The sequence below is a fragment of the Equus przewalskii genome, chromosome 3 (assembly GCF_037783145.1).
Source record: "Equus przewalskii isolate Varuska chromosome 3, EquPr2, whole genome shotgun sequence".
Lineage (NCBI taxonomy): Eukaryota > Metazoa > Chordata > Mammalia > Perissodactyla > Equidae > Equus > Equus przewalskii.
In genome coordinates, this window is record NC_091833.1 from 74,128,610 (window position 1) to 74,200,698 (window position 72,089).

The following is a 72,089-nucleotide window of genomic DNA, read 5'->3' on the forward strand; positions in this document are numbered from 1 at the left end:
AGGAAGCTAATAGGTAAGCATTCCTGGATATAACATATTTTTTAAAAAAATTTTCTCCAGGAGTATCAGGCTCATATAAAATTTATTAATACTAAATAATAAATCCCAAACTCCAGAACCCAAACAACTTGTTAGTTTATAGTCAGAGCTTGGTTTTACATTTGGTGCAAATATATGATACAAAATACAATATACATATACACGGAATATTTCCTCTCAAAGCTGTTTTCAATACTGACAGACTTAATATAGTATTGGTAGCACTTTAATGGAATTATATCTCCGTGTAAAGTCTTTTGGTAAAAATTATCTCAATACAAATTGATAGAAAATATAGAAAGCTTTTAAAAATATTTAATTCTGCTTCCTCCCAGATTAGGTGTTCAGAGATATATGTGTCACTAACCATTGCTAAATGCTTGTATCTGCCATAAACTGCCAATGGGTTTATGTTACTTAGGATGTCAAAGGAGGAGTCTGCCCATGAGAAAGAAGGTCTTCTCTGTACATTGGGAAAAGAGACCTTTGCTTTAAACTACCAAAGTCATCCATATGCCATAGGCCCAGAATTAAATTACTATGGATGATGGTCGTATAAAAAGCATGAGGGTCTGGGCCTTGTCAATAAATTTTGTCACCAACTAATGGCCATGAGTATCTCAAAGGAAGTTTCAAAAGCACGTAACTGTTTCTCAAAGTTGTTTTTCAGTTTTGCTAAGAGATGCAGTCACCAACTGCCCTGAACTGGTCCAAACCCCACCACAAGAGCAACACCTGCACAAATGGACAGAGTAGCATCCCAAAGTTCCCTTTGCTTCATTTTAATGTGAAGATCTCTGCCCCAGGAGGAGCGTAAGCCTTATTAGCATAACATGCGATGTATATGAAACATGTTTTCAAACTATGCCTACATGAGCTTATACCCACCTCTACTTGCGATGCTGAAACTTCCCTTTTGAATATTCCTTCTGCATCCAAAATAAAAGGCACCTGTTTTCGCTAGTTCAGGGGCCATGGTTGTGGAAGTGATTCCCTGTGGTCTCCTTATTTGCTGCAAATAAATTGTACTGTATGTGACAACTACTTCTGGTGAAGGCTTTGATTTCAACTCACCAAGAAACCGAGCCCACTTTGGTTCAGTAACAATTTTACCACTTTACCACTAAAGCCTGGGAAAGGAAATGGCACTCAGTAGATATTCAGAAAGTATTTATTAAATTATTTTCTCAAAAGCAGGGTGGACATTATAGAGGAAGGTACAATTTTCATCTCTGGATGTTTAGCTTCCTATTGAGGCTATAACCTTTGTGATGGTTAATTTTATGTGTCAACATGGAGGATGTTTTTGGATGAGATTAACATGTAAGTGGTGAACTTTAGGTAAAGTAGATTGCCCTCATAATGTGAGGGGGCCCCACCCAATCAGTTGAAAGCTTGACTAGAACAAAAAGACTGGCACCCCCTGAGCAAGAGAGAATTCTCCAGCAGACTGTCTTCAGACTTCATCAACCCCATTGACTCTCCTGGGTCTCTAATCTGCCAGATTTTGGATTAAAGACAAAAACATTGGCTCTCCTGGGTCTCCAACCTTTTGGTCCACACTACAGATTTTGGACCAGCCAGCCTCCATAATTATGTGAGACAATACTGTATAATAATATAATAAATCTCTCTCTCTCTCTCTCTCTCTAGTTCTGTTTCTATATCTGTATATTTCTATATATGTATATAAAGATAGGTAAAGATATCTATATCTGTTTCTTTGGAGAATTTTGAGTAATATACCTTTAAAATAGACTTTGTAAAGGAATCTATTTAATAGCTCACCTCATCAAGCAGAATTGTGATGGAAAATTGAGCAGTAGTATCATACCTATTGCCCACTCTCCCCTTTTCATGTTTCACATACCCTTTCCATCATTGGTATCTTTTTTTTTTCCCAAAAATTATTGAGGAGTATCACTGTGATGTTTCTGGATAAAATTCATATGTTTTCAGTGTCATACACTAATTTTGTTCGCTTGTTTGTTTGTTTATTACATTCCTCTTATCACCCAAATTTTCCTCTCCTGATACAAGTGGAGCTGTATTGTGAAAATAGTAAGAGGCCTAGGTGGGAGGAAGAAAATCAGTTTTCTAGTCTTATTTCCATTGCTTATTAGTGCTTTAAGTCTCAATTTCCTTATCTGTAATATGCAACACTTGCTCTCTCTATTTCCCAGGATTGACAGGATAATTAGATAAAAAGATGTATGCTAATACAATTTATAAATACCCTTACAAATCAAGAGAATAATTTTATTACCTCAAGGCTCTGTGTTTCGCTGCAGCATCTAAAATTGGTTCTAATATATTGTCATTAATAATTCATTTCTAAAAATTCTGATAATGGCTGAACCCTTTTTTTTATGTGTGTATTCAAATAAAACCAAAGTAAAATGATTAAACAAGGGGAAGAGATTTTGTCCAGGTAGAACATCAAAGACCCTCCAAATTGCACGATACATCTTCACTGTTTTCTCTATCCAGTTTTCACTACCTTTTTCTCCTTCCTCTTTATACATTTCTGTTTGTTTTCTTCATCTTCACAGCTTTCTTTTGCATTGTACATTCTCCTTTCACTTCATTTCACTTCTGTCCATAAGCACATGTATCTCTGAATTTATCTTTGATTCTAGCTTTTCCATTTTCATATTTATATATTTTAATGCCATGAAGAAAGACACTTTGAAAGCAATTGCATGTCTGTGGGTTTGTATCTCCATCATTTTAAAGCCAGGATCCACTGAAATATCTATAGTGTTTGTTCCTTTCCTTCAAATTTCATTGACATCTGGCAGATAAGAACACTGCAGTAATTTCACAGAAAGGCTGACAAATATGACATGAGAAAAAGTACAAAGCATATATCCTTTCTTGTTACAAAAAGCCTAAGGCCTAATGACATCCCTAAATGGCTGGAAAGAGCAATTGATGACATGACTGCCAATAGTGGTGTTTTCAGGTTTTAGATGAAATGGACTGAAGATGTCAAGAGGAGAAACCATTCTCTGGGGCAGGGCACTATCTGCTTACACACACATACACACACCAGCTATTTTATATAATGGCTACTACTGCAATACTTAGACCATGCAAGTTTAAGATTACAAAGAAATCAAGGAAATGTCTTTTCCCCACTGACAGACTGAAACAATAGAAGAGAAAAATAAAATTCATCCTTTGCAATTTCTTTTTGTAAAACATTACTTTGTATTAAGTGAGTGATATTTTGTCCTTCTCTTCCAGTATCCTGATTTCTATTCCTCCTGTCTCTTGTTTTCACCTTTATTTTATTCTATGTCCAACATCATCAATATTTATTGTCTATCGGATCCATCTCTTCTGCATTCAATTGTGTATTAATTTCCATAACTTAAAAACATCATTCTCCTCTCAATACTGCTAATTTCCTTCCTGCTTTGGACATTTTCTTTTTAATAATGAGAAGCCTGTGATGAATTATTTGTTGGCTCTGGTAGTGGTGTTTGCATATTATTGCTGGATATTTGAAAAGTTTCATAGGATTCCTGATTAGGGGGGTGGTAATGGATTTAAGGGGGAGAAGACTTTATTTCTTAGTGAAATCTCAAGTGGGACTGGTTCAGCATAATTTTGTGTCAGAACTGATTCACAATATATTTTTCCTCCAGGCATTATTTCGCCCCGGATCTGGGGGTTACTGCCTATAATTCATGAGCCTGGAGCCTTCTCTTTCCCCTCAGAGTCTGTGGCATTAGGATCTCCTCCACTTGTTTTCTGGTTTTGTTGCCTTTAGTTTTATTCCAAGCTGCTTTTCTTATTCACTAAGTACTCTCAATGAGCAGTATCAGACTTTGATTAATGTTTCTACATGCTTGTTTTAATGTAAAACAAAAATTCATGTATTTCAAATATCTCTAGTTTATTTTAAAGATTAAAACTTTGTTTTTTTATAAGCTGTTATTTTGAAAGAGATCATATTTGATGTATATACTTTTTTCAACCACTAAAGAAAATATAATTACAGTGATGAGGATAACTGTGTAAAGAGACTTCTAAGAATTTAGGACTTTATCCTAAGGGTATAGGAAGCTATCAAAGGATTTCATGGTAGTGGAATTTCACAATCAAATGTACGTTTTGTTAAAATCCCTTTTGTTTTCAGTGAAATATAGTGGGGTGATTTAAGAAGCAAAGAGTGGTCCACTGTGTGGAATGCTGCTGAGGGATCATGTGACCAAAAGTTAATGTCACAACAGAGATCACTGGTAACTTTAAAAAGAGTAGTGGAGGCAGGGAAAAATTTGAAGTCAGATAAGAAGGAAATGGTGGCAAGGGAAAAAAGTCAACAAAAGTCTAACTTAAATCATAAAAATTGAGATTCACAACCCCTCAGTGAATTCCCAAACTTGAACCAGTTAACAGACCCAGCATCCCTTGAATGAAGAAGAAACAGAGTTCCCTTGAGGAGCTACACTGCCAAAAGTACGTACTGTTGATCTTTCTTCCAGCCTTTTCCAAAGGGACTTATGGCATTTTACCACAATGCCTGTGCATTGGGAAAAAGGAAATAATCAGAGCTTTTGGGAATTGCTGAACACTGGCTCTGAACTAGCAGTAATTTCAGGAGACCCAAAACATCATGGTGGCCTGCCACTCACAGCAGGGGCTTATGGAGGTCAGGTGATCAATGGAGTTTTAGCTCAGATCCATCTCACAGAGGGTCCAGTCAGTCCCCGAACCCATCCTGTAGTTATTTTCCCAGTTAGAGAATGCATAATCGGAGTAGACATACTCAGCAGCTGGCAAAATTTCCACACTGGGGGTTCTTCTGCTTACCTTTTCACCATTTAGACACCAGCTGAAATTTCAATTCCAAAGGACATTATTCATGACCATCTCTACCAGATTAGGTTGGATGGCCTTGTTATATGAACCCGTAGCACCATCAATTTCTTCTTTATGTCATTTTGTTACTCATAAAATTTTAATTAATTATTTGCTGTTTTTAAGCCTGTCTTGTCTGTTACATTGCAAACTCCAAGAGGGCAGAGATGTGTCTGCTTTATTCACAGCTACACTCTAAGCATCTGCACAGTATGTTTCAGTAGAGAGGATACTTAATCACTGTTTGGCAACTGGATGTCAGGAAATATCATTTCATTCAATCTGAAGCCATATGTGTGTGTGTGTTTGTGTGTGTGTGTACACAGGTATACCTTATTTTATTGCATTTCACTTTATTGCACTTCATAGATATTGTGTTTTTTACAAATTGAAGGTTGGTGGCAACCCTGTATCAAGCAAATCTATTGGCATCATTTTTCCAACAGCATTTGTTCACTTTATGTTTCTGTCACATTTTGATAATTCTTGCAATATTTCAAACTTTTTCATTATTATTATACTTGTTATAGTGATCTGTGATCAATGATCTTTGAAATTACTATTGCAATAGTTTTGGGGTGCCATGAACCACACCCCTATAAGACAGCGAACTTAGTTGATAAATGTTGTGTGTGTTCTGACTGCTCCACTGACTGGCTGTTCCTCGATCTCTCTGCCTCTCCTTGGGCTTCCATATTCCCTGAGACACAACAATACTGGAATTAGGCCAATTAATTACCCTACAACGGCCTTTAAGTGTTCAAGTGAAAGAAAGAGCTGCACATCTCTCACTTTAAATCAAAAGCTAGAAATGATTAAGCTCAGTGCGGAAGGCATGTTGAAGGCCTAGACTGAAAGCTAGGCGTCTTGCACCAAACAGTTAACTAAGCTATAAATGCAGAGGAAAAGTTCTTGAAGGAAGTTAAAAGTGCTGCTCCATTGAATACATGAATGATAAGAAAGGGAAACAGCCTTATTGTTGATATGGAAAAAGTTTTAGTGGTCTGATTAGAAGATCAAACCAACCACAACATTCTCTTAAGCCAAAACTTACTCCAGAGCAAGGCCCTAACTCTCTTCAATTCTATGAAGGCTGAAACAGGTGAGGAAGCTGCAGAAAAAAGTTTGAAGCTAGCAGAGGTTGGTTCATGAGGTTTAAGGAAAGGAGCCATGTCCATAACGTAAAAGTACAAGTCGAAGCAGAAAGTGCTGATGTAGAAGCTGCAGCAAGTTATCCAGAAGATCTAGCTAAGATCATGAAGGAAGGCGGCTACACTAAACAACAGATTTTCAATGTAGATGAAACAGCCTTCTATTGGAGGGAGATGCCATCTAGGACTTTCACAGCTAGAGAGGAGAAGACAATGCCTGGCTTCAAAGCTCCAAAGGATAGGCTGACTCTCTTGTCAGGAGCTAATGCAACTGGTGACTTTAAGTTGAAGCCGGTGCTCACTTACCATTCAGAAAATCCTAGAGCTCTTACGAATTATGCTAATTCTACTGTGCCAGTGAACTATAAATGCAATAACAAAGTCTGAATGACAGTATATCTGTTTACAACTTGCTTTACTGAATATTTTAAGCCCACTGTTGAGACCTACTGAAAAAGAAAAAAAGATTCCTTTCAAAATATTACTGCTCATTGACAATACATCTGATCACCCAAGAACTCTGAGAAAAATATACAATGTGATTAATGTTTCCATGCCTGCTAACACAACATCCATTCTGCAGCCCTTGGACCAAGGAGTCATTTTGACTTCCAAGTCTTAGCATTTAAGTAATACATTTCGTAAGGCTGTAGCTGCCGTAGATAGTGATTCCTCCAATGGATCTGGCAAAGTAAATTTAAAACCTTGTGAAAAGGATACACCATTTTAGATACCATGAAAAACATTTGTGATTCATGGGAAAAGGTCAAAATATCAACATTAACAGGAGTTTGGATGAAGTTGATTGCAATTGTCATGAATGACTTAGAGAGGTTCAGCACTTCAGTGGAGAAAGAAACTGCAGATGTGATGGAAATAGCAAGAGAATTAGAATTAGAAGAGAAGCCTGAAGATGTGACTGAATTGCTGTAATGATAAAGCTTTAACGGATGAAGAGTGTTTTTCATGGATGAACAAACAAAGTAGTCTCTTGACATGGAATCTACTCCTGGTGAAGATACCGTGAAGGTTATTGAAATCACAACAAAAGATTGAGAATATCACATAAACTTAGTTGATAAAGCAGCAGCAGGGTTTGAGAGGATTGACTCCAACTTTGAAGGAAGTTCTACGGTGTGTAAAATGCTATCAAATAGCATCGCATGATACAGAGAAATTGTTCACTCATGAAAGGAAAAGTCAATCTACGCAGCAAACTTCATTGTTGTCTTATTTTAAGAAATTGTCACAGCTGCCATAACCTTCAGCAACCACCACCCTAATCAGTCAACAGACATCAAATTGAGGCAAGATCCCCTCTACCAGGAAAAAGATTTGGACTCACCAAAGGCTCAGATGATGGTTAGCATTTTTTAGCTATAAAGCATTTTTTAATTAATGTATGTACATTGTTTTTTAGACATAATGCTATTGCACGCTTTATTGACTACAGTATAGGGTAAACATAACGTTTATATTCACTGGGAAACCAAAAACTTCATGTGACTTGCTTTATTGCAATATTTGCTTTATTGCAGTGGTCTGAAACCGAAGCTGCAACATCTCTGCGGTGTGCCTGTGTATATATATCACTTTCTATTTTATCCTAAGCTTCCTGTTTACTGTTCATTATTCTACTGTCTAGGCTAGGCTTCTATCACCTCCTCAGTTCATTCTGAAGGAAGATCACTCACTGCTCTTTGTCTCCATCTTACTTTTATGCTCCTATTTAAGGTGGGGAGATGGTTCTTCTCTATTTAAATCACTCTTTTGGATCTTTTTCTTTTAGATATCTAACACAGTTAAGGGCGAAGAACTTGCTTGACTAGGGCTGAGAGGTCTTGGGAGGCTGGGAAAGAGGAAAAAATCTTGGACAATATACACATTCTGTAAAAAAGGTCCACTCCCAGATAAATCAAAGATTCCCCAGCATTAGGAGTCTTTTAGAAAACAAGCTTTAACACTTTGAATCTGTTTCTTCTCCCAGGGACAGAGTTTTTTGTTAGTTTGCTTTAGCTTTTCTAATTTTGTTCAAATTCATTTTTAATTCTTGGCACTTTGCTCTTTGTGTTCCTTCTCATCTTTTCTATCATAGTCCTTTTAATTGGCTGGCCCATGCCCCCTGCTAACTCACTTCTGTGTTACTTTCCTATTGTATCTTTCTTTCCTAATCTACTGTGTGGTGTGATGAATTATGTGAAGCATTTAGTCGAAAAATACATTAAAATTATACTGTACTCCTTCTAGGAAAGAACTTTTTCTTTGCTTCTGTTTTTTTAATGAAGAAGTGAACTGAAATATCTTACAAAGAGGAGATTCTTTTCATTAGTAGCACACGTTGTGATTCAATAGCAAACAGCTGAATCTGTTCATAATATAAATTTAAATCAATTCAGATAATTCTTCTCGTCGTGGTACATAACATAAAAACTGAGCCTCTGAATTCACTTACAACCGGTAATTTGTACACATTATCTATATTCCTATTTGCAGATTGCACTATTGTATAAAGAGCTTCAGATTTAGCTACATCAACCAAGCTAAGCCATCAGCACACCTGGCAAACTTCATTTGCTCTTGTTCTCACTGCATTCAAAGGATGCTGGATAATTGTTAAAGTATTCCCATTGTTTAGAAGAAATCTCTGAACATCACTGATACTTGGTTTCAGAAAAAGCAGTAATTAATGCACAGATCAAACCTCCACATGTAAATTATCGTAAATCTCATGGCAATTTCTGAAAAGATTGTGAGGAATTGGTCAGTTCATGAGTTCCCTCTTTCATATGCTCTAATTTAAATACAGCATCAGAAATGTAATTATCCTTAAGGTTTAGCATTTCCAATTACAGAATTTATAGATAAAGTACATATTCTTTGACAAGGAATAGTCACCTTTTATTACTCACATAGTATAGACAATAGGTTATACACAATAAGTTGAAAACGGCAGAATTTTGTCTGGAGCTTATCTCCAAAAGGAGTTTTTCCTTATTAGCCAAGGCACGTTTGACAATTATAAATGGCACGTGTAACCTTCATTAAAGAAACACAATAAATGCTTTACAGGTAAACTTCAATCTGGAATTTTCGTGGAGGTTTAATATTTCTTAGATTTCTACAGTGTGCATAGAATAGTGAATTTATCTGATGTTTTGCCATACTATGTTTCAGCAATCTCTAATAAATAGGAAATCTGTATTATTCTTGTTATACAGGTAATTTTCTTTATTTCGGAAGAAAAAATAACTCCAGAATTTAGAGATAAACAATAACAATATCACTGTCAGTTTACAACACAGATAACCAGTTAAATTTTAGCATGTCATATTTTGAAATTGACTATTTTCTAATCCTAGCAATTACTTAGAATGGAGTATTTGCTTAATATAAAGAATATTCATTTTATTTAATATCTCCTCATTATGAAAAAAACATAAAATGGAGGTAATGCAACTACATGAAGAAACAGGCAAGCAAGTAGAAACATCTTTAGATGAACAAAGTCTAGTGCCTGATTAAATAAGTATATAGTCCCAGTGAATTATCACTTATTGTCATTATGTTCAGTTCCAAGCAATACTTGGGATACTTAGGAATACTTGGGATACATTAATTAGCAAAAGATAGAAAAATTCATTACTTCCTGGAAATGATCCTATAGGAAGGGAGAAAGATCTTAATTACAATTAAATGTAATAAAAACAAGTATGCATGTTAGGAGCTGGTAAGTACTATGGAAAATATAAAACAACATCAAAGAGATCTGAATTATCATGTGGTGTTGGAGGAGTGGTTGGCTCTAAATTTAAATAAGTCATTCAGGTTAGAGGTCACTCGGAAGATAGTATTTAATTGAAAATATTCTAAAGGAGGTGAGGGAGTTAGCCAAGCACATATCTGAGGAAATGATGTCTAGTGAGAGAGGGGAGCCAATGCAAGTTCCCTTAGGTGGAAGGATGCAAGAGGCCAGTGTGATGGGGAGTAGAGGGAAGTAATAAAAAAGGAGGTCGAAGAGGGAACTGCAGATAGTGTAGGGAAATAGATGCAGGTACAGCTTTATAAAATATTTAAAGAACCAAATTACATGCAAAGGAAAAGTAAAATAATTCTGTGTAGGTACACTTAGAATATGGAAAAAGTAAATTTACACTTCTAACTTTCAGAACATTTACAACAGGGAATATATATACTCAAAGAACAATACTTTCACATTTGAACATGATCAGGAAGATGTTCAAGGACCGTCTTTCAAGAACATTGGAAAATAAGGACCAAAGTTACCAACTTTCTCAGTGCTAATATGCTTTGATTTTTTGAGGAAAACATTTGCTATTAGTAGCCGTCAGGTCAGTAATAAATTACTACAATCATATCCCCTTCTATGTTTTCTGAATAGTGTAATAAAAATTCTAAAACAAAAATATCAATCAAGACCAAGTAGGAGAAAATACAATCATTTATATATTGTTGCAAAATAATATAATCTGAATTAGTTCTGGTGTTCCATTTGGTGGAAAAATAGACATTTTTATTTCCATTTGGTAATAGTGATGACATACATAATTGCAACAAAGCCAGATAAATTGACAATTAAATAGAAGTGTTAAAATATGTTTTTGCGTAATTTTGGCTTTTCATTTCTGTTTCTTTTCAAAGAATGGGATACCTCTGAAGGTAAATTGTATTATCTCATGCTCATTGCTTGGTGCCAGACTTAGAATATGGTAGACAGTCAGCAAATGTTCTATTATTAACATAAAATCTTAGTCGGTGGCTCTCCAACTCCAATATGCATCAGAATGACAGATACTCTTTTTTTTTTTCCTAAAGATTGGCACCTGAGCTAAGAACTTGCCAATCTTTTTTTTTTTCTGCTTTATCTCCCCAAACTTCCCCCATACATAGTCGTATACCCTAGTTGCAGGTCCTTCTAGTTGTGGCACGTGGGATGCTGCCTCAGTGTGGGCTGACGAGCGGTGCCATGTCCGTGCCCAGGATCCGAACTGGCGAAACCTTGGGCTGCTGCAGCAGAGCGCATGAACTTAACCACTTGGCCACGGGGCCGGCTCCTCATTTTTAAAAATGAAGATTACCTACTTCCCCTTCAGAGATTCTAATTCTATAATTTGAAAAAAACTCCTCATTAGATTTATGAAGAGAATCTTAAATATTAGTGTGTGTGTGTGTATATATATATATATATATATATATATATATATTTTGACTATGGTTCATTTGTAATGTCCTTGCAAATTTCTCCTTATGTTTGTCTTTTGGGGGGCATTCACCCTTAAATATCAATTTTAAGACCTCTCCATATCACCTATTTTAATTTCTATTATCTTTTAAGGTTTTGCCGTTTTGAAGATGTATGAAGGGAAAGAAAAGACCTCGTATCTCTGTAAAGAATCTTATTGCAAATTTGAGAATTACGTTAGAATAGGAAGTTCAAAAGAACGGTTTAAGCATAATTTAAAGGCAATAATGCCTGCATTCCCAAAAAATCAGAAATAAATTTCAATTTCAGTCTTTTCTGCCTCCTGTGGGTAGTGACACTAAAGATCACCACAGATCATCAATGTTCCAGAGGCAATAGGGAGCGATAGTTAAGAGCATCACCCAAGTGATCAGAGGACAAGGATCCCAAATCCTGGCTCTCTCACTCTTGTTTCCCTCGGCAATTGACCACTCTCTCCCTCAACTTCGCATCAGTAGACTGGATGAGACTTTAATTTCTTCATAGGGTTATCAAAAGTATTAAATTAACTTGTAAATGTAAGTCCTTTAGTGATGTGCCTGGCATGATGTAAGCATACTGTATGTTCTCTATTTTAATATACAGAGAATTTGTTAGTGTCTGTTAGGTCACAAAAAAAAGACTTCAAAAAATTTTCTGTTTGTATATCTTAAAAGGATTTTATAGGAAAGGAGGAATTTCGAGTGTCTGGAGCCTCCTCCTGGTCCCTTCAACATGTTTATCTTCTTTCCTCGCTTTGAAGAGCATACACAGCCCACAAAAGCAAACAAACATACAGGCTAATCAACTGCAGCTTCATCAAGAGGGACTTCATTCTCCTACATAAATCTGAGTCTTCTGATTTTACTCAAAAACATTTTCTGTGTTTAAATACATAAATAAATGGTCTGCATGCTTCGCCGCTCTTCCATGGCTTTTAAATATGTTCTCCCTAAAATGTGAGAATGCGTTTTGTTACACAAGTGGAGATAAAATTTTACCGAGGAAACATTTCAACGGTTCAGTTGTCTCTACACGTCACAAGCCTTTGAGGCCACAGACTATTATTCTAAGATTCCTTCCTAATAGGAGTCCTGGTCCTTTACAGTTTCCCATTCGCTATTTCACTTAATAGATAGTGCAACGTTCCTTGTTAAGAAAAGTCCACTGAGTACAACTCCTGCCCACCCTTCTCCCTCACAAATGCTTTCTGCACGTCTCTATTTCAAATAAGAGAATCGCATTCTTTGATTTAAGCGTTTCCTGCTCAGATGCATGAGAATAAAAGCAATGTTGTAGGAAGGCTGTACTTTGGCATCTATTTAGCTTAAGTACACCAACAAGAACTTAAAATCACGCTTTTTAAAATGCATAAGTCACAGCAGAGATGTTCCTTCTGGAGATTGTCATACTTTTAAAAAAATGTATTTGTCCAGAATATATCGGCTATTGTGGATAACTTTGTCCTAAATTCTTCATTTTTATCATTACCGGTGACCAGAAAAATAACTTACATTATTATAGATTCTTTCCTAATTTAATAATTTTTTAACCTTGGATATAGTCATCTAAGATTTTTTAACTTTTTTTGACTTTGCCATTTGGCTCCGTTTTTCTTTCATTTCGGGGCAATAATTTGCTTTGAAATATTTTTTAAAAAGCTATTCCTAAACTATAATTTTTGCACCTTATTTTATTATGATTTTAATACCAAATTTTCTTGATCCTTTTTTCTTTTGCCTAATAAGATTCAAGCATTCCCTGAGTGTCTTAAAAAGAGAAGCCTGAAATGAAAATCACTTCGAACTGGTGTTTAGTTGTTTGGAACCAATTTGTTTTCCGAATGATTACATCTGAAAGACTTCTAGTCACGGCTGAGAGCTAAGGTTCTTCCTATATATCTATAACCTGCAAAAGTACAACAATTTAGCACAAGAGATCGGGGCAAACAGAGAGCAAGTTATTTCTTTAAGAATGGGATTTTTAGTTTTGGTACTGATAAGAGTAAGATCATTAAAACAGATTTTTTCTTTTAAAAATAAATAGTATTAATATTATTTTATTAAACGCTTTATTAAGTCAAAGACTTGAGCAGTTATGGTAGATATGGTAAATTAACTTGCTCAATATTTGTTGAAATTTCTTCTAATGTACCTTGCTGGACTGCATTCACAAGAGAACCAGAACTCGCATTTCCCAGACTCCTTTTCAGCTGAATTTCTAGAATTCATTTAGAAGATACTTATACGAGGCTTGAATTCAGACCAAAGTGAAGTGGAGAGTAAAGCACAAGGGGCACTCAGCTGACTTTGTGCCGCTAGCAGACAAGGAATGTCTCTAGGACTAACAATTCCGAGAGCTCATTCCTGAGCTTCAGGTTGCAGCGGAGACCTATTTGTAGAGCCAACAGTCAGGTTTGGAGAGCTGTGATTAGTAGAGCTTCCTGATTACCACAGAGGTAGCAGTTCCTTTGTTTGGCCAGTTGTGCCATAATATTATGGAAGACCCACACAGAATTTGTTCTTCCAATCAGTTGAACAATTTTGGAAGCATCTCATTCCCCACAGTAAAATCCATCCTGATTTAAATGTCTAGAATGTTTCCGTTATTTATAACTGAACACTAAATGATATGGTGATCTATAAGCATTACTCTTTATTGATTGAAATGAGCTGATATCATGACACTGTTGCTTGAATGTAATAGAATACACAAACTACACTTCATCTGAAGGACTCTGCTTAAAAAAAAAGTTTCAGTGCATTTATAACCTCCCTGAGTTAGGACTAAAACACAAAATTACTTCCTAGAAATTATGTTCAAACCCTCCTGTTTTTCACATGTCAAAATTGAGTACTAAAAAGTTTATGTGATTTGTAGAAACAAAAATAAATTTTGAATAGTCAAAGGAATTTAGACTTAGAACATTCACAACTCTTGTCTTCACACTTAAAAAACAATTATAGGATGAAGGATCAAGTCAGGCTAGCAGAAAGAAAAGGAAAATACAAAAGGACACTTACTTGGTGACTTTCTTCCTTTTAAAGATATATCAACAGCAGTGCCTGCCTACTTCACCTTGGTAAGAAATTAGTCACACAGTATTAACTAGTTAAATTTAAAAGTCTGAAAAAAAATGAATTCAATCATTAAGAAGATGTTTGAAAATTATACTGAGTGACTCTAGTCTCTGCAAGAATCCTCTTCCCACGCCTTCCTCCCGTCTTCCCTGCTTCTACAATTTGTTATGTCGTTATTTTGCATAGATGATTTTTCTTTAATTTATTTTGTAAGGGAACAATCATGTCTAGGTTGGAGTTCTGTGCCTTTATCAAAAGCACCGTTATGCGTGAACTACTGAATAAACATTTAAGAACTTCTCTATACCAATTACGGCAGAAAGTAGCCTCTATGCAATGGCAGCTTGGTCTTGTTTCCTTCAGCCGCTAACTCAGACTATAGTAGAGAGATACATGTAGAGCAAACTATACTATAATATGAAAGAGTCAATAACATATTGAATTCTAAAAGAATTATAGAAGATGGACATGAATCCCTTGGTGAGAAAATAATGTATGGAGAAGGAAATTCATTACTGTTTGTGTTTAGGCAGGTATTCACTCAGCATCATTGCTATATAATCACTACCTTGGCCTTTATGTTTTATAGAGGGAAGAGCAGTACGTACAGTAGAGAAATTCTTAAATTTTAAATTTATGAAGGTCTGCCAATGTATCTCTCAAAAGTGTCTGTATTCTTTATGAAAAATATGTAGAGAAAGAATTTTCTTCTTTTAAATATTTTCAGTTTCTTTTAACCACTTCATAATGCATAGACTCTGGTTATTACCTGTATTTAAATGTAACTTTGCTTTCTATGTTTCTGTGTTCAATTTTCAGATATGTATCAGTATCAATCCTGACACCTCTCCCTCATATCACTTTGTATTACCTTAAATTCCCTTTTACATTTAAAATTTAAAATATTGGCCATAAAATTAACCTTTTTTTTCTTAACACAATAGGAATATTATATCTAAGATTCTACGTGATTTTATCTTCTATCTTATTGGATAGCTATGTTTAAGAGCCTTCACATATTATTATGTTTTAAAATATAACTTAAAACACCTGGTAATTGAATTTAACTTTAACATTACATGATGGGTATTAAGTGAGTTACAAATATTTACAGGTAAATCATCCCTATCTTTTGTGTGTGTGTGTGAAGTCAGCAATGATGTTACAAAGAATAACATGGGGTAAGGAAATGAATCCTTATTAAACAGCTTCATACACACCCTCATGCATAAATACATCATCAAAAACAACCAAAATTATACTGAGCACAGAATACATTGAAGAAAATGACAGTAACAAATCTCATAGCAAACAGAATGCCAGTCTTACTATTCAGGAATTATCAGAAACCAAGATAAAACCAGCTTATTATTTCAAATGCTAGTGAATACTTTATCTTTACTTCAAGGATTTTTATTTGGTTTTTACAGATATTTTCGGTGTAGCACCCTTTAGGAAAGCAGACAAGAAATACAGTTATATTCTCTGAAGAGTGTGGCAGGAGCAGAAGTAAGTACATCCGTATTTTCCAAAAGAAAGCAAGCAATGTCTATTCATATATATAATAACTTGAGTTTGGTATGAAAAATCTCTCCATCATAGACTTTAGACACAATGGTTCATTTGACACACAACACTGGTGAAATTTTTTCACAATTCTATATGTGACTGATGTTGCATTTGTGATCTGAGGGAATCAATTTCATATCTTGTTAAAGTTAATACGGGAAGAAGGAGAAAAAGCAGCTCTCCTAGCAAACAACATCAATACTTACTTAGAAGAGAGAAACTTTATATATTTAGTCAGTCTTCTTTCAGTTTTGTCTCTTTCAGTGCATTTTTCTACGCAGAGCTTAAGCCATTTGTAAATCAGGATATGAAAAATAAGTCCTTCCTCTTTTCACATAAGCATTTCAAATTTTAAAATTCCAGGTTGCTTTTAGAATTATTTCCAATTCTCTTAATTTTAGTCAATCATTTATCACCATATAGCACAACCTAAATCTAAAATATTGACAAAATTCATGTACTTTATGAGCAATGCAAGTATTTACTGGAAGAAATCAAACCACAAATGACTAAGGCACTATTACATACTGAGATTATGTATAGAGCATGAAAATTGTGATTGGAAAGCAATTTTGGAATCAGCATTTTATGGTATGGTAATACATCTCTTTATATCAATTTCTACGATATATATCATCTCCACCATGGAAAAGAAACCCCTGTGAGGCATGACAGCATGTGATACAGTCCAGACATTTGTGCTGGAATAACAAAATTGCATTGATAAATAAGCTTTCCATTTTAGTGACTTCTCGATTTTCAGTTATTTTTTATATCTGTTTCTGACACTAAACTTACTGTTGCATAATTAAAAAGATTAAACTGCATTGGCTGATATGACTTTGAAAGACATTCAGTTAGAACTTTATAGAGTTTCCGAGTAAGGACAAAGAAGTGTGATGTTGTGACATATTTTCAATGTATGTGGTTCCCAAACATTTGAAGAAAAATAGTCAGAATCTTCAAGGCTATTAGACTAGAACCCTTGAACGGTGGCAAATTACAAAGTAAACTTTCATTGGATTTAAGGTCAAGCAGCTTTGCCTGTCTCTCTTTCTCTTTCTTTGTCTCCTTTTATTTTCCTCCTATTTTCTTGTCATGTTGAAAAAGGGTTCAGACATTTGACTTAAACAGGTATGCAGTAATGAATTCTATTATACTCTCTTTAGTTTCATCAAAGCCATAAAAATTATACTACATAAATCAAGAAAATATCATATTAGTCATGGAGAAATATGAAAAAGTCTGTTTATCTCATTAAAAAAATGTAGATAGAATTCCTCTGCTGCTGTAGCCATGCCCAAAGGTCAATGAGATGATGACGATGATGATGAGGACGATGCTGATGAAAGGAGGAGGAGGAGGAGGAAGAAGATGTATTTTTAAAATGCCAGGGTCCACTCTAGCAGCATTAGCCGCAATTTTTAAAAATTTAGTTATTATAAAAAACCCTATAGGGAAGGTAATTTCATTATGGTCTACATTTTCTGGTCAGATTTTTTTGAAGCACAGAATATATTGAGGGAAAATGATAAAAAGCATTTTAAAATGGTGATGATGATAAGTAAGTATAGGGTGAACTTAATTTTCTTATGTTGATTCACCTATTTTGCGTTATTATTGAATGCTGACTGTGTGCCAGGCATTGTGTTTAGCACTAAGGATACAATGGGTAATAAAAGAAACAAAAACTTTACTCATATTGAACTTACACTTTAGTGTAAAGAAATAGAAGGTAAATAAGTAAAACATGTATGAAAAACAAGCTCTTTAGAGAAATAGTTGATTTTAAATCTTCGGCAGGAAAAATTCAAGATGAGCCTGTAGTATCTTACTCTGCCAGAATGTAAGGAAGTGCTAAGCAAACCGATAAGCAAACAAACAAAACTAAACCTAGGAACAGATGGGGGTATGCATGTCAAAAGGACACAGGGTCAGCTTGAAAGAGCTCCAAAGGTGCAATAATTTGAGCAATAAAATAATGATAGTTATCTTACTATAACCCAAAGAATAAATGATATTGAAAAAATAAATAAATGGAGAATGGACACATTTTTGTTGCAAAAGAATTTGAAAATCTAAATACAGATAATCCTCCCCTTCAGGTGGTGCAGGTTAATTTCCCTCCCCTTGAGTGTCGGCAGTGTGTAGAAACTTGAATAGAGTGTAAAGAGCAAAACAGTGACATTACAATGAAGAAATATGTGAGAAACCACATTCACTATGTATTCAAATTTAACATAATCAGTGGTAAGTCCTGTTGATATTATGTATCTCTGATGTGATGCCATAGAAGGCTGTTTACCTCTATGGTATACTTCCCCCAAATCCAGAACCCTTGTCTAATCATGAGAAAACATCAAACAAACTCAAACTGAAGGGCATTCTGAAAAATACCCAACTGAATCTCTTCCAAAGGGTGAAGGTCACAAAAAAACAAGGAAATACTAAGATAATATCAGAGATGGAAAGGACTAAGAAGACATGGTATCAAAAAGTGTCATGGTGTCGTAAATTGAATCCTGGAATAGAAAGAAGGATGTTAGGGAGAAAACTGGAAAAATCTGAATAAAGTCTATACGTTAGTTGATAGTATCATACTAAAGTTAAATTCTGAATTTTGACAAATGAAAAAATATATCATATATATTATATTCTATATAGATAGATAATTTTTGTGGAATTAAATAAAACTGGAGAGAGTGCTAGGGAATGCTTGGTCACAAGGTGACACTGATAAGGAAGACAAAAGAAGAGGAAGAAGAGTCCATTCAGATATCTATATTCAGCTATCTGCCATCTAGGCAGATAAAACAGCCACAGCTAAGGCCTAGAGGAGTTTCTGGTGTTTTATTCATTTTAACTGTTCATCGTTCATAACTCATTATGAACTTTAAAAAATGGTGCTTTTCACACCTTTGCTTTCAATTTTCTTCAGATCAGTCTTTATTGAAATAGAAAATATATCTCAAATCATTTGTTTAGTTATTTATATTTTTATTTGGGGGTTGTTGGGTTAACTATCTTCCTATTAAAAGTATTTTGACACTTGAATTTTAAAATAATAAAATCCTTTGGTCACTCTAAAATAAATTTAAATAAAATCCAGTCTGAAATTATGTCCTTTACTTCTGAACACACACATGCATATTTTTAAATATTATAATATAAAGAGGCATTTATCTTTACAATAATAAGTCTGGGACTAATGAAACAATAAGCCATCTGGCATAAACATGGATTAGAAGTGCTTGTCATCTGAATTCTGGCTGTTCCAAAGCTTTACATATTTATTCAATGGCCTTTTCAGACATCTGCCTATTAGTATATGTTAGAATTAGTAGTTAATTAATATAAGATCATTCATAGTAAGTGTTGGCTAGTATCTCATTTGACTAAATTGACTTGACAGTAATTGCAGTCCTATTTTGGTCCCAATGGCTGTTTTTTTTTAGGTATTAATTTGTTATCAATTGAATGATGAAATAATTTGGCTTATATTTTTGTCATAGCTATCCTGCAATACTATCTTTATAGGCAGCCTTTGTATTACGCCAGAAGCTATGAAACCTCCTAAATCAAAGTATTCTTATTCTTCGTTATAAACCCCCACTTCCCTGTAATTCTAAATAATAACTATAAATAGAAAAGTCTATTCACTCAAAAATTAAAAATCTTCAACAAATGATACTGGGACAATGGATAACCACATACAAAAAAATAAAGTTGGACACTTACCTCACTCCATATACAAAAATTAATTCAAAATGGACTAATGACCTAAATATAAAAACCAAACTATATAACTGTTAGATGAAAACATATGGATAAATTTTCGTGTCCTCAGGGATTTGGCAGTGGAGTCTTAGATTTGATAACAAAAGCAGGAGTAAAAAGAGAAAAAAAAATAGATGAATTGCACTTTATAAAAAAAATCTTTTGGGTCAGGCCCGATGGTGCAGCGGTTAAGTGCACACGTTCCACTTTGGCAGCCTGGGGTTTGCCGGTTTGAGTCCCGACGTGGAACTGCTTGGAAGCCATGCTGTGGTAGGCGTCCCACATATAAAGTAGACATGGATGTTAGCTCAGGGCCAGTCTTCTTCACCAAAAAGAGGAGGATTGGCAGCAGATGTTAGCTCGGGGCTAATCTTCCTCAAAAACAAAAACAAAAGCAAAAATCTTTTGTGTATCAAAGGATATTATCTAAACAGTTAAAAGAAAACCTACACAGTGGAAAAACATTTGAAAATCACATATCTCATAAGAATTTAGTCTCCAGAATATATAAAGAACTTTTACAACTCAACAACTGAAAGACAAAGGACCCAATTACAAAATGGACAAAGGACTTGAATAGACATTTCTCCAAAAATATATATATACAAATGTCCAACATTTATATGAAAAGATGTTCATCATCATTGGTTACTAAAGAAATGCATATCAAATCCACAATGAGATACTATTTCATACCCACTAGAATGGCTATAGTGAAAAAAAAGGAAAATAAGTGTTGGTGAGTATATCGGGAAATAGGAACCCATGTACCTTACTGGTGGGAATGTAAAATGGTGCAGTCGCTGTGGAAAACGGTGACTCCTTAAAATGCTAAACATAGATAATGTTTAAACATTAACTCAGTAATTCCACTTTTGAGTACATACTTAAAAGAAATGCAAACAGATACTCAAACAAATATTTGTTCATAAATGTTTATAGTATCCATATTCGTATTAGACAACAGGTATGAACAACCCAAATGTCATCAATGGACGGATGGATAACAAATTGTGGTACTCCCATGAAATGGAATATTATTCACCCATAAAAATAATTTGAATAAACCTCAAAAATATGCTAAGGAAAAGAAATCAGACACCAAAGGTCACGTTTTGTACGATTCCTTTTACATGAAATGTCCAGAATAGGCAAATCTATAGAGACAGTTAGCAGATTAGTGGTTAATAGGGGATTGAGGGTGGGAGAAGGGGAGTGACTGATTAAGGGGTATGCGGAGAGGGAAATTTTTGAGAATAGACAGAGCCAGTGGTTGCGTAATATTATGAATGCACCACATGCCACTGGATTGTACAATTTAAAATGGTTAATTTTATGTTATATGAATTTCTAACTCAATAAAAAAGTTAGAGATCTTAAAGGGTGATTGAGTTGTCATTTTTCATTAGAAATATTATGTGCATGACTTAGAAATAACAATCAATATTCTAAGGAAGTAACGATATATGAAATGATTAATTCAATGTCTGATTTAATTTCGGACTCGGCATTGAGACTAAGACTATTTTTAGTATCTCAGTTTTAAACTATGTGCAGAATATTTATCTCAGTGCTGGTCATTAAAATCTATTCAGTTTAAAGACACTATCTTAAGTCTCTTTTTTCTGATGCTTCTCAAAATAGAAATGAGCTTTCGGAAAAAAAAAAAAAACCTATCTACAACAGATGAGTCTTTGTGCTGTCACCACATATTGAGTGTCAAGGAGCAATTTGACCTGGGCCAAACTCTAAGTATTCAGTCCCAGATGGAAGAGAAGATAAAGAGCACAGAGCCAGCTCAGCAGCAAGCATTTGCCTTTAACTCATCCAGATGATTTTCCTCAAAAGCAGAGATTGTGTCTCAGTACTGTTTAGAAATTGCCACTATTACAATGTCTAAGGATTAGAAAGCACTTACTAATATTTGCCAAATAAACTGATTAAAAAGTTAAGTGAATGAATTTGAGGGAAGGATGCTAGTAGATAGCAGGAAGTTCCCTAGTCACTTAATAGAATAGAATGTGCTCTAGTCACTTAATAGGAGGATATGGCCCTTTGGCATGTGTTTAAGCTTCTTTTGGCTTATTTGATATTTATGGAACCTGCTGTAGAAAACATTTTTCTCTTTTCTCCAGCTTTGACCTTCTTCTAAGAGGTGCTAATATATCTGCCTGAATCCTCAGTACTGTCACAACTGATACGAATTACCATTTGTCACTTGTCATGTCTCTGCTGGGTACCACTGCCAAATTCATGGTACCATTTCCTTTAATGTTCTAGAGGTGTCCAAGGCACACTGTTCTGTGGGATAGTGAGACGATCTCCCCATTTGAGTGCTATGTTCTTTTCCATTGTGTCATAACCAGTTCTTGTGGTTTCGATGTCTTAAAGAGATTTTATTATTATAATCTTTCACTTCTAGCCATCCTATTCCTCCTAACCACTTCTCTCCATCTTTGCCATAGGACCTGGGGAACTAGATTAGAGAAAAGATTTAAGTGACAAAGAAAGCATTAAAATGAAAATTTCCCTCCTATATGACTTCTAAGTTCCCTACTGTATGACTTCTTTGTTTCAAATATGGCTGTGTTGATATTTTTCTTTAATATTTATCCCTAGCAAGAGGCTTCTTAGTCTCTCATATTAATGGATTTTCCAAGGCCAGATGTACCATTTCAGTAGTGACAAGGCTTAGGACCAAGTTTCCATTATCCCTAACCCTAACTCAACACAGAAATAAAGATAACACTTGGCTAGTGCATCTTATAAATATAATTTTGCAGTAGTTTTAATACATCAAGTACTTTTGAGGATTTTCTTTCAAATTTACTTTAGAAACAGGATCTCTCATCAGATCAATCCATTATTTTTAGTGTGAATAATTAAGACTGTTAAGAGGACCTCAGTAACAAAGAGAATATAAAAGAAAGAAAATAAAACAAAGTTATTGATTTGCAACACACATTAAGGGAAAAAGAACTGAGATATTGCACAATGTATAAAAAGTAGCTGAGAGAGATGAAAGGAGCAGCCATAAAATTCAAAATGTATGTAGAGATTTTTAAGACACACACACACATGAGAAGCAAGGACTTCCTATCTTATGAGAGTTCCAAAAATATCAACTTAGCTCAACCTGATGGTAAACTCTTTTTTATTTTTGCATGACAACTTGAGGATTACAAAATTTTCAATATAGATAGTAGTTTTAAATTTAATATTTTAACAAATCATTCATTCCAAGAACACCTCTAAAACTAGTATTTGTCCTTTCTCAATATTCCAATGTTCGAACTTCAATGCAATAGAAGCTATGTCTAGGATGGCAGAGATTCTGATTACTCCCAATATATATTGTCCATTTTTTGTTTTTAATAGTAGTTCAACCTAGCTAGGTACATTAACACACAGGTAAAGTCTATATTGTTCACCTTCTTTGTGGCAAGATTTAGCCATGTGATTTAGTTCTGATCAACAGGTTGAAATGATGTATGCAATTTTCAGGTAATCCTTTCAAAAAGAAAGGGACATGCCAGGTATTGAGATTCAGTCAACAAGAAAAGTAAGAAAGCACCTTTCCCTAACACCCTGGAATGCTACATCTACCCTGAGCTGTTCACACTTTGTTATAAGAGAGAGGTAATCTTCTATCTTGTCTACCATCTTTCCTCTTGGGTATTTGTTGTTGCAACAGTTAAGACTGTATTCTAACTTATAAAGAGACGATAACTGGGTAACTATTTTCTGGAGAGTCTTAGAAATTTAATTTCTGTATTTAGAGAGTCCATAACTATTACAAAAAATTGCTTTTATCTGAGAAATTTGCCAGAAAGGGCACTATAGTTTCACAAAAATAAAGCAAATGCTTTCTTGTTTTCTTGGATAAGTAAATGCAGATCTGAATATAAATGTTGAATATTGGGTTATTACCTATAAGTATAAATTATAGGTAGATAGACAATGAGACACATATCAGTTTGTACTAACGAAGAATGTTAAAAACCCTGTTACCCAAAAAATGTTATTTAAGAAGAAATAATCCAAACATAAGAATTTCCCTGTGTGATAGGGAAGGTGGAGATTTCCCCTCATATTGAGAGGATTTACCTAAGAAAAAAAATCCCTTTGCCAATAACATTGGGTCTTGGATTTAGATAATAATAGGAAGGACTTACTTTCTGGTACTGAAGTACAGTGAAGCTCTTTAGTGCAATAGGAAAGCTCTGGAATTTCTTCTCTCATTAGAAATGTGAGGCAAACACCTGGAGATAGATTTTTAAGTTTACGAATGCAAATGTAATCAAGAAAATGATTCTCTAATATACCTTCTTTGCTATATTTCTAATGTATCCTAAGTACTCAATAAAGCTTTATTAAACACTAGCTGGATTTCAGAAAAATATTAGAGAATTAAGGATCAACTGCATTTGTGCTTAAAGAAAAGTGATATTGAGCTAGTAATCAGCTTGAAGTTATGAAATATGAAAGATAGTAAAGGTGAATCTATAAAATTCTTGAAAAACTATATTCTCAGTATCCACAGGGGACAGAGCTGTGTGAGATAGATAATGGTAGAAGATATAAGCATTACTTGAGACTGCCTGGAAGAACCTGAGGTAGAAAATGACAAGAAAAAGTTTGGAATTTCTGCAAAATTGTGATAAGAATAAGTGAAGAAAGAATTATTCAGTACTAAATCATATTTATCAGTGCAAACAACTCTTAAATTAACCTTAGTGTGTTACTAACATAGAGACAAAAGTTTCTCCCCCTACTCCAATAGAATAACCAGAGGGATCTGATCTCTCTCTCTCTCTGTCTTTTTCTCTTTTTCTTGCTTTTGATATCTTGCCCTTGCTCTTTCTTCTTCCCGCTTTTTCAAAGGTATATTGCACAAGATTGCACAAGATTCTAAATCTGTCTTACATTGCATTCTCCTACATTTTTATAGTTTATTTTCTTTAGAATTCCAATGCTCTTTGTCATGTGGATTGTGAGTCTAGATCACTTTTTTGTTTGTTTTTGGAAAAAATATCACTGGTAAAGGCACATATATAGCAAAGGTAGTGGATCAACTACCTGTAAAATTAGTATGAGGGTTAAAAGACAAAAGTACTAAAATCATCTATATCTAGGGGTCGGCCCAGTGGCGCAGCAGTTAAGTTCACATGTTCCACTTCTTGGTGGACCGGGGTTTGCCAGTTGGGATCCTGGGTGCGGACATGGCACCACATGGCACGACATGCTGTGGCAGGCATCCCACGTATAAAGTAGAGGAAGATGGGTACAGAGGTTAGCTCAGGGCCAGCCTTCCTCAGAAAAAAGAGGAGGATGGACAGTAGGTAGCTCAGGGCTAATCTTCCTCAAAAAAATAAAATAAATAATCTATATCTGCTATAAGAGGTTAAGGTATATACAAAATTAAAAGAGGTAAAATATGATGTCAAAAACATAAAATGTGGCAGAGTGAGTAAAAACTTAGGGCTTTTAGAGTGTATTCGAACTTAAGAGACCATCAACTTAACATAGACCACTGTATACATAGGTTGTTATATATGAACCTCATGGTAACCACATACCAAAAACCTATAATAAATAAGCCAAAAATAAAGAGAAAGGAATTCAAACATAACACTAAAGAAAGTCATCAAATCACAGTAGAAAAGAGCAAGAGAAGAAGAAAGGAACAGAGGAGGTCTACAAAAACATCCAGAAAACAAGTAAAAAAATGGCAATAAGTACATACCTACGAATAACTACTTTAAAAGTAAATGGACTAAATGCTTTAATCAAAAGATACAGAGTGGCTGAATGGAAAAGAAAACACGACCCATATAGATGCTGCATACAAGAGACACACTTCACACCTAGAGACTCTCACAGACTGAACGTGAAGGGATTGGAAAAAGATATTCCACACAAGTGAAAAATGACAAGAAAGCTGGGGCAGCAATACATATATCAGACAAAATAGACTTTAAAGCAAAAAGTATAACAAGAAGCAGAAAAGGGCATTACATAATGATAAAGGGAATGATCCAATAAGAGGATAAAACATATAAATATCTATGAGCCAAATCTAGAAGCACTTAAAGTCATAAAACATATATTAACAGACATAAAACAAGAAATTGATAGTAACACGGTAATAGTAAGGGACTTTAACACCCCACTTACATCAATGGGTAGATCATCCAGACAGAAAATCAGTAATGAAATATTGGCCATAAATGGCACATTAGATCAGATGGAATTAATTGACATATACAGAACATTCCATCCAAAAACAGCAGAACACACATTCTTTTCAAATGCACATGGGAGAGTCTCCAGGATAGATCACATGTTCAACCACAAAAAAAGTTTCGATAAAGTTAAGAGGATTGAAATCATATCAAACATCTTTTTTGAACCACAATGGTGTGAAACTAGAAATCAATTACAAGAAGAAAATTGGAAAAAACCATAAACACATGGAGACTAAACAACATGTTACTAAACAACCAAAGGGTCAATGAGAAAATTAAAGAGGAATAAAACAATACCTTGAGACAAATAAGAATGGAAACACAACAGTCCAAAATCTATGGGAGGCAGCAAAAGCAGTTCTAAAAGGGAAATTTATAGCAGCACAGGCCTGTCTCAAGAAACAAGGAAAATCTCAAATAAACAACCTAACTTTACACCTAAAGGAATTAGAAAAAGAAGAAGAAACAAAACCAAAAGTTAGTAGAAGGAAGGAAATAATAAAGATCAGAGTTAAAACAAGTGAAATAGAGACTAAAAAAACAATAGAAAAGATCAATGAAACTAAGAATTGGTTCTTTGAAAAGATAAACAAAATTGATAATCCATTAGCCAGACTCATCAAGAAAAAAAGAGAGAGAGCTCAAATATACAAAATCAGAAATGAAAGAGAAGTTACAACCAACACCACAGAAATACGAAGGATCATAAGAGATTATTAAAAACAATTATATGCCAACAAATTGGACAACCTAGAAGAAATGGATGAATCCCTAGAATTATACAATCTTCCAAGACTGAATCAGTAAGAAATAGAAAATCCGAATAGACTGATTACTAGAAATGAAATTGAAGCAGTGATCAAAAAACTCCCAACAAAGAAAAGTCCAAGATCAGACGACCTCACGGGTGAATTCTATCAAATATTTAAGGAAGAGTTAATACCAACCTTGTCAAATTTTTCCAAAAAATTGAAGAGGAAGGATTACTCTCAAACTCATTCTATGGGACCAGCATTACCCTGATACCAAAACCAGACAATGATACCACAAAAAAACAAAATTACAGGCCAATATCCCTGAAGAACATAGATGCAAAAATCCTCAACAGAATATTAGCAAAGTGAATTCAACAACACATCAAAAGGATCATACACCACCATCAAGTGGGATTTATTCCAGGGATGCAAGGGAGGTTCACTATCCACAAATCAATCCATGTGATACACCACATTAAGAAAATAAAGGATAAAAATCATATGATCATCTCCACAGATGTAGAATAAACCTTTTACAAAATTCAACATCACTTACGATATGTCACTTTTGAACAGAGAAAGGAGTTGTGTTAGGCACAATAATCACAGGACAAAGGATATGGTCGAGACAGCATGAAAATCTTAACTGAAAGGAGTAACTCCTCAAAGATCTGGAGCCATTTGTAATTGGAAGAGACTTAAACTTCTCAACATACTGGAAGACAATCACTGTCATAGAACAATGTGATAATAGCTACTAAAATAACTTCATCAAATACTAGTTATAGCTAGTCTAAAGGGAATTATGCAATGCAATTTAGATGAAGCTATTTCTTCTTTTCTTCAATTATTTTGAGATGACAGTTTATAATATTGTGTAATTTCAAGAGTACATTAGTGTTTATCAGTTTCTGTATAGACTGCATCATGCTTACCATCAATAGTCTAAGTTTTATCTGTCGCCATACAATAGGTGCCCCTTAACCCCTTTCACCCACCCCTCCAGCCCCTTCTACTCTGATAACCATTACTCTGTTCTCTTTGTTTATCTACCACCTATGAGTGAAATCATGAAGTGTTTGTTCTTGTCTGGCTTAGTTTGCTTAACACTATACCCTCCAGGTCCATCCATGTTGTTGCAAATGGGACAATTTTGTCTATTTTTATGGCTGAGTAGTATTTCACTGTATATATATATATATATATATATATATATATATATATACCACATCTTCTTTATCCATTCATCAGTTAGTGGGCAATTGGGTTGCTTCCACATCTTGGCTATTGTGATAATGCTGCAGTGAACATAGGGGTTCATAAATCACTTTAGATTGTTGATTTCAAGAACTTTGGATAAATACCCAGTAGAGGGATAGCTGGATTGTATAATAGTTCTATTTTTAATTCTTTGAGAAACATCCATACTGTTTTCCATGGTGGCTACATTAGTTTGCATTCCCACCAGCAGTGTATGAGGGTTTGTTCTTCTTTTTCTAGTTCCACTAGGTGTAGTTTGAGATTACGTATTTGAGATTTTTCTTGTTTGTTGAGATGGACCTGTATTGCTATGAATTTCCTTCTTAGAAACAACATAACAGTTGGTATGTTGTATTTTCATTTTCATTTGTCTCCAGGTATTTTTTGATTTCTCCATTGATTTCTTCATGATGACGTGGTTGTTCAGAAGCATGTTGTTTAGTCTCCACATATTTCTGGCTTTCCCAACTATTTTCTTGTAGTTGACTTCTAGTTTCATAGGATTGTGGTCAGAAAAGATGCTTGATATGATTTTAATCTTCTTAAATTTAGTGATTTTCCTTGTTTCCCAACATACGGTCTATCTTTGAGAATGTTCCATGTGTACTTGAGAAGAATATTCTGCTGCTGCTGGATGGAGTGTTCTATAGATATCTATTAAGTCCATCTGATCTAGTGTTTCTTAATCTGTTTACTTGCTGACTCTCTGTCTGGATGATCTATCCATTGATGTAAGTGGGGTGTTGAGGTCCCCTACTATTATTGTGTTGCTATTAATTTCCCCTTTTATGTCTGTTAATAGTTGCTTTATATACTTTGGTGCTCCTGTGTTATGTGCATATATATTCATAAATGTTATGTATCTCAGTAGAATGTCCCTTTTATCATTATGTACTGTCCCTCTTTGTCTCTCATTGCCCTTTTTATCTAAAAGTCTACTTTGTCTAATATAGGTATGACAACACCTGCTTTCTTTTCTTTGCCATTTGCTTGAATTATCGTCTTCCATCCCTTCATTCTGAGACTATGTTTGTATTTAGAGCTGAGATGTGTTTCCTGGAGGCAGCATACTGTTGGGTCTTATTTTTCAATTGATCCAACCACTCTGTGTCTTTTGATTGGAGAATTCAATTCATTTACATTTAGAGTGATTATTGATATATGAGGGCTTAATGCTGCCATTTTATTTCTTATTTTCCGGTTGTTCTATGTTTCCAGTGTTCCTCTTCCTTTGTATTTCTGACTGCCATTTCAATTTGGTATTTTTCTGTGATAGATTTCTCAGTTTTCATTTTATTTATGAATTGTGGCTCTGCTATGACTTCTTTTTAATGGTTATCATGAGGTTTGTATAAAAGATCTCATAGATGAGATAGTCCATTTTCTGATATCCTCTTATCTCCATTAGCCTAAGCAGATTCCATCACTTTCCTCTTCCCATTCCGAGTTATTATTGTCACAAATTATTCCATTTTGTGTTGTGAATCTGTGACTAAATCAAAGTGTTTATAGTTATTTTTGATGCTTTCCTTCCCTTTATCTTTTATGTTATAATAAACTGTTTGATAACGTGTTCTGATAAAGAGCTGCAATTTTCTGATTTTGTCTGACTATGTATCTCCTTGCTCCTAGCTTGTAAACCTTTGCCTTTTTGTTTCAGGGCTTCCTTTAACATTTCTTGTAAGGGAGGTCTAGTGGTGATGAACTCCTTCAGCTTTTGTTTACCTGAGAAAACTTTTATTTCTCCATCATATCTGAAGGATAGTTTCACTGGATAGAGTACTCTTGGCTGAAAGTTTTTGTCTTTCATTTTTCACTGAGAAATCTGCTGAAAGCCTGATAGATGTTCCTTTGTAGACTATTTTCTTCTGCCTTGCTGCCCTTAATATTTTTTATTTGTTGTTAGCTTTTCCCAGTTTTACTATTATGTGTCTTGGAGAAGGTGTTTTTGCATTGATGTAAATGTGAGTTATATTGGCTTCATGCAATTGTAAGTCCAGTCCCTTCCTCAGGTTTGGAAAGTTCACAGCTATTATCTCTTTGAACAAACTCCCTCTTCCTTTCTCCCCCTCTTCTCCCTCTGGGATGCCTATAATCTTTATGTTGTGTTTCGTAATTGAGTTGGATATTTCTCAAAGAATTTCTTCATTTTTAAATAATCTTAGTTCTCTCTCCTCCTCCACCTGAAGCACTTCTATATGTCTATCCTCTAAATCACTAATTCTGCCCTCCACAAATTTAGCTGTGTTATTTAAGGATTCTAGATTATTTTTGTCTCATTAATTGTATTCTTCATCTCAATAATTTCTGTTTGATTTTTCTTTATAGATTCAATCTCTTTGGTGATCTTTTCCTTATGCCCATTAATTTTATTGCTGAGCTCATTGAACTGTCTTTCTGAGTTTTCTTGTAACTTGTTGAGTTTCTTTATGACAACTACTTTGAATTCTCTATCAATTAGATTGTACATTTCTGTGACTTCGATTTTGGTTTCTGGAGACTTGTCATTTTCCCTCTGCTCTGAAATGTTACTGTATTTTTTCATGGTGTTTGATGAACTGATCCTTTGCTGGGACATTTGTAGTAGTACCAGGTTGCATACTCTACCTGCCACCTCAGTGGGGGAGGAGGGGATCTGTATTTTCTGAACCCACTGCATCTGCTGGAATTTATGCCAGTAGGGTTCATCTGTGTTTACCTGCTGGCTGCAGCCACTTGATGTGTAATACACACACATTCAGGCACTCTCATGCAGGTCTGCTGCCTTGGCAGGAGACTGGCCAACCTGGTGCACTAGATAGGAGGGGAGGAGAACTTTGTTTCACATGTGCAGGCCAGCTCTGTGCTCACAGGCAGTTTGCCTGAGCTGCTGTGCTTGGTGGGGGCTCCTTCATGTGGGCTGAGCCATGCCACTCAGTGGAGAGCATTCCCATGGGCAGGGCTGCCATGGCATGGTGGACATTCCTGTGGCTGGGCTGCAACTCCAAAAGCAAAAGCTTTCACATGTAGGCCTGCCTGTTCTGAGCCTCCTCTTCCAGTCACACATTGGCTGCTGTATGAAGATCTGTGACCTAAATTGCTGTTGCCACGGAGGAGGAAGGATCCACTCACTTCTTTCCACTGCTTCCTGGGGATCCAGTGCCCCCACCTTCAGATGTATGGCCGCATGGATTAGATGGAGTTATTTCTTAAATGAAGAATATTAAGCTGATGTAAAGGTGTTTACAGTAACAAATCTGTTATCAAAAAAATAAAAACAACTTTTGGAATATATTTTAAATGTGTTAGCTTAGTGTTTTAGAAGTACTTTGGGATAATTATTGAACTAACTAATGGCGGAAGCCCAATATTGGGCTATTGGGTGGGTGAGGCATTCTAGGTTTTCTACTTCTCAATTAATTATAGATATACTCCATATCAACATTTTATATGTTTCTGGATTGGGCTTTCTATCCTCATTCATTCTTGGGATAATAGACAAAATCAAGATAAAATATTACAGACACATTCTTAGTAAAATGAGAGAAAGAAAAAAGTCTTATAGCAAAATTACACTACAGCTGAAAAAGGCATAATCACTATTACAAGAAAACTGAATGTACCAATCTTGTAATGTTTCATAACAACACTAGAATTGGAATAGCCATTTCCATATACGCCATTTTCTACTTATGGAACCTCCTGAATACTGCATTCCCAGTTTTATCTTGGGAAAATAAACAGAACCAACTGACTGAGAGCCTAAGTCAAGGCTGACCTCAGGAAGAGGAAAAGGATTATTCCAAGGAGTCTATAGAAAGAGGAAAGGGAGTGAGGAAAGAGAGAAAATACTGTGTGATGATTATCTGGAGTGGGTTCAGAATGTTTGGCATACACTGGAATAAGACAGTCTATATCTCATAAGAATCAGCTTGAAGAAAAGGATCCATTGAATGGAGGGGAAAAGTTCAAAACCTACTAAATAGGGACATATAATTATGAGTCACATTTGTCATATAACTGGACTTTTCTGTCAATGAAAGCACAATTTACAGGAGTGTACCAGACAGTATAAACTTGTCTTCCAAGTTCTTTTTTATTTGGTTTATATACAAACTTTCAAGAAGGCATTAGGTTGCATTTTGCCTTACATGTTGTCCTGTCATAGATTCTTCAGTATTCATCCATCTCCATTTCAAATTTGCCTCTAAATTTACTCTTACTCAGGAATTATACAACCTCCACTCCATGCCCCCTTCCTGTGAAATAGCTACAGATTTTTAAAACCTTTTCATGTAACATTAATTTCTCACATAGTCTGTCTAAAAGATATAATTTTTTTCTTCTCTTGATACCAAAACTTTACAAATCCTTTCGATCTTGAAAAGATACAGACAACTTTTATTAAGTGCAAGGCAATATCCTATGCATTTTTGATAAATTTAACCCTTCAAGATCCCTCAGTTTATTCTTAATTCACATTTTAAATGAGAAAAATGAAGACATTGGCTTTAACTTCCTTAGAATTAGTTTTGTACTATTATTACTTAACTCCCTCTATTTATTTTGTTTATAATTGCAATTCCATTAAATCATTCATTAATTTTGAGACTATTTGTAATTTTAAGAAATTAGATCTTTTTATCCAAAGGCATGGCACATCTTTTTAATTTGTTATATTTTGTGATTGCTCTTTAATAAGATAGTATATTTTTTCATAGAATACCTGTAGTTTAATTGTAGTTTTTTTCTCCTAACTATTTTATTTTTTAATTTTTTTGAGTATTCATTATTACAGACCATTAATAACATCTGACTCATAGTGTTGCTATTGCGATTTTATGAGTTAATATTTGTAAACCATTGAAAACAGTACCTGACACAATCTACCATATAACTATAAATCAAACAATTAATATAACCTCTTCATCAATTTGTTGCTGTAAGAAATTATGCTGATCAACTTTGCCATACTGAACCATCCCCAATTCCGCATGTAAACCCTACTTGAACAAAATGTACTGCTAGATATTACTGTTAATATTTTATTAAGAATTTTTGTGTCAACATTCACGTGTACTTTTCACAAGATTTCTTTCCTTTTTTTTTGATAATAACTTTATGAGGTTATTGAGGAGGAAAACTTGTTCCTCAAGGCTTCCAGGTTCTTCTGGCTGGTATAAGAATTAAAGTGACGTGAGATAGATTAACAGGATAAAATCAAATTTAATTTTGTGAATATAGGGCTCCATAAGAATATTAAGCCCACTGGCAGTCTGGCAGACTGAGGCTTACATGCCATTTTTAGCTAAGGAGAAAGGGATAGGAGTCTGGGATCCAAAGGGAAGGAAGACAATGCACAGGAAGGGTGTTTGCCATACGCTGTGGAGAAGTCTTTCTCTTGTAAAACAAAATTATCTTCAGTGATATCTCCCTTCCTGGTACAGCCTCCTTGTCTAAATTCTTTTGGATAGTTAAGGGGGAGGTAAAAAGAGGAAACTTTTTGAGTCATCTATTTTTTAAGTATAATCAGCCTAAGATAATCCTCATGCCAAAGAGACATATTTTAGGATGGCAAATTTTGCTCCCCTACAGATTTTAGTGCTTAGTTTGGTCTGGCCTCAAAATTACATTGGGGAGATTTTCATCTTTTATGACCTGTAATTTTTGAGTAACATTAGAATTAACTACTCTTTAAAGGTCAGTAGATCTGGGCTCTGAAACCATCTTTTCCTAGGGGTTTTTTAAAATGGTAAAACTTTCATCACCTCTTCAGTATCTCTAGTGGGCTCTTCAAGGGTTCTTCTTGTTCTTGAATGAGGCTGTTTTGCCAGGAAAGCAGTCATTGTTCCTTTGTGTTCAAATTTGTGGTCAAGGTCTTAAACGTAGTCTCTCAAAATTTTTAGAACTTCATACACATCGGTTGTTGCTCTTTTCTATTTTTAATCATCATGAATATGTTGTCTCTAATTTCTAGTCAAATTTTCAAGGGATTTATTTGTGATATTTAACTTTTTAAGAATCAAAATTTTGGACGTATTTTTCTACATTTTCTTGTTTTCATTTCATTGATTTTTAGCTTTATTAATGCTCTCTTTGCAATTTTATCTTTTTCAAAAATCTTACATTGAATGACTAGTTACTTCACGTTTGTTTGTTTTTCTTTGATTATGTGTAGCTTTAACTATGTCTTATTGATTTCGGTACGAAGAATGAGGATGTCTCTTAACTGCTTTCATATTTTTATTTCTGTCATGATGAACTACATTTTAGGCTAATTCTTCATTATTATTTCCCACTTTATAAATTTACATTATGACTGTGTCCTATGAAGAATGCATGTTGTTTGTTGCATGATTTATTTCCATGGACTTGGTTTTCATTTTGTTCTTTTCCATACCAATCAAATTTTATTAATGAGTTATTTTGAAAGGAAATTGTTGCCTTCCTTTATCTCTTTAAACAATTTCAACACATTTATTTTAAATTTAATTTTACATTTTTTTATTCTATTAATTTTTTTATCTAATAGGATTTATGCTTTGTTTGATAATATTATTGGCTTTCTCTCAGTTTTCCATGTTTTGAACACTGATATGCTGAATCATTTTGAATAGAGGATTTGTTTTTAATATTTTTGTTTGTTTTTGAATCTCCTAGTTTCTTTTACTGTCCTTCTACACTCATCTCTCTCTTTCTATGGTTGTTTCCTCCTGGCCCTCTAAATTCCCTGAAAATTGTGTTCCTACCAAAAGTTCTTATAATCTGTTTAGGATCACTGCCCTGTGGTGACTTGAGGTTATCACAGGTAACGTCACTAAGTCTGTATTAGTATTGTGACGTGACACCACATTGTCAGGTAGCACGGGAGTAGAGGTCAGGAAGATGGGGTGAGGGGGTTCACTAGCTCTGGCTTTAAACGGTGAGGCTGGATCCAGTTCTTTGACTCTCATTTGGCAAGTTTTAACCCTGTTCATCCAGCAGAAAATAAACTTTTTCCACCCAAGCATAATTGCACACACAGAGCCCGCCATATTGACTTGCCTTTCCATTTCTTAGACACAGAAATGTTAATTATTTATTTGATCTTGTCTGCTTTTTGTTTTTTTCCATTTTATATTTTGCCTGCCATTGCTATGTGTTTAGATGGATTTACAGAAGTATGAACTCACTACATAAAAGATTTTACTGGAAATTTTATCTTTTTTATTTTTGGAACAGTTATAATAGCAAGAAACAATCTATTTCTTGAAGGTGGGTAAAAATGCTCACTTGTGCCTCCATCCAAAAAACAAAACACTATTGTTAGACTTTTGCCTTGTTGTTGGGAGCTGTAACTATATTTAAATTTACTTTCACATTATTTGATATTCTACTTTCTAATTTTTCTGAGATTATATTTAAAATTTTAATTTTTATAGAAAATCATTCACTTTACTTAGATACAGATTAAAACACTTATACATCATAATGTTTTACGATTTTTATTCATTCTATTTTTATAATTTAATTCCTTTATGCTCTGATGTTATTTGTTTTGTTTTGGTTTGATTTTGTTTGTCAGTATGTTTATTTTTTGTTAGCTTTGCAGGGACTATATATGTGTATATGCGTATATGTATGATTTTTTCCAATAATTTCATATATATGATGTCTAACTTTTAGAATTAACTTACATATATATGCATATATATGTTAATGAAGGGACAAGCTTTGCAAATACGCAAAGGATGTCTGACCAAAATGCACCTCTTTTCTTTTCTAATAGAAAGTTAAATATCTAATAAAACAATGTGTCTATGTACACGTTTTTGAAAAAAAAATAAAGCTTGCAGAAAAGATAACAAGAATAAGGATATATTAAAGAGCATCCATATATCATTTACCTACATTTACCTTTGTTAATATTTTACTTCATTTGCTTTACTATTTTCTGTGTGTGTGTGCACATTTGCACATACATAGACATTTAGTTAAATCATTCTAAATTGTAAAATGACAAAATCATTTTTACGATAAATGATAAAATAATAAAATCACTTTTTAATCATTTAAGTTTGAGTTTTATACATCATGGTACTTTACCCCTAAGTAATAGTTCGCCATGCATTTCCTAAGAATAGGGATATTCTGTTACATAATCACGGTACAGTCACCAAAGGAAGTTTTGATATTATATGCACTTTAATCTAGTGTCCGTATTCTGATTTTTTTTTCCAATTGAACAGTCATGTGCTTTTTCTCATTTTTTTCATTCTGGTACAGAGGATCTGATTTTGCCTTAGTTTCCATGTCTCCTTTAAATTGGACCACATCAAGAGCATTTTTGTATGTTTTTCCAGCGGTATTTTTAAGTAAAACACTCTTTTAAATAGTTCATTATTTGGGATTTATCTGACGTTTCTTATTGTTCGATTCAGACTACATATTCTTGAGCAAAACACTACATAAGTGATATTGTGTCTTCAGGGTGTCACATCTGGAGATGCGTGATATTCATTTATCCCTCATTGGTGATGGTAATTTTGTTCATGTAGCCACGGTCTTGTGCAATTTCTTCACTGGATACTTACTTCTACTTACAGTTTATAATTTACACCAAGCAAATAAATTGTTCTTCCTGAAATATTTCCCCTGTGAATCAATGATTCTTGTCTGAAAAAATCCTCACTAATTTGGTTGCAAATGAATGATTTTCCAACTTCAGTAGTCCCCTAATGCTTACCAGTGACACTTTGTCTTTCATAGCAAGCTAAAGCCCTTTCTTCTCTACCACGTCTGTCTATTTTTCTTTCTGTCTATCATCATCCATTATTTATTTTTTATTAATATTGATATAGATCCATGAATTTATTTTTTTCTTTACAATGGTTTATGATTCATTTTTGTACTTTATTTTTTGATATTCAGATTGTCCAACATACAGCTAACGGAGGATTTTTCTCTTTTCACTGATAATTTAGGAGAGAAGCAAGGTAACTGTATATAATTTAAACTGTCATTTAGAACTAAGAATCGTTACATGTTAACCTACTTTAATTTTCTAAAACATCTAACTAAATAACTTAGTTTCTATATATTCAGACCATGTCATGTCCTTTAAATACAATCATCATGACCAAAATAACATAAAGCATTCAATTTTATCTGTTTAGTGTCCACAAGTGAGTAACAGGACAACAAGATTCACCCAGACAGTCTAACATTTCCAAGACAGGAGAACATGTATTCATACTTCACAGTGTTGTTAAAAACATGTGTTTGCAAAATTTCAAAATTCTACAGCCTTTAGTACATACTCTTATTTCTAATGAATGCCAAGTAAAATACAATTTACTTAGTAAAACAAATTTTTTTAAAGAGAATAATTGTCTATTAAATAATGCATGCCTTGATATTTTAAAATTTTGATATACTGACATATTCATAGGTAATTCAAGTTATTAGACTATGCCACGTACAATCAATGCATTTTCAGCTGCTGCTTCTCTGTAATCTTATTTGAAAATACTCAAAAAAATATTAGCTACAAAAATTCACAGTATTTTCAACTTTGGGCTGACAAAATATAGTCAAAGAATATGAGATCTTTGGATGTAAGAAGACTGAAGTTGGAAAATGGATCTCAGCGGCCTTTACTGGGAGTGTTCTTATTTATAAAAGCTTTTGTGATTTTCTCTCAAGGCCACGTAGAGTGAAGTGAAAGTGATTGTGAATATCGGGTCAAGTCTCTGTAGATTTGAGGGTGAGAATGAGATTGAAAAGACAAGTTTTATTGTTTTGTTTTGCTTACACAGAAGCAGAATCGGAGAAAGATACACCAAGGCACACAGCGGCAAACATACTACCATTAGAAGACATTATGAATAATTACATTTATATAATTATACAAGAGTTGAGAAACAAAGTCTCAGCAACTTATAGCCCAATAAATAGATGTGAAGACAAGAGTGGAGGAAGAAGCAGTCCCAGGAAATTTTCAATCTAGATACATATTGTGGAAGGTGTAACATGTGATGCAGGAAACACAGCAGGCTATTGAGACCAGCGCTTCTGCTGATAGCAATTCAAAATGCAGGATTAAAAAAAATCTTAAGTGCATAAAAGAGATGACAAGGTAGTAAGTAATATCATGATATAAACTAAAATAAATTAAGATTACAGATAAGGTAACAACATCAGTTTGGATAAACCTTGTGAGGCACAGAAAAATCAGTCAAGAACCCTAACTAGGAATCTACTCACGAGTTTTTCAAAACACACCCTCCAAGAAACTGGAGTGATTTCTTCATTGTTGAATAAACCAAAGGAAGATATGTTCCAGAGAAATTGGAACCCAAGCTGGCTTTTGCTGTCCCAATTTATTACACTTGTGGGATCCAATTAAAACTACCAGTCATATACTTAGGTTAAATTGATACCTGACTGGATGTGCTCCTATTTACTTGACAGAAGCAAGCACACTCTCTCTGGAAAAATAAATATGTTTATTCTAGGCCCCCCCGAAATCCTAACCAATGTTTTTCAGCAGCCTATAATTTTTAAAAAAAGGTCCACGAACGCATGTAAACACCGCACCAGAGCAAAACCCAGCAGTAACAACACATAACAGAAACAGTCTGATGTACTACTCAGGGAGTTGAATTATTAGTCACAGATTAATTTTTTAAAAATGCATGCTATACGTAATGAAATAAAAGCTGACTTTCAAGAAATAGCATACTATGAAACTTTAGCTCATAGATGAGAAAAAAAATCAAACAGAATTTCCAGGACATTCAAAAAACTAATGGAAGTTAAACAAAATGTCGAGGTTCTAACAGCAATATAGACATAGCTAAGGAGGCAGTTGGAAAGCTGGAGGACAGGTCAGAAGCAATTATCCAGACGCCAGAGAGAGACACCTAAAAGGAAAATGTGAAAGTAATTTAAAAAAATATGGACCACAAAATCTATTATATATATATATATTTTAATATTGAAAATCTTGAAAACGAGAGAATAGGACAGACACAGTGTTTGAGAATATAATGAAAAGAAACAATGACATTTTCAGACCAGAAATTGAGTTTGTTACGAACTAACATATAACTATAAGGAAAATTATAGTGACCATGCTTTAGAGAGAAGGAAAATAATTGCAGAGAGAAGAAACTTAAAGAAGAATTAAAGTGAGCTCAGATAGAAGGCATGGGGTGCAAAAAGGAATGAAGACCAAAAGTCTCGTAAACATGAGGGTAAATCTTTCAGTGGAAATATATGTTTGGAGTTAAAATTAAGGGAGTACGTTAATATGCATTAGAGAATTTACATATAATTTGAAAGGAAGGAAAATGGAGTTAAATTGCTCACTAACTTTTCTTGTCCTAGAGGAGGATAAAAGTGCTGATTAACTATGACTTCAATAAGTCAAAAAGTTATGTGATTTCTAATTACTAAAATAATAGAAATACCTTTCATAGCTTCAAAATCAGTAAAGAGAAAGCAATTGAATCACAAAAAATAATCAATTTGAAAGAAGGTAAGGAGGTAGAGAAAAAGAAGCAAAGAATAGATGGACAAAAGGAATGTACAAAATGAAATTTTTTATTTAAACAAACACATTGATAATAATAAATATAAGTCAACTAAATGCTTAGTGAAAATTTAATGTTGCCTACTTGGGGAAAACCTATCAATATATTGTCGATAAGAGAAATATGTAAAACATAAAGATAAATAAGGGATGAAAGTAAAACTCAGGAAAAAATAACCATTGAAAAACTAACAGAAGAAAAATTTGATGTTAGAATATTAATAGCAGAAAAAATGAAATTTAAGGCAGATTGCATTATTAGTGATAAAGATGTCAATTCATAATGATAAACATTTCAATGCACCAAGCAGATATATACTCTGAGAGGCTGACTATGTGCACTACATACTCCTCTCTCTGGCCTTCTGCCTTTAGTTCATGTCTGCCCAATGGGAAACACCAAATGGAGATCAGAAAAAGGAGAATGAAATTGAAAGTATCCTTCAAAGTTGCCTCTGGGTGGCCGCATCTCTGGTCGAAGGACCACAGCTCCTCTCCAAGAAGCCTGTTCCATACTTCTCCCTCTCCCTTCTTCTTCCCTTGAGTCTGAAGAGTGTTAATTTTGAGCTGCTGTTCCCAGTCCAATGGCACTGCACTAGCCTGTGAGGTTTCCTCACAACTTGCCCACAGCTTTCATACATAGGTAGCCCCTTTTTAAAAAAAAAAAAGATCTTCAAATTACCCAACTTCCATGTGCCATCTGTTTCTAGCCAGGACCCTGATTGATATCTCAGGGTGTTTTCTTGCAAATGACTGGGCCTCATGGAAACTGTCTAACTCTTAGCAGTCAGATTCCTGGTAATCAATCAGCTCCACGTTTACTGAGAATACACTTGATCCAGACCCCCCCCATCTGGGCTTTCTTTTTGGTATGGAGAGTTAGAAAGTCTTTCATTCTTATTGGATTCTCAATTTGAGTATTACCCTTATCCCAAACACATGTGTTTTCCAAAAGAAATTAATTCTTTTCAATGGTGTTTCTGTGTTAAATTATGAAGAAAGGAAGTGAAACCCTTTTATATCAAAGATCAACAATTAGTAAGGTGCTTGGAAAGAGATTTGCCATATAAGGCCTCAAATTAATTAAGTGATAAGAAGAATAAGATGGGGAAAATAATGGGTCCAGAAAAAAGAAAACAGAAAGAGAGAAATAAAAAAAGTGTTCTAAGTATCAAATGAAAGGAACAACCTTTTAAAGCAAGATAATGAAAGTCAATAGGAAAGACGACTGAAGATGGATAGCTGCTTTTAACAGAAGCGAACGATTTAAAGCATGCACAAACGGGAACAGATTTATTTCTTTCAAATGTGGCATCATTAGTGATGCGGGGTCGGTGAGCCGAGGAGTCGAAAGAAAGATTTCTTAGACTCTTAAGATCTGGCAGTAGTGCTCTTTTATTTAGAGAATAGTGTGGAATAGCATGGGGACAGGACCCATGGGCAGTCAGAGCTTCTGCTGCCGCCGCTTCTGCTGCCCCCGCTGGCATGGGGACAGAGCCCATGGGCAGGCAGAGCCGCTGCTGCTGCCCCCGCTGGCATGGGGACAGGACCCATGGGCAGGCAGAGCTGGTGCGTGGGGACAGGACCCACGGGCAGTCAGAGCTCCTGCTGCTGCTGCCCCGAGTTGAGGGTTAGGACTAAATTTAAGGCATAGGTATGTGAGTCATCTCTTTACAAGACAAAGAATATGTAAAAAAGTTAAAATGGTATCAGTGCCCGTATGGTCTGGCCATTTGGCGGTCCCACAACTTTTAGATAAGAATTAAACCGGATGGAGTAAATGGCAGAAGTCACCGCTTGAATTTTATCCTCGGCTAAAGACAAAGGAGGATTTGTGGGGGGGAGGGTCAGTTACATGAGGTTTCCAGACAGTAACCAACTTAAGTTCTTGCCTCTGGCATTGACCAAGAGCCTCTAGAGATAAGACCATCCCTCCCTCTTCCTGGCACAGAGAGGGAGGCATCTTCACAGATAGAGGTTTCCCTTAGAAATGCAAATGTTTCCCAACAAAGGGGCAAACAAATTCCACTCCTTGGAGCCTGAATCTCATCTGTAGTTTTAAAACTAACCAGCCTAAAAATCCTCATCAATTAGTATTCAAAATGTATAATGAAATGAGCACAAAGCACCTCAAATAATTATGAGGAGGACGAATTCTGATTGAGAAAATGGTTTTTTATTAGATAATTTAGAAACAAATGAGGTACCATGTACTGATAGGTAAAAGATACAGCAGGGACTCCCTGTTCTGATCTGAAAAACAAAAGAGATTTCCTCTTGGAACCTGTATTCATAGGTCTGTGCTTCACAAACACTTTCAGGAATTTGCATTTGAAGGGAAACCTAACAAACTGGAACAAAATGACAAGTGTTTTCGTTTCCATCATGTTTTCATTCTGTCTATAGCAGGAAAGCAATCTGATTATTTCATGTGGCTAAATCTAGGATAAATGAAATAATTTAACAAATGCATGTAAAATTAACAACCCAGGACTTAGTATTTTGGAAATATATTATCCAAATGTTTTACAGATACGTTTTCGTGAACGTAATAGACTTTAAAAAGTATTTTTTCTTAAGTAGTTATAAGGACTTATATTTGACAATGTCTGTAGCTTTTGAATAAATCAGCCGGAAACAGAAACAGCGATGTGCCTGGTATCCTCATGTTTGGCTACAGTGAACCAGGATGCCAATGTCTATTTTTCAATTACACACCTAATTCAATAAATAACAAGTAGGATGATTCCTGTGGATGAACTCTGTACATTTCATTTTAAAAAATTATTCTGCTCAAAATATTTAGAGAAAATATAACCTGATCACATTGAATTTCTAAATTTGTCTCTAGCAAAGTCTAGCTTATCACAATTTTGGAAACTTGTTAAGGGAATTAAAAGCAATTACATGACATCTTAAGCACTTTCTAGCTAAGGGCCAGCAAGGATAAGTTGATTTGAAAAAGTTAAACACATCCATGCAGAAGTGTTTGTTGTGGAGGGGTGTGTGTACACACATCTTCATTGGCGCAAGCTTGCGCATGCTGTTGCCTAAATTGAAGACGGAGGAAGGGATGGATTAATAAAAATAAATGTGATTACAGAAAGGACACCATGAAAAGTGAGGCTCTAAAATAAAAATGAGAAAATGTCAGATGAAAAGAGGTGACATTTTGGGATGCTGTACTTTTAAATGTGGATATGGATATATCACGCTTTGGGTAAATGATTATTGTTACGATAAATTGCAGTTTTAACTTTAACCACACAGTATATATCGATTGCATTTCCTTTCTCATATTCCTTCGTGTTTTTTCTAGTGTTCATAAAAGCTTAATTTATTTTCACTTAGTTTTGTATGTGTTCCAGGTAGGTTTCTCCCAACTCTGATAGAGCCATAAAACTTTTCTCAAAATGGTCAAAAGCATGGGTCTGAATGGTTTTTTTTTTGTTTGCTCATTTGTTACCTGGTAATATGCATCCTAACATTATCCTTACTCCCGCTACAAGCATGGGTCTTCCTGGGGTTTTGTTTTTCCATTATTTACGAAAATACCCTGGCCATCCTTTCTGTTAGATGCACTGTTTCTTGTGTGTATTCTCTTCCCATTTCTCAGGCGGGCTTCATTTTCATCGAGTGTATTTCCAGGAGCTTCTGGGGAAAGGGTACACGGGAGGAAGTTTTTCAAATGCTACTTGTCTAGAATATCTTTACATTTTCTATACACTCAATGGATAATTTAGCTAGTATAAAATTTTAAATTCCACCTGATTTTTAAAGAAATACATTTTTTATAAAGGGTTTCTAAAGATTTTTCATCTAGGTTACTCTAAAAGTTTCACCAGTATCCAGTGTGCTAACACAATTACCACTTGTTTATCTTCTTTCATTTACAATATTTTATTCTATTGTTATTTAATCTCTTGTTCATTTTGTCATTTGGGGTTTATGGCATTTTACTTTTTAATTTTTTTCCAGTTTTATTGAGAAATAACTGGCATACATCACTATAGGTTTAAAGCTTAGAGTATGATGCTTTGACTTATATACTGTATTGTGAAATGATTATCACAATAGGTTCAGCTAATAGCCTTCCTCTCATATAGATAGAACATAAAGAAAAGAAAGAAGAAAACAGATTTTCTCCTTCTGATGAGAACTCTTAGGATTGACTCTCTTAACACCTTCCCTATACATCATACAGCAGTGTGAACTATAGTCATTATGCTGTACATTACATCCCTAGTACTTATTTATCTTATAACTGGAAATTCGTACCTTTTGCTCACTTTCCTCCAATTCCTCCTCCCATCACCCTCCACCGCTGGTAACCACATGTCTGATCTCTTTTTCTATGAGTTTTGTTGTTTGTTTGTTTTAGATTGCACGTATAAGTGAGATCATACAGTATTTGTCTTTGTCTGACTCATTTCACTTAGCATAATGCCTTTGAGGTCCATTCATGTTGTCCCAAATGGTAGGATTTCCTCACATTTTTTTATGACTGTATAATATCCACTGTATGTATATACATATCACAACTTCTTTATCCATTCATCCATCAATGAACATTTAGGTTGTTTCCATGTCTTGGCTATTGTAAATAATGCTGCTATGAACATAGGGATGTAGATCTATTTTTGACTTAGAGTTTTCATTTCCTTTGGATATACTCCCAGAAGTGGAATTGCTGGATCATATGGTAGTTCTATTTTTAATTTTTTGAGGATCCCTCATACTGTTTTCCATAGTGGATGTACCAATTTACGACCCCAGCAACAGTGCACAAGGGTTCCCTTTTCTCCACATCTATGCCAGCATTTGTTATTGCTTGTCTTTTTGGTGATGGCCATTTTAACAGGCATGAGGTGATATCTCATTGTGGTTTTAGTTTACATTTCCCTAATGACTAGTGATGCTGAGCATTTTTTCATGTACCTGTTGGCCTTTCATATATCTTCTTTGGAAAAACGTCTATTCAGGTCCTTTGCTCATTTTTTAATTGGGTTGTTTGTGTTTTTTATTTTTTTTTTGCCATTGAGTTGTATGAGTTCTTCATATATTTTTGAAATTAAATCTTTATCAGATACATGGTTTGCAAAGGTTTTTCCCATTCCATAGGTTGTCTTTTTCACTTTGTTGATGGTTTCTTTTGCTGTACAGAAGCTTTTTAGTTTGATGTAGTCCATTTGTTTATTGTTTATTTTGTTACTTGTGCTTTAAGCGTCATAGTCAAAAAGTCCTCTTCAGGGCCTATGCCATGGAGCTTTATTCCTATGTTTTCTTCTAGGAGTTTTATGGTTTCACGTCTTATATTTAAGTCTTTATTCCAGTTCAAGTTAATTTTTGTGAGTGGGGTACTATGGCTTTTAAAATCCATTACTCCCATTTAATGGTGTTTCCAGAGGGAGTCAAAATAAACATATGTATTCAATCTGCCGTGTTTAACGAAGAAAGTCCAAATTCTCTTCTATTTACTTTATTCTGGTTTTTGTCAACACTGCTTTACTAAAATTGATTTTTTTGATCATCCATAAACGATCTGTTGCCAAATCCAATGGACACTACTTTGCCCTAGTTTCCTCAAACTTCTGGCAATATTTTGCACAACTGACTGCTTCTTCTCTCTTGAAATACATACTTGACTTATGTGACCTTTTTTTTCAATTTTCTTGCTGACTCCTTCTCTGTAAATGATATCCAAAGGTTCTTCTTTAGGAAATATGCTGATCCTTATTCTCTTCTTCTTCTTTGGAGATGTAATTCACATCAAGTACAATAGTGATGACACTCAAATCTCTAGCCTGATACTTCTTCTCTGAACTTACTTGATATCTCCAAATTGTGTCTCCTAAAGAGCTTGACAAGACTCTTTTATCTTCCATTCACCTTTATTCCAGTCAATGAGATTCACCTCTCAAATCTAAAACCTGGCAGTCCTGTTTTCTCTCTCTCCATTAATTCTGCCATTCAATTCATCAGCAAGTCCTGTTAATTTTGTCTACAAATGCATAACTCAAGTCTACTCATCTCATACCCAGGCTCTTGCAACTGTTACTAAATATTTCTTATAATTCCCCCGTGCTTCCATACCCACAATTCATTTCTTCCATAATAACACATATAGTCCTAAACTGTCCCTTAATGTGACTTATAAGACTCAGAATGATTTATCTAATCTCTGGCTAGCTCCCCAAATTCATTTCCTTTCCTCCTTAATTTCTCAGGGAGAGCTATCTTCATTTTGTCTCTTATACATGACAAGATATTTTCTTAAGGATTCTGCATATGGACTTTGTTTAGTCTACTTTCTCTGTCTGTAATTCTCTTTTCCTCACTCTTAGAATGGCTATAATCATTTTATCTTTCAAGATGAAGTTCTTTTAATCATAGAAACTATTCTCAAACATCATCTTTATTTTTTTTTACCTTTACGGCATTTATCATAACTTATAATCATTTTGTACATTTAATAGTTAAAGGAATTTTTTTTCCAGTTAAAGGTCCATGGGTGATGGAACACTGTCTACCTGCCTAGTATCTCACTGGCATTTTAACAATTAGCCTATTGTCTAACTCATAGTAAGTTCTCATCAAATATTAGTCAATTTAATGAATAACAACAATGACTAGTTTGTCATAGATGGATGTGACATTTCATAATATTATATTTTGTATTCTAGCCATTAAAAAATAGATTCATGTAACTTTAACAATTATTTATTCATAATACCACTCTTTATTAAAATAGTTTTTAAGTAGAGGGAAACCATAATTAATATCACATGTTAGGTATTACTTGAGTTTTCAGTAATCTGTGCTTTTGTTAAACTTTTCATTGGTCCAAGAAACCATAATTAGACACCAATAATAGTTCAGGTCAAATTTATAATTGTATACATTGTGTCTAGAAAGTAAAACAAACAAATGTCTCAGAAAACTTAGCCTAGCCTTCCCAAGTGTATTGTGTCACTGCATGGTGTCTCTAGCAGCAGCAGGTTATCATTATTTCCTTTCTCCAAGAAAACTTCATAGATTAATGAAGTAAAGTTCATATACCTAACTCTTGCAACTGTCATCATTCATTACTCACCCTAAAAAGGTAAAGAATATAATATTTTGAGGCATCAATTTAAATCACACCCATCAAGTTGGAATGCAACCTACAGAATCTCTTATTGGTGAGCAAATCTAATAATCTTTCAAGATGAATTATCTTTCCTGATCTCCCATCTCTGTACACTGAATAAGTTTTATTGTTATCTAAACATCGATGAACTTTTCATCGTCTTTAGGATCATTCTCTGCAAGGACTGCTTTCCCACATTATCAAGGTCTAGTGCAAACTCAAGTTAGAAGAACAACATCTCAGAGTAGAGGATGCCCAATTCTTTGAGCCAACTCCTGAGCACTTGTCCCCTACTTTAATAGTTTAATACTTTAATAGTTTTAGGCAGGATAAAACTATGGCTGATGGGCAAATTTTGTTCCCTGCCTATAAATAAACTCTTGTTGGAAAAAAACCTACTCTCATTTGTTTTCATATTCCTATGGCTGCTTCTCTGCTACAACAGCAGAGTTGAGTAGCTACAGTTGTATAGAGTAGAAATTATATGGCCCAGAACATTTAAAATACTATCTGGTATTTTCTTTGCAGAAAATTCTTGCTGATCCCTGGTTGAAGACACTGGCCCAGGCACCTCACTTATGTGTGCCTCACAGGGTTTGATTACGTGAACTCTAAAGTCCCTGGCATCTCATGTTTCTTTATCTTATCTTCATTAGTTTAGCTGTGTCTGGCTGTATAGATCCAGACTGCATTAGCATTCATGTCAATAGTATAAATTTATTTTCTGCTTTCCCCTTTTCTAGTTTGAACATATTAAATAAATATGGTGTCCTCAGCGGAGCAAATATTAACTGCAACAGGATGAAGAATCAATATTTTCTGTCTGCAAGTTATTTTTCATTCTTCATAGAAAGGTAAGGAGGGGCTCTCAGGTGATAACAGTAAGTCAAAATTAGAGACGTTAGCACACCTACAGCTTTTGTTTGTTTATTTTCTTATCTTAAACATCTTTGGTAAAGCATGCAGCAATCAAGAGGGATCTCAGTATCTGCTTATTTTATTTCAATTGGTAAAGAAATTATCCTTGTTGATCATAAGTAAAATATTTTAGCTATTAACTATAGAAATTATTTTTGGGAAACTTGTTTCTAAGAAGTGAGATGTTGTATACACTAAATGATAATGAAATGGACCAATGAAAAATGGAAGGAACACATAAAATTTCTAGACAAAATATTTGTAAATAGGGGCTGATTCTGTGGCACGCCCTGCTTCGGCAGCACAGATTTGATTCCCGAGCACAGACCTACTCCACTCGGCAGTGGCCATGCTGTGGTGGCAGCTCACATACAAAATAGAGGAAGATTAGCAGCAGATGTTAGCTTATGGAAAATCTTCCTCAGAACAACAACAAAAAAATCTAAATAAAGGAGCCTTGAAATTCATGACAATAAAAATGTGGAACACTAAACTATTGATTTCCAAACTTTTTCTTCCTTTGCACATTTAGTTTTCAATTTCAAAAGGCAATAAAATCACCCATAAAATTATGAAGCAGTAGAACATACGAAAATAATTTCCCCAAACTTTATATTACGCATATGATCCTAAAACAGTTAAAGAAAAAACTGTTGTGCTGAATGAATGGTCTGAAATCTGGCTTGATTAGATCTGATAGCTGTGGTCACATTACCCTATAAGGACAGGGGATGTCAGGAGGTCACAGCTATACCCCAACAAAGAACTATGAGGCAGAACAAAGATTTCTTAAGGCAAAGCTTGAAAAAATAGCATTGCTTCCTGAGCGTATAAGGGAAAAAGAAGCAACATCCTTCAGTAGCAAACTGATTTAGGGTGTCATCTTGACACTAGTTAAAACAAAGTTTTAACTACATTTTACAAGGGGATGATGGCAAAGGTATACTCTAAAAATCATCCTTATGGAACGTTGAAGTGCCAGAAACTGTACCAACAAATATTGAGGTTTTCCACCAGGAAGACACTGACTTAAGAGAAATGACTCAGACTGGCTTGATTCACAGTGTTGGCTTCTGCTCTTCTCACGCTATTTTATCTAGTCTCTTAGCTTGTTCTTGGATGAACAATGTTTTCTCTGACAAACTTTGGATTCCTCCAAGAGATTAGAGTGATTTAGTGTAGAAGAAACTGGTACTTTGCTGCCTTAAGAAAGGAAGATGCAGATGTGAACAACCTTAAAGGTCTTTGTCCAAATCAGCTTCTTTCTCTCCCTCCTTTCCTTCCTGCAGGAGGAAAATCAGTCATGTCTACACAAATCTCAATTCCATTAACCTTTCAGCTACTGCTGAGACACGGTTATGCTAAGGTTCCTAACATTATATATGTCAAGAATTGGCTGACATGTCTTTTATATGTCTCTCTTGTAATATCTTGACTATTTCAGATAGTTCATAGTTCAGTTACCTGAAAATATTAAAATGCAGTATAATTTTTATCTGTGGAATTAATGCCCAGACTTGAGGTTCATTAGGGCACAAAGAGGAGCAAGAGCACACCCTCTTACACACACACACTCTATTTTTAGTTCCCTTCTGTTATGTTCTTGTTAAATTCTCTATATTTAAAGTTCACAGAAATACAATAAGGAGGAGAGAAATACTGCTCTGAAATTCTTTCTTGGAAATCATAGGAAGATGTGTAAATTGAGCCCTAATATTAGGCAGCACACTATAGCAAATACAAATAAGAATTCTAGAAATCAGATTTCTTAGCTTCTATCCCAACTTTGCTTTTTTTAAATTTTTTTTTGGTGAGGAAGATTGTCACCAAGCTAACATCTGTGCTAATCTTCCTCTATTTTTTGTATGTGGGATGCCACCACAGAGTAGCTTGATGAACAGTGTGTAGGTCTGCACCTGCGCTCTGGGCCTCTGAACCACAAAGTGGAGCGGGTGAACTTAATCACTACACCACCGGGCAAGCCCCCCAACTTCACTATTATAAAACATGTTTCCTAGGGAAGATAATTTTTCAGTGCATCAGTTTCCTCAAATGTAATGGGAGTAAGTAGTTATTATGATGATTGAATGAGTTGCTATTTGCCTAGAAATAGGAAACAGATTAAATGGTAGCTGTGATTATATTTAAGCATAGATTACTGGTAATAAAAAGATAAAATTAATGTAACATTTTTAATAATGGATAATAAATATCAAGTATAAAAGCATAAAAAGTAAAAAGGCCCAAAAGAAAAAGGCAAGATTTTTGAGATCATTCTAAAGTAAATAGTAATATTTCTTAAAATTATATTAACTTTTTTTAATCTGATAATGTTGTATTACTAATGCAGATTACAGATTCTCAAAACATACTGGATTATAGGATATTTGCATATCCTTCACTCAGTAAATGATTGAATTAATTGCAATAGAGAGATTGGAATAGATTCATGACAGAAGGAAAAACTGATACAGTGGGCCAGGGAAATATGATTTTTTCAAATATCCTATAACCCAGAATGCTATCTTTTCTCTCTCTTGTATTTTCAGCCTCTTTGTTCATGTGTGCCCCATTTTCTCATCTGATACGTTTTGTAAGGACTGTTCCTTTGTTGAAAGCAAAACAAAACCTCCTCTTGCCTATATTCTTCATGCTACCACTGTCTCTATGCTTTGAATACAAAATGATTTAATATTAAGATCAATATCTAATTTTCCTCTTTACTTCCTAATAGCCTTGTTTCGATCTTACCATTTAGTGAAACCATTTTCTTCAAGATCATCAATTATTTCCCCAAAATCAAATGCAAAACTTTTGAGTTTTATCCTTTGCTTGTCTTTTGTTCCTATCTCTTACCTATCTCTAAGAGTTGGCGAGGCAACAGCTCATCTTGATAATCTATATTTCCATTGTTGTGTCTGCATCATTGTTCAAGTCTGTCTCTCCTCCTGTGATAATTATGCCTCTCTCTCATTATACAGCAATTTTTTCCTCCTCTGGAGCCTTAAGTGTATGCAGCATCCACATAGGTTATGGACATAGTACACCACATTTTGTTTAACAAATTATTTCTCCGAGGCATTGTGTATCATCCTATAACCTCATCTGTCACATCTATGCAAATGACTAGAGTGATCCTGATCCTTACATGATCCAGTTTACAGTGTGATACAGTGATTTAGTGTAGAAAAGACTGGTGCTTTGCTGCCCTGAGGGAAGGAAGTCGCAGATATGAATGACCTACAAAGTCTTTGTCTAAATCAATTCCTTTGCCTCTCTTTCTTTTCCTGATGGAGGAAAATCAGTCAACAAAAATGGTAAATAATGGCCTCTTGTTGACTCAAATTCAAGTTAGAATACATTCTCTCTTTCTGCTAAAGGTTCTATATTTTTCCTAGTGACTCAGACTTTAAGCTTGAAGTCACTTTTAGTTCTCTTTTTCTGTCACGTTCACCAATTATTTATGCAATTGAAAGTCAGTTTACTCTAAATGTATACCCTACATTAGAGAAAATTTAATTATTGCTGTTGAATTGTGATATAAGTTGAATTGATATGAGTTGATTTGTGTCCCCCAAAAAGATATATTGAAGTCTTAACCTCCAATAACTCAGAATGTGACCTTATTTGGAAATAGGGTCACTGCAGATGTAATTAAGATAAGGTCATACTTGAGTAGAATGACCCCTTATTCCAGTGTGACTAGTGTAATCATGAAAAGAGGAGATACCGACACAGATGGAAAATGCCACGTGACAACACAGGCAGAGACTGGAATGATGTGGCTGCAAGCCCAGGAATGCTGAGGATTGATGGCCACCATCAGGAGCTAGGAAAAGACAAGGAAGTTTTCTCCCTTAGAGGCTTCAGAGAGAGCACAGCCATGACAACATCTTGACTTAGTACTTCTAGCCTCCAGAACCATGAGGCAACAAACTTCTGTTGCTTTAAGCCATGCATTTGTGGTACTTTGTTATGGCAATCCTAGGAAACTAACACAGTTGTGTTTCTCATTTATTAATCACAAAATATTTCTGTGCTCACATGGTATTCTGTACATTCCACTAAAATTGTTTTCTTGGTCCATTCATTTTTTCAATGCACAATTGCATTTGTTAATCAAGTGTGTTTATTCTTTGTTAAGTCAGCATATTTGTTCTTAAACATATTATGTATATGTTCCTATATGTATTATGTATATGAATATTTATTATTCCTCATTGAAGAAGAGATCATTTTTATCAGCAATAGAAAAAGCAATTTCCCTCACTGTATAGAAACAAATTTTAATGAAGTTTTGAACAGAACTTAATATATAAGGAAGATTTAAGGCAATGTACCTAAGATAACCACCATAAATATTTTGATGATAATCCTTTCTTGCAACTGCTTCCCTTTACTTCATTCTATTAGATTCCGTGTAACAAGGAGAGACTCAATTAACATTCTCAAACAATTGGAGGAGTTCCTTTCTGCACTTAATGTAGGTATGCCTGAAAACAGATGGAAAGAATTGTGTTTAAACTTAGGAAATCAAATGGAAGAAGTAAGACCACATGTTTATTTCTTTAATATCTTTCAAACACTCTCACTTCTCTGTTGCCCAACTGCCATCATTTTTGCTCATAGCATCCTCATCTCTCCTATATCATTGCCACAGCAGACTAACTATTCTCCCAGGATCCAGTCTTCACTAATTCCAATTTATTCTGCACTTTCATCTTAGAATATAAGCCAAAATTTCTAAGATGATACAAAGGGCTCATCAAAATCTGGATAGCAAATAAATGGACGGAAAAATGGATTAACATATTCATTCTTGCATCCTCAAGTATTGGAATGGTGACTGGCCCACAGTAGGTGCTCAAAATTATACATATGTAATAGTGGATATTTAATGGATAACGATTTTCCTTGTAAGGTTTTTAACAGATTGCTTTAGTGAGGAACAACAGCAGACATGATTATTGTTGCAGAAGGCAAATGGAACATGGCATCACTGAGCCAAATGCAGGGCCTGGCATGTAGTTGGCAACTCATCAACATTTATTGAATAAATAAATCTCAAGAAATTTTCAGACATCCATGAGGACCGATGGTGGATAAGTGTGATGAAGCAACAATTTGATGAGGGATAGGACTTAGAAACTTAGGAAAATAATTGTAATACTTACACGTCATAAGGAGTATATCAAGGAAAATGTTTCAGGAATGGAGTAACAAGGCAGAAATGTGAAGAGAATTAAATCCTGGGAGCTCATTAAAGTTGCCACACCTTACAGAGACATCTCTCTCCAGAGATACTTCTTTGGCCATCTCTTTGGAGACTGGCACTTTAATTGGTTAACATAGTAACCAGGAGTGATAAATTGCCAGCTAATGTATTAATAGGATCAGTTTATTTGGGTAAAAATGAATTCATTATTGTCCATTCTTACTACCAGACGTTTCAGGTAATTGTTGAAAAACCCAGGTGAATGTTATTGTAATTATCAGGTGAGGATACTTCAGTATGACTCAAGCAATCTAAAATAACCAGGACAATATGAATGCAGAGATCCAAAAAAAAGAAGATTCTACTAAAATAAACAGAGAAATATCAAGAAAAGGATGAAGCTTGACCTGGGAGTGGTACTGCCTAAAATACCAAGTAAAGCAGTCTATGTTCTGGACACTTAGTACCATCCACACAAATGTTGCTAGAATGCCTCCAGCATAGTTAACCCATTAAATTTATTCAAGTCCCCTATGACCTTAGATAAAATAGCACTGCTCTCACACCACATAATCTTTTTGTGTCTTAAAGTGTTTAACTTGCTTTTCTTACCTAGCATTATATTATATACATTATATAATTTTGGTGCTAGGATTGCATTATTTTACATTCTGCTGTATGTCCAGTAACTAAAATAGCACCTGGAGTATAGTAAGTGCTCACTAAATACTTGTTGAATGAATAAACAAGTGAATGGAAGTTTCAGAGCCCTCCACTCTTTATTTTTCATTAACTTCCATCACTATTAGAACAAGAGACCAGTACTAAACTCAATTTGGGAGTTAGCAAAGGAAATGAAAACTAGAAGACACAACTGCAGGTGGAAGAGAAGATGCTCAACATCACTGAAGGCATTGAAGCTGGGAGCCATATCTTCAGGTACTTGAGAAGCCTTACAACTCTTTCATAAACAAGGTTCAAATCCTAAGAAGAAATGTGTTCATCCCTCTAAGAGAAAACTAGAATCATCCAAGAAATCTTGCATCAAACTAAAGTTCATCTGAATCCTTGTTACTTTTTGACAAGAATAGTATTGTATTTACAAAAGCATCTACTCCATAATTAGGTATACTCTAAACCTAGTAAATCTATTGGAACACAAGCATGGCCCTTTTCTATTTCATAACTTATATAATCACTAAAATTATGAGTCCATAGCACATTTAGACAGCAGAAATTTATCTATATGTTTGATCTCTTTTCTCCCAACAGCGCTATATACTGGAAACAGATATGCTAAAAAAAAAGCCAAATAATAAGGTAAGCCTGTCTGTGATAACATTGGCATTTGTGCTTTCATTTTTAAACACAAAGAGGAGAACACAAAAGAGTGACAAACTCTTCTATGCATTGATCGCTATACTGATTTAACTGCCTTCAGCAGAAAATACTCTACATTTTATAAAATGTTTTCACATAGATGATCTTAAACTTTTTTTTAAATATAGAGTTGATGTCTGCCTTTAAATATGTGAAACCTAAAAAACAACCTATGTGTATATTTTAGTCATTCAGTTGCCAAAGGGTAAGATGTGAAACACAATAGTATACATTTTTACCTTGTGTTGTGATTAGAAAATTCACTGATCTATAGCTATTCATTAAATAGTTGGGCAGTAATCATCATTCTGACAGAACTTTTTAAAAATTGGGAATCTTGAAAACATACCTTTATAATTCTTCTAGATAGGCTATACTGTTTGAGTTATTCAATAAAATTACTACCTGAGCAAAAGAGAGGACATTCAAATGAGCATATGATTTTTAGACATCATTTCTCCTTCCTTACATTATTTGCTACATTATGCTGAAGTGAGTACATTTGCCTTCTTACAACCTGCAAAAGTGTCTTCATGACACTCTTTTATTTAAAAAAAGGAAATCACTTTCCTGATAAATTTTCATGTCAACTGCAAAATGCCTTCCAATTGTCGAATGTATTTAAGCTTATGAATACCTTAATTTCCTATTCAGGATATAAATAAACTCTTTCAATTAATGAATTAATGCAGAATTACTGTGAGCAGTTCAGAGAGCTAAATTCCATTATATTCCCTAAGTGTTAATCAATTAGTCATTTTCATTAGCTATAGGTCATAACACGGGAGTGTCCCCAAAGAATTCAATCTGTACTCTTTAAAAAAACCAAAATATGTTTATTAATTCAATTTGGTAAAATGTGTCATATCTATGGCTAATTTTACCTTTTCCTTTTCAGCCTCACTCAAATCTTCCGCCCCTGCCCTTTGGGCTTGCACAAAAGCCCACCTCTGCACATCCACCTATGACATGCGATTAAGTGTGCTTCTAACTGTTGGCATGAGCTGTATACTAAATATTGTACCTATCAAGCTTTTACATGTTTTCATTTCAAAATTTCCATTTAAATGCAAATTTTGCCATTTAAATAGAGTCCTCGTGCGCTTTATTACACTATAATTACTATTTCCCATCTTCCTGGGACTGACTGCAAGAAAGGCCATAGGTCACTTTACTAGCCCTCTAAAAGTGCAATTGAAATCAGGAAGTCATCATTGCCAGCATTTGTGAGTGACACCCATTTGTTAGGGGAGACCTGAGGGACTGATTCGAACAGTGCCCTAAAACCTGTCCTGTGCTGTGATTTACAGGAACAAGCACAAACAAAGCCCACAGCTACCATTTCTTGAGATCCATGTGAATTAAGCAGTTTAGCCAGGATTTGGCACAAATAAATAGCAATTGAATTGCTGCCCTCATTTTGAAAGGAGACACATGCCAAGTGGTACAAGCTAATTCCAATGTCAAGGGACAAGCAAGAAACATACATATATTTAGATATTGTCTATTCTTATTGAACAAAATGTGATCACTCATGAGCACAACTGAATATAAATGTTAGCACGAACAATTTCTACAGAATTGTCAATAACATGGGCACAAATATAACAAGTATACATAAAATGTGTATTTGAAGGTGTCAGAATTTATGAATACAAATGAAATTAATACCAGTAATTTATGATTGTATGTCCACAGAGTGGCTACAAAACTCATGAGTTATAGCATTCTTTTTTTTTTTTAAAGATTTTATTTTTTTTCCTTCTTCTCCCCAAAGCCCCCCAGTACATAGTTGTATATTCTTTGTTGTGGGTCCTTCTGGTTGTGGCATATAGGATGCTGCCTCAGCATGGTTTGATGAGCAGTGCTATGTCCGCACCCAGGATTCGAACCAACAAAACACTGGGCCACCTGTAGCAGAGCGCGTGAACTTAACCACTCGGCCACGGGGCCAGCCCCGAGTTATAGCATTCTTAACATTGAATTCTTAACATTTACTGAAACATTTAATGGAAACACTTAATAAAACTTTGAAATTATATACTTCATATGTATATTTGTGTGTGTGTGTGTGTGTGTGCACGTTTTAGTTGGAGGGAATTATGGGTGGCAACCGCAGAGAAAAGGTTTCTATGAGCAGGTTATCTTCAAAATGCTTGGTAAGTTTACTTTCTTCCCTGCTTTGAGAGGCTGTGTTGTACAGTGGAAAGAATACGGATATTTAAATCAGACAAATGTGGGTTCAAACAAGATTGTAATTACCAAATTGGTGTCTTGGAGCAAGGTGCTTAATATAGCTTTCAAATTGTAACTTGAGAGTTTAAACATCTCAGACGCTAACATATACCAGGCATAGATCTCGATAGATATAGATATAGATAGCTTTAGACAATAACATCATTGAACACAGAACACATAACTTCCTCAGATATTCAACATCCTCATGTATTTAGTTCCATAGTCATTAGGGCCATGCATTACTATTTGAATATGGGAGAAAGAGCCACCATTTTTCTCATAACTGCTTGATGTCTAAACCACTCTGATAATAATAATGTTTTCAGCCCAGTTCCTTGGGTTACAAATCCTAAAACCCTGAGTACTGAAGGAGTCAAACACAACCATTTATATACAGGGTAGGTTCAATTTGAGCCTTGTCATCCTTGACAGCTTCCCTTTAAAGTGTGTTAAATCACCAAGTAGAAACATATTCTTTGTTCTACTGTTTGCTCTTACCTTGACTTCTTGTGACCTTGTCTCTAAAAGAGACATAAATCAGGCTTCATTCCCTAAGTTGAGTTTTAACTTCACATTTCATGTAATAAAATTGTTAAGCCAACTTAAACGTTATTCACATGGCTCTGATTTTCATAGCCATTGGTCCATGATGAACTTTTTAAAGCATATTATGTCAAATTTGCTCTTTCTATCAACAACATCATTCATTTTTAATTGTCATCTGAAATTATTTTCCATACCAATATTGAGATAGTTGTTTTGAAAATGTTCTAATGATTACTCTAGCTTTTACAACTTTCATCCTCTGTTTATTTTTTATAAATAATTTATTAAAATTTGGAATGAACTTATGGAAATATAAATACACTTTAAAACTTCGATTCCTCAGAATACAATTATTTAGTAATTGATACACTTTTAAGAAGTAATTTAAAAATTCAACTCTCAGGGCCAGCCCATGGTGTAGTGGTTAAATTTGCGTGCTACGCTCTAGCAGCCACAGGTTTGCAGGTTCGGATCCTGGGCATGGACCTACACATCGCTCATCAAGCTACATTGTGCCAGTGTCCCACATGAAAAATAGAGGAAAATTAGCACAGATGTTATCTCAGGGACAATCTTCCTCACCAAAAACCAAATAGAAAACTCAAAAAAAAATTCAACTCTCTCTGATGCATAGGACAAAGGATGAAATCATCAAAGCTCCATATTTTTAACCATCTGGCTATACTACATAGATGATAAGGTTGCAATTACCAGAGTCCTTGGAGTACATTTTTGGCAAACCAGGACATAAAATTCAGTATTCTACTCAATGTGCAGGTTTGGATCAACAAAGTGCGTCATTCCTTGATTTAAATCTATTTTAAGTACTGTTTGCAATTAGTGGGTCCTCCAGGTTTCAATTTTCCTTCCCAAACTGTTCATTGAATTTTCTCCTAGGATTATGTTCTGGAAGAATTTTTACTTTCCACATTCATTTCTAGAAATTAACAGCCTGGCCCAAGCACATATTTCCATATGGAAAATAGGTAAATATTCTTTAAGTCTTAGGCTGTGGATTTATCTTTACCTTTATCCTATTTTCCAGACAATAATATTTGAACTCTGTAAATTGTTTCAGAATGTCAGCAGAACTCAATTGCTTTTGTCAAGATATTAACAGTATCAGTAATTGAATCTTTCTCCCTTTTCATTAATGGTGCTGGCTACCTTACGACGTCTCTAGTTTCTGACAGTTCATCAGATTACTGCTCAACTTACTTAAAAAAACTTAAAAAAGCGAAGCACCTGTAGAAGGTTCTAATTTCACCTACCTGTATTTCATTCATTTATTTATTCTTTCACTCAACACCAATATATCTTGAGTGCCCATTTTATGCCAGCACTAATTCAGGCACTGAGGATAGAGGTATGAGCCAGTCAGATCATTCTCTGCCCTCACATATTCTTAAATTTAGTGGGGGGAAGAAATGCCAAAAATAAATATATATCCAAATAAATATATTTCATGATGCCAGCCATAAGTGCCACAGGGAATAAATAAATAAAGAAGAGTAAAGTAAAACGTAGCATGATGAGGTATGGGGAAATTGTTATAGATGAAATGTTCAGAAACAACTTTTATGAAGAGATGTCTTTTGAGAAGAAACCTGAATAAGGTGAATAAGGATCTTTGCAAATATTTGGCGGAAAGACTGTTTCAGGCACGGAAAACAGCAGAGGCGAGACCCTGGAAGAAGTATTTGTTATGTTCAAAGAGCAAAAAGGCTGTCTGATTGGAACCGAGTAAGCAAAGAAAGACATTGATTATAAATGAGGCCAGGGGGCTGCCTAATGCTGTATCAAATGGGACCTTTGAAATTCAAAGCAAAGACTTTGAAATGTTGTCTCTGTGAAGGAAAATGATTTCTTTTCGAAAAAAGTACTTAGGCTACTATATGGTGAATTGACTTATCAGTGCAAGAGAGAAAAGCATTATACCAGTTGAGGCTGTTGCCTGTTGTTCTCGAAAAAATGTGATTACATGGACAAGAGTGGTAGCAGAGGGGATGGTAGCAATAGAGGGCCAAGTAAGTACATATATTCAAAGTTAGAGCTTATAGGACATGCTAGCCCTTTAGTTTCCCAGGATAAGACCCTGATCATTGTTTTCTCCCTTTCTCTCTTCCCCACATACTTTCATCAGCAAACTATATTGGTTCAGGCTTCAACATGTAATCAGGATCCAACCATCTCATTTGCTGCATTGATACCAACACGGCTCAAGCCTGTAGTGTCCATGGGCTGGAAGAATGTCTCCTGACTGGTAGTCACCACCATCTTCTCTAGTGGCAACACAGCACTCAGGAAGATACTGTTAATCATTAGGAAAGATCATTTTACTTTTCTTTTCCAACCTGTGAAGTGGCTTTAAGTGATCTGGTTCAGAGTTACATCTTCAATTTAGTTCTCTTTATACTCCTCCAGCTCTTATCTTCCCTGCTGTGCCAAGAACACACAACACAGACCTCTACCTTAAGACCTCTAGAATTCTCTTCCTCACAGACGACCCTCTGTCTTACCCTTATACCTACTTCATAACTTTATTTAGTGTCAACATCTCAGTTACACCTCCCCCAATGTACTGTTTAAAATTGCACCCCCTGTACCTAGCCTTTCTATTCAACTTTTCTGTTTTATTTTACTTCATAACATCTGTGCAGTCTATATATTCTGTTTTTCTGATTTCTTATTGTATGCCAATGCCCGTGTGGTAGTAATTTGTGCTGCTCATGAAATTCATCCAGCTTTCAATCTCCGAGGTACGTGGGAGGATTACGCTTCCTGGCCCTTCTATGTAGGGTTGGGATCAGGTGACCAGTTCTGGCTAATGAAGTGTGAGCAATAGTGCTGTATATCATTTCTGTTCTGGAGCATTTGATCACTGGCCTGAGGCCCTGCATAGTTCTCTTTCCTTCTCTCTCTGTGACTGGCAGAAACAATAGTGGCTACACAATTGGCCTTGGCCGCAGAGTGAGAACATACAGCAGAGCCCCCAGCCAACTTGTAATAAAGTTTCAACTTATACTAGAAATAAACCTTTACGGTACTAAAAATAAACCTTTATTGTTTTAACTTCTAAGAGGTTGGAGTTATTTAATAGGGCAGCATCACCCAGGTCTGTGTGGTTGGGGATTTCTGTCTGTTTTGCTCATTGTTGCATCCTTATCAGCTAGAATACAACCATGCACTTAGTAACCTCTCAGAAAAAAGTTTGCTGAATGAATAAATTAGACATTCAGTGACTACTAATTGCCAGGTTATAATTGTTTCTCCGTTGTAGTCAAGAATGGTCCCTCACTGAACACTACCATTAATCATCCAACTTTTCAGTTTCTGTGGAAAAAGATTTGCTCTGGAATATCTATGTGATTAAAATGCTGTTTAACATTTATGATTTGGAATGTTTGTTAGCCTTGGGGGATTATAGGAGAGCGGAAGCCTTTCCTAGAACTTGATTTGTATGGTTGTACTGTCAACCACAGTGAATATTGATGAGAGGGAAGGCTAGGGAAGACAAAATAAAATGAGAAATTAAGAATGTTGGCCAAGTGCCCTACATAGCTCTTTTGGGACATTAGCAAGAGAAAATACTTTCTTCAATGTTATAATGCCTTTGGAGGAAAGACAATCTTATACAATGGAGGATCTCACTCTGAATCAAGGGAGGGAGAGGAGTCTGTGCCCTGCCCAGAGCAAAAACCATCATCTATCTAGGAGGGTTACGCCACAGACTGTTACATAGACTGGATCATAATGTCACTCTAGTGTTATTTTGGAAAAAAAAGTTCTTAAAATAATAACCTGTAAATACCATAGCTCTCATTGTAAACCAAGCAGAGTTTATGATCTAACATTGACTATGTAAATGATTCTAAGTAGCCTGCTCTGCGGGAACAGGGACAGTTTGAAGGAGTCAGACACGCCAAGAGATACCATAGTTGGTATAAGAGACCATTAAAGGAAAATAGGGAATTACTCAGTTGCTTGTGACAAGTTAGTAGCGGAATCACCAATTTTATTTTTCTCTCCTTTCTATTCAGAGTGCTTCTTAAGTTGCTTTAGTTTCTGACATTTCATTAGATATTAAGCAGCTGCCAAGAGATGTTCTTACAAAATGATGACAAAAACCATTGCTGATATTGTCTATTGTGGGTAGCAGAGACATGTTAGACTCTAGAAAACGTCATAGGTCTCTGTCTTCCTAGCATGAGTCTCCCTCGTAAGAGCAGGTGATCGCGACATATAACTACACAGCTGAGGTGAATATAACCTATTGTTTTCTAAGTAAAATGAGGGATTCAGATATCCAGAAACTGTGAGCGGTGACGTAGGCTGTATTTGAGACTCCAGATTAAAGTTCATTCCCTAGTTTTCCAATAACATGGAATAGTCTGAAAAGTAAGTACCAGGCATCTTTGATCTTCATTATATGACATTTAGCATCATTCTGAATTACGTAGAGGTGCAAAAGCCAATCAGCTCCCTTTTCCCTTTTGTTGCAAAAATTTCTTCAGTAAATTTTGAATTGCTTATTGAGTCCAATGGTAGACTTCTCTTCAGTTTTGTGTTTTGTCCCCCGAATCCATGTTTTTCATTTGCTTGTCTTCTTTTTTTGGTTTGTTTTATTTCAGGATATAATTCAGCAAGTTCTTTACTACTCTGCTGATTTTTATACGTTTCTTCCTCCAGAAGATCGCAAGTCAGTATTGTCAATGTGAAGGAATTCCCTCTTGGCTATAGTTGCTTTACCGTGTTGACGGACCCTGGCCTTGAGCAAGATTTGTTCTGTCACAAGTGTGTCATGTGTTTTCCCCTATAACCCTGAGTATGAGGATCCTTGTTGTGACAGAAGCAGAAGCAGAATCAGCATAAAGGCATTTTGTAGGATTCTAGTGAGCGATCTGCTTTAAAGACTGCGACATCACATGATAACTGCTTTTTCACAGAAGCAGCCACCCAACAGGGCCATACATTGCAGGGTATCGGTCTTTCTTCTGAGCACCCTACAAAATGGGGGCCAATTTCTGTTTGAAACACTACCAATTGTCACAGGGTAAGAGTGTTGTTCCTGAGATTAGCATATTTCACAATTTACACCGGCGTTAAGGTATATAATTCAATCTGAGACACACAGATAGATCTGGGTCAAGACTCACAATCAACCACTTTAAAAAAAAGGCCCCACTCTCATACTCTTGTCCCTCTTCACCAATTACTAAAACTTCTGACTTAGGATAAATCTCTAACGGAGGGTCCGGAGGACTCAGCCAGCACAGCACAGAGCAGCACAGGTGAAAGTGCAAGTTTGTCAATAAGCAGCAGGGTCAATTAGCATGCCATGGCAAGAGAAGACTCCCAGTGGTGTGGGCATCATCTAGACACCCTGCTACCCTGTTCACTGTGCTGATTGTTATCATCACAACAATTTTGTGGATGAGCTTTATCCTAAATTTGATTTGGACATTGAGACTGATGACCCACACTTGTACCAAGAGGGTATAAAAAGGTTTATTAGAGGCTGTCCTGGTTGTATAGTGGTTAAGTTCTCGTGCTCCACTTCAGTGGCCCAGGGTTTGCAGGTTTGGATCCCGAGCATGGACCTAGCACAGCTCATCAAGCCATGCTGTCATGGCATCCGATATAAAATAGAGGAAGATTGGCACAGTTAGCTCAGAGCCAATCATCCTCACAAAAAAAAAGTTTATTACTCACATAATGAAGTTTTATATTGAGAGTGGGGTTGGCTCTCAAGATTGTCTAAAAATGGATTGAGAGCTGAGAAAGGAGAATGGCTTGGCTTTCATGGTGGTTAGGGCACAGGCCTGGGGTGACAGTTCCTGCTCTGGCTGGGGCTAACATGAATTAAATTTCCTGCTGGCAACAAAGGAGGGAGAACCTGGGCCCTCTTATCAGCTTGCCAGATTTGAGGCAGAAAGGGAAAGGAGAGTTGCTGGGCTTGAAATCTGTCAGGACTCAAAAATCAAAAGTGGAGCTAGCCTCATTATTATACTCAACTAACTTTAGTTCCTTTTGTTTTCTTTTCTTTCCCATCTCAACTCCCACATATTCAACTCATGACAGCCCAGTTCAGTACAACAATAAAATATGTCATATCATAAGTCAAATAATTTCTCAATATCTCTGAGAAGACAAACCACCAATGTCACTATTGGTTCTCAGTTAGATCACATAACTGCCTGCTTTCTGCTCCCTGCTTTCTCTTTTGTCCTCCTAAGACCAAGCAAAGCTTAGCACTTATATCAATCCAGTTCAGTTGCAAGAAAGAGAAACAACTACAGGTAGTTAAATACTTCTAGAAGTACAGAAATGATCCAACAAATGAGCTACAACCTAAGAGCTACTACTGAAGCTATGCCATAATTAACTGCATGCCATCAATTCTCAGAAAATGGTTGCTCTAAGGAATTAAAAGAGTAATCCATATAAAGCACTCACTTCACATATTGTCTAGAACATAATAAAAATGATGGCTTATTTTTGCTGTGGTAGATTTTTCCCTTTGCCATCCATAGTTTAAATCACATCAATGTTTTATAGTGTCTATTATTTTATTTCCCTATTTTTGAAATATTAACTCTGTAGTCACTCTATCCTTTTTGAGGGAGACTATATCCCTTTCAATCACATTGCTTTATTTCTGTTTATTTCATCAAAATATAAGAATGGCTAAAATACTATGGAAATCTAACTCTAGTCAATCAACTTTCTAAAAGACTTGTTTATCGCATCATGTGCTAATTACTATAGGCTGATTCACTTTATGGATATGGACCTGAATTTGCTGGAGAGTGACATTAAGCTAATATCTTTTTCTGTGTAGCCATAAAAGCGAATAATTCTCTAACATTCTTTATATTTTTCAGAAATTATACCCTGTAAATTGAGTCATAACCTAAGTATTAAGAGAAATAGCCTATTGAAACATATTTTGTGATCTTGTGTACAGAAATAATATAGGGTTAGGAAATCAAAAATGTCCTCACCTTCCACAGGATAATGATGGACACTCAAGTCCAAATCTCTCTTCACATTCTTCAAAACTATGCATGTCAACATGAAAAGCACATAAATTGACATATTACCAATGTCTAGAGCATCAGTGGACACAGGGAATGCTTCTAATTATAAGTAGACAGATAAACTTTCTGAAACTATCAGAGACATGAACTTTGTTTTCAAGACATTTGGCATAAGTAAATGAAAGAATATAGGCTCTGGTTCTTCTCCTTAAAATAAACTTATATGTTAAAAATTCTATATTAGCTGCATTTTACAGACATTTTTTTATTGCAATAACATTGGATTTATAACATTATAGAGCTTCCAGATGTACATTGTAATATATTTCAAATTATGTGTAGATTAGATCATGTTCACCACCCAAAAACTAATTATAGTCCCATCACCTCACATGTGAGCCTAGTCACCCTTTTTGCCCTCCCTCTTTCTGCTATGGTAACCACCAACCCAGTCTCTGTGGCTATGTGCTTGTTTGTCGTTTTTATCTTCTACTTATGAGCGAGATCATAGGGTATTTGACTTTCTCACTTTGACTTATTTCACTTAGCATAATACCCTCAAGGACCATCCATGTTGTCACAAATGGCCAGATTTCATCATTTCTTATGACTGAGTAGTATTCCATTGTGTATAAATACCACATCTTCTTTATCCATGCCTCCCCTGATGGGCACCTAGGTTGCTTTTATACATTTAGTAAGAGTACTTTCTAAATATCAGACTTTAATTAAAAAAAATAAAAACAGTTATTTTTTAAGCAGTTTGAGTTGCTTTGAGTTTTCTTGAAAAATAAAATAATTTTGAAGAGTGGTGCAAATCTGTTTAATTGGAGAATGTTGCTAAAATTTTCAGGATAGTTCTTTTTCTATATGATTCAAGTATGAATTATATGTACACTTATGTGAAACTGTCATTGAGATATAGAAATTATACATTTTACTGAATATAATTTTTTTCAGTTTTATATCATTTTAGATGTTGTGGCAGAGTACAGATTGCCACAAAGTAACTCACCCCCAACAAATATTTGTGACCTTCTCAAATATTGAATAAACAACTAAATTACCAAATCTAGAAAGAGAATTAAATTTTTCTTGATACTTAAAATTTATTTCAACTTTTGAAGTTTAATTCCTAAACTCTCAGCAACACAATCCAATTTCATGTTTAAAAAGAAAAATTCAAATTTAGAAAGACAGTATTCTAGTCTTATGAGCGAAAGAGTGTAACAAAAGAATGTTCTATGAACAATGTGAACTTTAATAAAACTAATTGAGGTTCAGAAATATGTAGAGAAGTTCTGATCTCCTCATAGCTAAAGCACTAATAGGGCTGCTGTTAAGGACAAAAGGATATTATTTAAAACAGAAAAGGGAGTGAACTCATTACAAGAAGGCTTACAACCTGAACACAGTGAGTTAGGAGCCACATCAGATGGGAAATATGTGAAAGGACCCTCACTGACAAGCTAAGTCAATGAGAAACTTACACCCTCCACCACCAGGAGTGCAGGAGTGATGGCGTGTGGTCCAGTCTGCATCAACATAGTGCTATGGCTTTGACCTGGGTAGAGTTCAGACTCCACTTCTTGCTCTTGATCTCAAATTATTTTACTCTTATTGGCCCTTTGCATCTTTGGTTTGAAATAAGAAGATTAATACTTACGTCATGGATTAGTTGTGAGGATTAAATAAAATATTCTATATAAACTATTCAACATGATGGCTGGTATGTAGAAAACTCAATAAATGGTAGACTGTGGTAAGAGTGTTTCCTGTAGAAATTATGATATTTGAATATGCTCTCTTTATTGAAAGGAATTTAGTGTTATTTTAGTTTTAGCATAATTGTTTGCTTAATTCTATTTTAATTTAAACATATTTCAGTATATTTTAAGTTACATATTCTTATTAAGTTTACTCTTATTGACAGGCAGACGTGGTATCTGTGCTACATTCAAAAGAAGTCTTCTTTTTGCTCTGAATTCCTTTGTTATCATAAGAGACTTAATTTTCATTGCTTTGTGGTGGTTGTCTTCGGCATAGTTTAAATGTAATTTAGGTACTGCATCACATTGATATTTATAGAGTATATTGCATTTTATGATCTCATAATGAAATGCAAGCATATGTAATCTAATAAATTAAATTTGGAAGGAAAACACACAGGCACAAATACACTATGCTGCTTTATATGGTCCTTGCTTGCTATGTTTCCTGCCTGCAAACTAGCCTGTGAGCATTGGTGACAGTCAAAATAGCATGAGTTAATTAACAATCTTCTGTGTCACAAACGGAAAAATAGTGAACCAGGGTCATGAATAATTAAGCTATGTCTAGATTTTTAATGAAGAACCAATATTGCTAAATAGTTTTCCAGAATGCAGTCTGACATGATGGACACATGCCCAGCTTTTGGTCTATTTGAAATTCCAAGTAACTTAATGCATTTTCATTCTGGGTTCAGAGATCCTCCATTGGCAGATGTGTAAGGGCGCCAGAGAACATTACAATATGACTAGTGATTTTTCCTTAATATACGAATATGTATAGCCAGACCCTTAGTTACTAGCTACTGCTATTGGCAGAGTTTGTTGGTTTTGGCAGACTTGCCTGATCCTCAAGTAAAGAGCTAAATTTACTCTCAAGCATATTCACGCTATCCTTGAAGATGGAAACCATCTAGTGTAATGGATTACAGAATTTTTTTACATACATTATCTTATTTATATTTTAAAATAATTTTCTGAGGGCAGAGAGCAAAAGCTTTATTATTTCTACTTTAACATTACAGAAACCAGATCTCAGTAAACGGTGTGTAATATCTCAGTTTCCTCAACAAGCAAGGAGTGAATCTGGAATATAAACCTATGCCTTCGAAGCCCATTCCAAGTTTATTTCCTCTGTGTTACCTTGCCTTTATTATAGCTAACAAACACTAGACAACTTTGTTATGTGATGTCAGAAAGTATGTCACAAATTTCCTACTGTTACGTCTGAAATCTCCATTCTATTTGTAGTCCCTCTGTCATCAATCTTTTTGATGGGGCAATCACAGATAAGCAGATTTGTAATGAGACCATCTCATTAACAAAGAAGCCGTTAAAAACTTTCCAGTATCTGAATGTGACAGCTATATCTGATACAGTCCTTGCTCTTTCAGATCATAATAAATGACACTCTTCTTCGTTGACCTGTGATATTAGGAAAATCATAATGCCACAAAAGACCAGCTACCTGTTTTCCTTGCGAACAAATTCTGAATTTTTGATCCCTTATTTTAATTTATTGCTGTTAATAAGCTTTTTAACATTTCAGTGTTAAAGATCAGTGGCAACTGTCAGTTCATTTTCCCTCTGATGAATCAAAATTATGTAGTTAGAGGTTTCTTCTTCTGAAAAGTCACTGAATCTGAGAAATATAGACAGACATAAAAGTTACCCATGTTTTTCTCCTTCAGTAACTGGAATAGAAAGCGAAGAGAAAAAGAAAAATAAAGCTCCTTTTACCTTCTTTCTCAACCCTAGAGCAAGCTGCAGACTTCCTAAACTGCCTCCTAGGCCCTTAACTTAAGGAGGAACGGTGATGATCTCTAGGCACAACAACCTTCAAGGGAAAGCTAGCTGCGTGCATGCCAGCCCATGAGACCAAGGTGCTCTCCGTCTGACAGGTCCACAGCAGCACCAAGGATGCTTCTTACCAAAGAATAAAAGCCATCTCTCCAGATTCTTAAATTTCAATGAATCCTTCCCTACCCAAGGCTCCACTTTTACCATGTGGTATCTGGATCTTAGGAAAGAAAGGGTAAGGTGGGGCACTAACAAACATAAATATGTATTTCAAGAATATGTGGTTAACTGTCTCACTGCTTCTGAAAGGGATATTATTTTAATTATTTCTAATCTTATTATGTCTCTATGTTAGTTCTACACATTCCAGCATTATTAATTCCATTCTGTGTTCCCATGCATAACATCCCTCGTACTTCGTAACTACTTTCAGATCCACTAAGAGGATGTAGAGCCCGCGATGGTGTTTACTTTACACTGCAAAACATGAAAACTTTACCTGAGTCTGCAGCCTATTATTAATTAGTAACTTTTTTCTTGGCTTTCATGGAAAAATGGCAATGAATACAGCAATTATTTCAATAGCAAAAGCAAAACAAAAAAATGAAAACAAAAAACTGCACACATCTATATGGTGTTAATATTTGTCAGGTTCTGTCGTAACTGCTTTACAAATATTGACTAATTGAATCTTTACAACATACCTTCAAGGTAGTCACTATTATTATTCCCACTGGACAAACAGAAAACTAAGGCAAAGAGGTTGAACAACTTTCTCAAGTTCATCTAAATAATAAGCAGTACAATAAGATCAAATTCAAGAAATCCCTCTCAGGGCTGTACTCTAAACCATTACTCCAAATGGCAAACATATCTATCTAAGATTTAGCAATCTCCAGAATGAAGAATTTTCTAAAGATCTGAAGGCGCATTTTGTAATAGGACCTAGCTCTGTCCTTCTGATTTTATTCCGTAGTTTCAATTCTATCTCCACTGAAATCTCAGCATGTTTTGTTTAAAAAATTGGCAAGCTGATTTCAAAATTCAATTGAATCTATAAAGGAAATACAGTCGGCAAAATAATTCTGTAAAGATAAGCAAAGTTGAAGGACCTGCAGTATCTGACTTCAGAGTTTATGTTAACGTCACTGTAATCAAGACTGTGTGGTATTTGTGAGGACAGATGTAGATCGTTGAAACAAACTAGAGAGCTCTTAAGTAAATGCACGCATTCACTGTCAATTGATTTTCAACAAATATGCAAGCGTAATTTAGTGTATAAAAGATACTCTATACACGAATAGTGTTGAAACAACTAGGCATCTGTATGGAAAACAATTATCCTATCCCTGACCTCCCATCATACAAACATTAACTTGAAATTAATCATGAACCTAAATAAAAAGCTAAAGTTATTAAACATCTTTATGGCCTTGGAGTGGGCAAAGATTTCCTTTATAAAGGGTACAATAGCACTAACAATGACAGAAGAAAATTAATAAGTTGGAAGTCCTTTGTTACATATGATTTATAAATAGTGGTAATATACACATAATATTGGAATTCATGAATGGTAAAAAGTTTTGCTGATTGTAAAACATATACGCATACCTCAGAGATATTGCGGGTTCAGCTCCATACCACGGCAATATAAACGAATGTTGCAATAAAATGAGTCTCAAGAAGCTTTTTGGTTTCCCAGTACATATAACAGTTATGTTCACACTATACAGTACTCTATTAAGTGTGCAATAGCATTATGTCTAAAAAGACAATGTACATTCTTTAAGTAAAAAATACCTCATTGCTAAAACAGGCTAACCATCATCTGAGCCTTACGCGAGTTGTAATCTTGTTGCTGGTGAAGGGACTTGCGTCAATGTTGATAGCTGATGGCTGGTGGCTGATTAAGGTGGTGGTTACTGAAGGTTACGGTGGCTGTGGCAATATCTTAAAATAAGACAACAATGAAATTTGCCTCATGGATTGACTCTTCCTTTCATGAATGATTTCTCTGTAGTATGTGATGCTGTTTGATAGCATTTAACCCACAGTAGAACTTCCTTCAAAATTGGAGTCAGCCCACTCAAACCCTGCCACTGCTTTATCAACTAAGTTTGTGTCATATTCTAAATCCTTTGTTGTCATTTCAGCAATCTTCTCAGCATCTTCACCAGGAGTAGATTCCATCTCAAAAAGATCACTTTCTTTGCTCATCCATAAGAAGCAACTCCCCATCCGATAAGTTTTATCATGAGATTGCAGAAATTCAGTCACATCTTTAGACTTCACTTCTAATTCTAGTTGTCTTAACATTTCCACCAAATCTGCAGTTACTTCTTCCACTGAAGTCTTGAGTCCCTCAAAGTCATCCATGAGGGCTGGAATCAACTTCTTCCAAACTACTGATAACGTTGATATTTTGACCTTTTCACATGAGTCACAAATGTTCTTCATGGTGTCTAGAATGGTGAATCCTTTCCAGAAGGCTTTCAATTTGCTTTGCCCAGATCCATCACAGGAATCACTATCTATGGCAGCTACAGCCTTATGAAACAGATTTCCTAAATAAAAAGACTTGAATGACAAAATTACTCCTTTATCCATGGGCCACAGAATAAATGCTGTGTTAGTAGGCATGGAGACAACATTAATCTCATTGTACCTCACAATGCACACCTCCATCAGAGCTCTTGGGTGACCAGGTACATTGTGAATGAGCAGTAATATTTTGAAAGGAGTCTTTTTTTCTGAGCTGTAGCTCTCAAAAGTGGACTTAAAGTAGTCAGCCAACCATGCCGTAAACAGATGAGCTGTCATCCAGGCTTTGTTGTTCCATTTACAGAGCACAGGCAGAGTAGAGTTAGCATAATTCTTAAGAGCTCTAGGATTTTTGGAATGGTAAATGAGCATCGGCTTCAACTTAGAGTCACCAACTGCATTAGCCCCTAGCAAGAGAGCCAGCCTGTCCTTTAAAGATTTGAAGACAAACATTGACTTCTCTCCAGCTATGAAAGTCCTAGATGGTATCTTCTTCCAAGAGAAAGTTGTTTTGCCTACCCTGAAAATCTGTTGTTTAGTGTAGCCACCTTCATTAATGATCTTAGCTGGATCTTCTGGAGAACTTGCTGCAGCTTCTACATCAGACCTTGCTGCTTCATGTTGCACTTTTGTGTTGGTTTCTTTCCTTAAACCTCATGAGCCTGCATCTTCCTCCCCTCTCTCAGCCTTCATAGAGTTGAAGATGGTTAGGGTCTTGCTCTAGATTAGGCTTTGGCTTAAAGGAATCTTAAATTCTCTTTGATCTTCTAGCCAGACCACTAAAACTTTCTCCCTATCAGCAATAAGGCTGTTTTGTTTTCTTGTAATTCGTGTGTTCACTAGAGTAGTATTTTTAATTTCCTTCAAGAAGTTTTTCATTGCCTTCACAACTTGCCTATCTGTTTGGTGCCAAACACCTAGCTTTTGGCCTATCTTAGTTTTCAACGTGCCCTCCTCACTGAGCTTAAGCATTTCTAGCTTTTGATTTCAAGTGAGAGATATGTGACTCTTCCTTTCACTTGAACGCTTAGAAGCCATTGTAGCGTTACTAATTGGCCAAATTTCAATATTGTTCTGTCTCAGGGAACAGGGAGGCATGAAGAGAGGGAGAGAGATGGGGCAACAGCCAGGAAGTGGAGCAGCCAGAACAGACACAACATTTATTGATGAAGTTTGCCACCTTAGAGAGGCGGGGTTTGTGGTGCCCCAAAACAATAGTACAATAGTTACAATAGTACCATCAGAAATCACTGATCAAAGATCACCATAAAAAATATAATAAAAGGAAAAGTTTCAAAATATTGTGAGAATTACCAAAACGTGACACAGAGACACAAAGTGAGCAAATGCTGTCAGAAAAACAGTGCCAACAGACTTGCTCGATGCAAGGTTGCCATAAACTTTCAATTAGTAAAAAACACAATATCTGTGAAGCACAGTAAAGTGAAGTGCAATGAAATAAGGTATGCCTGTATTCCAGAAAAATGCAAGCCACAGACTAGACAAACATTATTTACATGTTATTCTTATAAATTATTAAACATTGTATTTATTACTATTATTTATAAATTATATATGACTATGTACTTGCAGCCAATATATATAAAGATATATATATAAATATATAAATACTTACAAATAAGTAATGAGAACACAAACATCATAAATATAGAGCAAAGCCCTCCATAGCTATTGCACAAAACAAAATATAAAAATAGCCGTATACATCTGAAGAGTGCTCAACATTATTATTCATTGGAAGAACATCAATTTAAACAACTATACCCTCATTAAAATGGCTAAAATTAAAAAGAATTATAATATCAACTTTGGCAAAGATGTGGAGCAACTGGAACTCTCAAACATTGCTGGTGGGAATGTAAAATGATAAAATTACTTTGGAAAACAGTTTGGCATATTTTTATTATTTAAAATATGCTTGCCATACAACCCAGCCAGTTCATTCCACTGC